The sequence below is a fragment of the Hyperoodon ampullatus genome, assembly GCF_949752795.1.
Source record: "Hyperoodon ampullatus genome assembly, chromosome: 2".
In the NCBI taxonomy this organism is placed as follows: domain Eukaryota; kingdom Metazoa; phylum Chordata; class Mammalia; order Artiodactyla; family Ziphiidae; genus Hyperoodon; species Hyperoodon ampullatus.
Window position 1 is genome coordinate 2206434 of NC_136915.1, and position 69252 is coordinate 2275685.

Sequence of the window (69252 nt, forward strand, 5' to 3'; positions counted from 1 at the left end):
TGTGTGTGTGTGTGTGTGTGTGTGTGTGTGTGTGTGTGTGTGTGTTGGTAGGAGAAAAGGAGCTGAATATCAGCAATTTCATGGTTGGACCTGATATCGACATAGATGGATCCTTGTCTGTTTGAAGCATCTACTGACGTACCACAGGTGAAATGATGTAATTTGTAGAATTGGCTGTGGCTGGAGGACAGACTGATGTTGGGGCCAGAGGACAGGTCAGTGGATTCACTGCACCAGCCTCTCTACCGAGTGTGTTTCTGAATTGCGACAAAGAGGAGGAGAAGAAAAGCACAGACACAAGTGGAGTCAGCGGCTCCCCTCCCGGCTCCCACGCCTCCAGCTCTGCTGCCCGGGGGGCCGGGCGGGGCTGCTTCTGGGTCACTGTGCAGAGGGCGTGGCATCCCTCTGGAGCAGGGGACACAGGCCAGCCGCTGGCCCCAGGGCTCCTGGCCACGCTCCGCCCCGTCTGCCCCGAGGCTCCAGGCCAGCCACGCTGCTTCCAGGGCTCCAAAGTCATCGCCTAGGCGACAGGGACGCTGCCGCCACCGCCTGCCTAGCCAGCCACTGAGCCGAGGGCCTCCCGGCTGTCCCCCTCCTCACAGACCCTCCAGGGCCCAGGCTCCGCCAAGGTAGGCTTGGCTCGGGCTGGCCCTCCTCTTTCAGGCGCCAGTTGGGGCTCCCTGGGGCCACCCAGGGGTGCAGAGGCCCCTCCCTACTGGCTCCCACCCGGCGCTTGGAAACAGGGTGTCCTGGGGGCAGCGGTGGCAGGTGGGCCAGTGCGGGGAGGCCATGCCTGTGGGTCCCCTTCTGGGACTCGGGCAAGCTGGAGAAGTCACTGCTGTGTGGCACTGCCATCTGCCCCCAGGGGGGTGTGGGGCAATTTGCATGGCCCAGGGGTGGGGGTGGGGGGCGGAACAGAAGTCAGTCCGGTGCCGCCGCCCCTTGGACCCACCGGAACTCTCTCCACTTCCTGCCAAAGAGGCCCTGCCCTGGCCGCATGGCCAGGCTTGTCCCGGCTGGAGGCCACCATTCCTCAGCCCAGCGGGGCCAGTCCAGAACGGCTTTCCCCAGCTCGCTCACCCACCGGGGGCCCCGGAGCCCGCCCTGGCCACCCTGGCCCTCACCTGGCTGCCTCCCAGGCATCACCGAGACCTGGGCAACAGGAGACGGCTCCCCGTGCTGCCCACTGGCCACTGCAGTCCCACCTACGCGGCTGGATGCCCGGGGAGCCTCCAGGGCCACATACTTGAGCGGAGGGGCTGGGGTGGGGGATTCACCGTGATGAAGGCAGAGTGTGTGCGTGTGCAGGTGTGTATACATGTGTGTGCCTGCCCATGTGCGTGTGCGTTGATGGTGCTGGCAGGGGGGTGGGCACCAGTGGCTGGCTCAGGAAGCAGCCTCTGGAGCTTGAATGGAAAGGGGGATGAGGGTTTGACTGACAGACAACCGATAGCAGATTTCCAAACGGCCCCAGAGGTCAGACAGGAGCCGCGTTTGCACCCCAAGACACCCCGGGAATCCTGCTAGATGCTTCTGTGTAGGTCAGCCCTGCATGGTGGGTGTGACTTCCCTATTCTACGGATGAGAAGACAGAGGCCTGAACGTGCACACAGCTGGTGGGTGGCTGAAGGCGCCTGAGTCTGCAGCTGGTTGAGGGCTGAGCTCAAAAGTGCATTAACCCGACGTGGATCGGCTTGGAAGGGGGGGTCCTCATCCCTTCCTGCCCCCTCTTGCATCCCTGCGGCCCATGCCCCCCACCGCCTCACCTGGACCCAGCCGAGGCCTGCCTCGCTGACCACCAGCCTCTGGGTTCGTCACGCCCACGATGTGCCCCCCGGGTGACCTTCCTCACCCAAATCCCACCGCATCCCTCTGGGAGCCGGATCCCTCTCTTCGCTCCCCGAGGCCCACAGCGCCCTTCCTGTGGCCAAGGCCTCTGGGCATCCTGTCCCCTCTCCAGCCCACCTGGCTATTCCTGCCTCCCCCTGACCCGAAGGGCCGTCAGGGCCTATCCTTGGCTGAGCTCTGCCGCATTGGTGCCCCTTTTCCGTCAGCTTGTGAAACCGAAAATGACAACTCATGTGGACCTTCATTTACCCTTGGGCTGACCCTGGGCCTGTCCACACCCCTCAGGGTGCGCTTCACACTGTGGGGGGAAAGGCTGGTTCTCTCTTCTGCCTCCCAAGAGCGGCCCCCGGAGGGCGGGGCTGCCTGGTGGGGAGGGGATAAGTGGATCCTAACCAGAGCTGGGCTCAATCCAGCCTTGGCCCTTCTGAGCTGAGTGGCTCTGGGCAAGCGGTCCCCTCTCTCTGTGCTTCTGTAAGAACATCTGGAACGTGGGACGCAGCAGTGCCTTTGTCTCGGGGTTACTTTGAAGACTGAAATCAAGGAATACAGAGGACTCCAGGCTGGGGTTGGCACTGCGTGAGCACACGGTAGATGCTGGGTGTCATTATCGGAAAGAGCCCCAGGCCCAGGGGATGGGATGGGGGCACGTGGGAGATAGGGAGGCAGGGAGGCAGGCGGCACAGAAGTGGCTCTCTGGGACAGATGCTCCTGGAGTGAGTGAGGGATGGATGGACCAATGCCGTGGCAACTTGGATGAAGTCACGTCAGAGGTCAGCTGACTTCAGAATCAGAGAGGAATGGAATTCATGAGTCAGATGGAGCTCTCGAAAAAAAATCGCGGCCCCGATGGCTGGGGTGGGGGCAGGGAGCTGAGTGGGGATGGGTAGAGAGTTCAGGAAATTAGTGCATCCTGGGCCCATAGTGAGGACCCCAGAGTAGGAGGCAAGGAGGCTACACAGGGTGGGGACACAGCTGAGTGGGTTCCTTCAAGGAATGTGGAGGAGTCTGGAGGACGGTGGCCAGGTGGGGCTGATGGTTTGGGAATGACCGTGCAGGGCACGGTTGAAGGAGCACAGATGCTTGTCCGGGGAAGAGAAGGTTCTGGAGGACAGAGCATGGCGCACTGGCGTGTAGAGGTGGGACCCTCAGGAGGGGAGGAAGGGAGACTTGGAGGAGACAGACGGAAACAGCAGGGGTGCCTAGCAGCCGGGTGGGTGAGAGTGTTACCGAAAGTGGGGTCCGGCTGCTCACCGCTCAAAAGCCAAAAAGAGGCCAGGTTGACAGAAAGGAAAGGTTGCTTTATTTCGGAGCAAGGGCTCCATGTCCTCCGAATCCCCCAAGGGCTGACTCCCACCCACCGCCCCCAACTGACAGCCAGGGGGTGAGAGCTTTTGTAGATGGAGGGAGGGGCTCCACGCAGAAACAGCACAGTCAGCTCTGACGGTCACCTTGAAATTGGTCGTGCGGTGGTCTGACCAGCGTCATCCTGATTGTTTTAAGTACAGTTAGTCTTTGGTTCCAGGGTCAGTTCGTTCCCATTTCTATGAGGCCAGTTCTGTTTGTTTGTGTTTTTGTCTTGGCCGCACTGCACGGCATGCGGGATCTTAGCTCCCCCAATAGGGATCGAACCTGTGCCCCCTGTAGTGGAATCGCGGAGTCTTAACAACTGGACCGCCATGGAGTTCCCTGAGGCTGGTTCTCAGAATTATGACACCTTATGTCATAGCTACAGTATGTCATCGTGTAGTTGACTTCTTTCACCTGGTGGGGGGCTACAGGGGTGGGGCGTATGACCTCACCTACATCTGGCCACTGTTGGGCCTTCCGCTGAGGCAGAAGCGGGGAGCCTAGCTGAGAAGCTGCTGCACTTACGGGGGCGAGGGTGGGGGGCTGAGGGGATTTGGGACTAGGGTGGCCTTGTGGGTGGGAGTGCCGGATTCTAGATCCCTGTGGAGGTGGGGTTGGAGGTGGGCAGTGAGACGGAGAAGTCCAGGATGGGCCCAGCCACTCCTCTGTCCAATCCTGGCCACCCTTGGCTCTCACTTGGAACGCGCCATGGCTGAAAGCTCAGACACCTGCTCTACCGTCAAGCGCCTCTTCCTCTGCAGCCTCATGAGGCTCCCAGCCCTGCAGCTGCCCACCTCCTGGGTCCCCTTCCTGCGCCCCACGCTGGTCTGAGCCTCCCTCACCGACACCCTCACTTCTGCTGTCACTCCTCCAGGCAGGCCCCCCCACCACAGGTGGCTGGGTGCTGCCGTGGAAGCCTCCCCACGTTGTGGCACAGGTGGGATCACGGCACCTCTAAGCTCAGGGGCACTGTGCCAGCTACCGGCCCCAGTAGGAATCCATTATTTTGCATCTAGCGGGTGGGTTGTCTCTTACCCCTGGGTTTCTGCTGCCATGGAGTGCTGGGTCCCACTCATTCTTCTGCAGGTGCCTCGGCCTTAGAGAGACCACTGATGGGGAGGTCCCTGCAGCTGAACCAGGGACAGACCTGGCCTCTGCCCTCTGCTGCCCCTGGGACCAGGGCAGGTTTATTCTTCTTCCTCCGCTGCTACCCTGATCCTCAGTAACCACTGGTCAATTGCAACTCGCTCCATATCTCAAGCTCCTAGTCTGTGCCTGTGTCAGCGCCCCGCTGAGTGCTTTGGCTTTTCCACACATCACAGGAAACAGGCTCAGAATGGGCAAGACACCAGTCCAGGGGTCACACAGCTACAGAGCAGAGCGGCAGAGGTGCAGAGCTGGGCTATGTGGATGGAGGGGGAGGGGGGGTTGGCCGGGAGTGTGGCAGGCAGGGTGGAGCTGCAGAGCAGAAACCAAGGGACAGTAACCCTGTGTCCAAGTCTGACCTGCACATGTTGTGGGTGGAGACCGGGATGGGAGGAAAGCCATGGGCAGGTCAGCAGAGGACCGGGGTGGGGGGGGGCAGGCGGTGGTGGCGGGGGGGCCGGATGTGGGTAGGGCCTCAATGTGTGGGTGAAGAAGGAGGGGTGGACCAGGGACTTCCCAGCAGCGTGTGGGTGAGAACGCAGGCTGGAGAGGGGTTGGGCCTCCTTTGCTCACCTCCTAGAGAGACCAGGTAGAGGGCAAGGTCAAGAACAAGGACGTTAGAGCTAGCTGGCGGGTTGGACTCCCTGCTCTGACCAGCTGTGTGCCCTTGGGTGGGTGACCTAACCTCTCTGTGCACGTTTCCACGTCGGTTAGTGAAATGAGCTGCGCGGTGCACTGCCCTGCTGGGACACGGTGAGGCTCAGCCATGCTCCAGCGTTTCTTTGTTTGGTTTGGCCGCATGAGTTCCTCCACCAGGAAGCTGGCCGTGGCAGTGGTGGGGCGTTGGGGGGTGGGGGCATGTGCCACTGGGTCCCCAACCCTTAGCTCGGCCGGGAGCCTCTCCCAGCAAAGGTCTGGGTGATCCTGGAGCCTGGCAGCCCTGGGGGATTTGGTCAGCCATTTCCTTCCAGAAGTACGTGAGGCCCACGTGGTCAGAGGGCCGCCACCCAGCTCCCTGCCTCACGTGGGTGCTAGACCAACCGTCAGATTCAAACAGAAACTGCCGGGCAACCCCACGGTGCTCCAGGCCGGGGCCCAGGTGCCGGAGGGAGGCCGTCCCCGCCCCTGGCCTGGCTGCGGGACCGGGACCGAGGCTGGCGGCCGGGTAAGAGGCAGCGGGGCTGGGGGATTCCCGGGGCCGCTCCCAGGCACTGCGTCCCCCGCCTCCCCACGGGCCCCGGCCCGGGAGGGAGAGAGGGCAGCTTAATCGGGCACCTCCAGCTGTTTCCATAGTTCACGAGCGCACCCTGCCCCAGGGTGGGGAGGCTAAATTTGTCTCTCACCATCAGTGCTGGGCTTCCCCCGAGCGGGCAGCGGGGGAGCAGGGAGCCCCCCCAGGGTGACGTTGGCCTCAGCCATGCCCTCCTCCCAGGCCCCACAGGCCCAGTCTCTCCGCAGGAGGCCCAGGTGCCGCCCTGGCCGAGGGTCCTGTCCTAACCCCACCCCACGCCCTGCAGGGCCAGCGAGGACAGAGGCTGCGCAGGCTTCCGTGGCCACGTGGCTGGACGCGGGCGGGAGGGGCAGGTGAAGATGGCCACTGCCCTTTGCTCCCTGAGGGTGACACGCTCCTGGCCACCATTCCAGGTGGGACTCCTGCCCCGGCCCCACCGGGCGAGGGCTTCCCGTTCCCGGGGTTGGCTGGGGTCACAGAGGCCCCTCGGCTCCAAGGGCCCAGGCGGCTGGGCGTCGGGTGTCCTGCTGGAATTCAGCTGGGCCGCCGCCCGGGGACGGCGCCATGTCACAGCAGGGCGTCCTGCCTCCTGTGACCCTGTGTGATGGCCGCCTGACCCCTCTGCCCAGGTAGGGGGACTTCTGGACGCTGGGACATTCTGCTGTCCCCTCAAGACAAGGCCGCAGGGTATGGGAAGGGGCCCAGGAAGCCCCCTGGGGTCCCTCCTGAGATGGTGTAGGTTTATCTGCCCCTTAGATTTCAATCCGCCTTTGTTTACTGAAATAACCGGGGATGGACCCACCGGAATAGCCAGCATGTGACTGAGGACAATCAAGATGGCTTGTTTTGGGGTGGGTGGCAGGGTGGAGTTCTTTGGGTCTTTCCCCACTAAACTGAATGGGGCCGCACGCCCTCCCCCAAAGCTGGCATCCAGATGGCCGTGGAGGAGGGGCGTGTGCCCCAAGGTGTCCTTCTCTGCACGCAGGCCAAGCGTCCACACTCTGGACCAGGGCTCTTGCAGGTGGGTGGGGGCCCCCCTCTATGGATGGGGTGTCCCTTCTGGGAGGGTCACAAGGACCCCAGTTTACGGGAGCTGGTTTTGGGGCCCTGGGCAGGGGTGGGCCCAGGGGACAGGGAAACCGGAGGCCTCAAAATCCTGCCCAACCAATGAGGCTGCCCGTGGGGGGCCACGTAGCTGAAGGGCTGTCTGTGCTCTTCCACCTGCCAGGTGATGGGGGGGCAGGATAAGGGGCATCCTGGCCTGGAGTCGGGGAGGACAGTGGCTTCCTGGAGGAAGCCTGGCCTGGCAGGACAAGGATGGGGTGGGGAGTGGACGGTGGACCAAGGCTGAGCGTGGAGGCCACCCTGGCTGGGGTGCGTGGGGACAGGGCTGGGGGCAGAAGGGGACCTGTGGGAACGGGGCCAGGAGCCCACGGCAGGCTGTAGCTCTCGCCGGGATTCATGCAGGACGAGGTCAGAGGGTCGAGCAGAGCCAGCCAAGGAACAGCTGCTGCCCCCCGGAGCCTCCAGCTCCCACCAGCCTGGGGCAGAGGGGCTGTGCTCGCTTGTGGGGCAAGGCCTCCAGCTGTCTGGGCTGCGGCTCGAGTCCCAGCCGGGACCCTTGGCAGCTTGGGCCTCTGAGCGCCTGCCCTCGGGTGGCGGTTCCTGCCCGACAGGGCGGTGTGAGGGCCTGGGGCCCTGACAGCAGCTGGCCTGCTTCTCCCCTGCGGCACTGTACCTCTGGGCTGGAACCTTCTCTGCCATGGTGCGTGGCAGGATGTGGGACTGCATCCCCTCCCAGGGGGGCTCTCAGAGACCTCGGGGCATCCCCGAGCCACCCAGAGTCAGCGGGGTGTGGGGCTGTGTCTTCCCTCCAGCTTGAGTTGAGGGCTCTGGGCCACACAGCCTCTGCCCCGCCTCTCCAGGGTCACAAATTTTTGCTGGAAATTCCTTGAGGTGAACTGGTTTTGGTGGCCCCAGCCCACGGCGAGCTGGGACAGGTAGGAGGTGCCTGAGCCCCGGCCTAGCTGCTGTGAGGAGGGGCCACACGTTGCCCTTCTTGGGCTGCCTCTGACTCGGCAGTTCCCTGTGGGCCGGGGCTCAGGGATTCCTTGATTCCAGCTCCCACCTGCACCGTACCCCACCTTCTCACACCCACGTCTCCCTTGGAGACTGGCCCTGACCAGGACTGGACCCCTCTCGGTGCAACAGAATGCATTTTTTTTTTTCCCAGAGCAACTTCATCTTCATGGAAAAGCAAAACTGTCCACGGTGCATGTGCACTTCGTGGCCTCGTTAACGCCACCTGAAGAGGTATCATTGAAATTCAGTCTCTCCCCCCATACACGCGATTTTTTCAATGATTCGCGTCGTTTGCAAAAGCAGTTTCCGTTGTGAGCACATTTCCAAATTTGAAGTGCGTGTCAGGGAAACTGGATTTAATTCGCAGGAAGTGATTTTAGAATTGCTTTCTTTTTCTCACCTCTGCAAACCTTGGCCACCTTGGCCGAAATGCTGCTAGTGAGTAAAGGGAATATACTATCCCTGCCCTAGGGGAGAGAGGGCTGGGCCCATGGAACTCTTGGGGGGGGGGGGTTCCAGTTGGGGGGTTAGGCAGCCTGAGGCCGGACTTCAGCTGTGCCTCTTCCTCACGCCCAGCTCAGGCCCAGGTGGCGGGTGCTCCCTGGCGCCTGCAGGGACCAGGTCTGCGGCTCTGTCACTCGTAGCCCAGTGCAGCCTGCTCTTCAGTTTTCCAGGGAAGCTGGAGGTATGGGCGCTGCTTGGCTTCCTGGGTCAAGTCCCCCGGGTCCTCTGAGTAAGGCAGGGCAGGTTTCTGGACCTGTTTTGCCGATGGAGAACCTGCGTGGAAGTCACCGTCAGAGGCTGGTGCCATCGTCGGGTGGACAGCCAAAGGGGCCCCATCAGTGGGTGGGGTGAACCTGTGTGATGCTCTCCCCGCCCCGCAGTGGGGGTGGGGGAGGGTCTGTCCTAGAGTCACTGTGAGTCCCCGGGGTGTTGGCTAAAAGCAGACACAGAGTCCTCGGTCTGAGGGTGTACTGGGGGCAGAAGCAGCAGGATCTGCTGAAGGCAGTGGAGTTTGGTGACCCTGGACCACCCCTTGCATCAGTAAGGCTGAGCAGCCTCCGTCTTCAGTCCTGGTGGTGAGGGCTGGTGGGGTGGGTGTAGGAACCCCCCCACCACCGCTTCCGCAGAGGGCCAGGCACCTGCAGGTCTGTCCCGGAGCCAGAGCCAGCCTGTGTGGTTGCAGGCGCCTTTGACCCCGGCAGCTTGGGGTGAAGCAGGGGGTGGGGTGAAAATGCTGGGTGTGTCCCCCGGAGTGGGGGCCCTCTGTTCCCCCTCCCGGCTGTTCTGTGGGGAGGGAGGTGTGGGAGCCAGGGAAGGGAGGGGGCCTTGGGGAGATTCCCAGTGCTGACTTGCCTCCCCAGATGTGGGGCAGCAGGGGCTGCTGAGAACTGGGGCTGGGCTTTTGGAGAAACTGTCTTTAACTTCCATGCAGCTTTATTGAGGTGAAATTCACATAACATAAAGCTAACCCCTTTACAGCAAACCCTCCAGGGGCGTTTAGCTCATGCACGGTGTTGTGCAACCATCGCCCCATCTTACTCCAGCAGTCTCCCCCCACGCCCCGCCCCCAGCCCCTGAAACCGCCAGCCTGCCTTCCGCCGCTGTGGACTCACCTGTTGCGGATATCTCATAAACGGACTCGTATAGCACGTGGCCTCTCTCACTCAGCATGATGTTCTGAGGTTCATAGTGACGTAGCCGGGGTGAGTGATCATTCCTTTTCATGACGGAGCAATATTCCAGTGTGTGGACCAACCAGGATTTGTTTATTTGTTCATCCGTTGATGCACCTTTGGGCCGTTTCCACCTTTCCACTGTCGTGAGTGGTGCTGCCGTGACCAGGGACAGGATCTTGCCGTCCACTTGCTGTGTGATGTTAGTCAAGGCGTTGTCTGTCTCTGGGCTTAGATGGTCCATTAGCAAAATGAAGGGGGTGGGACCAAATGGCCTGGGCCAGTTGAGCCTCGTGTTGGTACACCCTGCCCACACCAAGAGGCCACTCTGACTCATCTCTGCTCATCCAAAAGGACCAGCCATGGAGAGCGGGTGAGGGTGGGTTTCCGCCCAGCTTCGGTGCGGTGGCCTCCACGCCTGCTCCGGCCGGCGTGTTCTGCTTCCTACCAAGTCCACCCTGTTCTGTGTTACCACATGGCCAGCTCCACGCCTTACTCAGCTCTGCTGGCTTTTGGATAGCTCAGCCCAGGATGGGAGTGATCTCCCCAGCACAGGAGGCATGCAAGTGAGTGCTGACCAGCCCCTTGTTAAAACCCTGTGGATTGTGTGCTGAGGGTTTGAGGTGAAGGGAGGAGGAGGCATGACTACGTTAATTTCCAATTCTGAGAAAACCACTTGATTGTCCCTGCACTTACAGCTATGCTGTGTGACCTCGGCATGTCACATAACCTCTCTGAGCCCTGGTCTCCTGAGAGTGGGTGGAGTGGTCTCCGAGCCTGCTGGAGAGTTGGTTTGTGGCCAGCACTTTCCAAGCTCCTAGTCCCGGCCATCCTCACTCGGCCCCGCCCAGCCCCTCCCAGCTCGTGCCACTGCTCCAGGGATGGTGGCCTGGCACGTGGCAGCCCCGGGAGCAGGCCACCGACCTCTCTCAGGGCCCACCGCCTGGGGACAGACAGAGTGACAGATTGCAGGCCACGCCCTCCCTCCCCCGACGGCCGTGGGCAGGTCCGGGCCTGCCCGCTTGGGCCCTGCCAGGCGGTGGCCAAGCTGATTCCCGTGGCCCCTTGCCAAGAGCCTGGAGGCTGGCCCAGGGGAGACATCACCTTGGCCTGGGTGGGGGCAGTGGGCAGGGTGGGCTCTGGTTTCCCTGCCCCTCCCCCCTACCGTAGGACAAGGGTTCAAGATGTGCCCGGTGTGGTCACCGCCACCTCCTCCTGGGTGGCTGCTTTGGGTGGGCATGGAGGCCCTCAGGAGGGGTGACAGTGGGGACAAAGGCCAGCAAGCACTGAGTCGGGGCACCCCAAGCCCTGGGCATCTCGTCGAAGGGGGGCCACTCGTGCAGTGACCCCCTCCAGTGACAGAGAAGCTTCTTGGCCTCGGCTGTGGCGGCTGCCTCGTGAGGTTGACACTGCTTTTGTGTCCAGGCCGCACGCAAGGATCCCACATCAGAGATGAAAGGCCGCCCAGCCTGCAGCAATCGGGCACAGCCAGGCTCGTACCAGGGCCTCGGCTCCAGCCTCCGGTGGGCCCTGCACATCCCCTTCCCAGCGGGCACCCAGGATCTAAGCTGTCGCCAGCTGCTGGGGCCTCGGGAGCCCCCAGACCTGGCCTGAGCCACCCCCAGGCCAGACCTAGAGATGCAGGTCATGATAATAATGGCCACGCGTGTTCCAGTGTAATTATGACCCAGGCACAGCAGAGACTTCATTTTTTTGTTTTGTTTTTATTTTTTTAATTTATTTGTTATTGAAGTATAGTTGATCTACAAAGTAGTGTTAATTTCTGCTGTACAGCAAAGTGACTCAGTTATACACATATATGCATTCTTTTTCATATTCTTTTCCATTACAGTTTATCACAGGATATTGAGTATAATTCCCTGTGCTGTACAGTAGGACCTTGTTGTTCACCTGTTCTATATATAATAGTTTGTATCTGCTAACTCTAAACTCCCAGTCCATCCCTCCCCCACCCCCCTCCCCCTTGGCAACCACAAATCTCTTCTCTATGTGAGTTTGTTTCGGTTTCATACATAAGTTCATTTGTGTCATTTTTTTAGAGTCCACATATGAGTGATTTCATATGGTATTTGTCTTTCTCTTTCTGACTTATCTAGTAGAGACTTGAAATTCGTGCTCCCAAGGGGCCCTGCAGCAGCCCCATGAGGGGATGCTGCTGTCACCTCCATTTCACGGGTGGCATCTTTGAGAAGCTCCTGCTGCCCAGGCCCCCAGCCGGGTCTGAAGCCAGGCTGCCCACCCCCAGGCCTCGGTTCCTGCCCCCAGAAAGGGCAGGATGAAGTGAGGGGCTGGGTGAAGGGTGTGCGCCTGGTTAGCACGCCAGGGCGTCCTCGAGTGGTCATCGTCGGCCCCGCCTACCACCTGCGCCCGAGGATGCTGGCTGAGGAGTGCAGAGGATGCCCTCCCAACCCGCACTCTTGTCCTTTCTTCCTGGCAGAGCGAGCTGCCCTCGGCCGGGAGTGGGAAGATGTCGCAGTCCACCCAGTCCACCGCCACCGACGAGGGGGCTACGTTCCAGCACCTCTGGAGCTCTCTGTGAGTACCTCGTCTGAGCCCACTGGACTCGGGGGCTGGGATGGACTCGGGGGCTGGACAGGGAGCTGCCGCCTTGGGCTTTCTCCTGGGGACGCAGGGTCCAATGTCTGGGCTTCTTCCTCTGACCAGCCCTCCAGAGGGCTTGGGGCCAGGGGACAAAGCCTGTGTGTGGCCATGCCAGCCTGGCACTCACACCAGCCCTGGAGAGGCTGGTAGGTAAGGGAGCCGGAGGCCGCACGGGCTGAGGGTCAGGGAAGGAGCGGAGGAGACAAGGGGCTGAAGGAATCCGTGGCGGTGGGAGAGGGAGCTCCCCCAGGAGCTGCGGGCTGGCCTTGAGCTCCAGGCCTGGGCCATCTGGGCTGATGGCTGTGCTCCCTGTTCTGTTTCCCTCCTCTGTCTAGGGAGCCGGACAGCACCTACTTTGACCTTCCCCATTCTGGCCAGGGGAATGATGAGGTGGTGGGTGGTGCGGAGGCCAGCATGGATGTCTTCCACCTGCAGGGCATGACCACTTCTGTCATGGTGAGTGGGCTGCCCTCTGCGGAGGACTCGGGATAGGGGCGGTAAATGTGGACTGTCCTGTCCTGGGAGCCTGCAGAACCAGGAAACAGGCTCTCAGGTGTACGGCTTCCTCTCTGGGGTTGTCAGCACATTTCAGATGGCAAAGTGGAAAATGTATCAGCTCATGTAACTGTCAGTCCAGGTGTAGGAAGGTCTTCAGGCATGGCTGGATCCAGGTGTAGGAAGCCTTTCAGGCATGGCTGGATCTAGGTGTAGGAATGAAGTCCGGAATGGCTGGATCCAGGTGTTCAAACAGCTGCCTCTCTGTCTCTTGCTCTGCTTCCCCTGTGGTGGCTTTGTTTGGAGAACGACCCCTCTTTGCCCAGAGTCCAGCATGCCTATCTCTGAATGCCTATCGCTGAGCCATCCCTGTGCCTCTGATGGCCTGGGTCCCCTGAAACAGGATCAGGATGGAGTGGAGTGGTGTGGGCTCTGCCCACCACAGGCACTGACTTATGGGGAAGAGCGCCCCGAAGGAAGCTGGAGCTGCTGTTTCCAGAGGAGGGAGGCTGGATGGGGGATGCAGGGGCACCTGAGGCCCTGACAGCCGCCAGCCCTGCGGTGTCTCAGGCCTTGCCACGCTGGAGGAGGGTTGTGATAACCGGGTGGTGGCCATACTCCTGTCTCTCTCCCTGGCCACCCACTGCCAGGCGATGGTGGGCCAGGAGGTGGGGGGCAGGAGAGACACAAGAAGGGTGTATAAGGACCCCTGGCCCTGGGGAGGCCCAGCGACGCCTGCCGTCCCCAGCGCCCCCTGTGGTCACCTCCTTGGGACAGCCTCTGCCGGACCCAGGGCTGCTCTGTCCTGCCCACAGGCTTGCTGTGCAGCTCCCTCAGACAGGGACTTGTCGTGGGACCTTGGCTAAGTGCGTAAGGGAAGCACCTGGGTCTGCCGCTTGCAGCTCCCCAGATGGCGGCTCCCTGGATGGCGGCTCCCTGGATGGCCGCTGGCCCCCACAGCCCAGCACAGTGGCCTCGGGGCACCACGCCAGGCCAGGGCCAGTGTGCAGGAGGGAGACGGAGCTGGGAACTCTGGAGGCGGCGGGGGGGCTCAGGGTCCGGCCCCCTCCCCCTAAAGCCCCTTCCAGATCGGAGCCCTCACCCCAGCACACACCCGGCCAAGGCATCTGGTGAACAGTGGGGACCATGGGGGCTCCGGTCGTGGGAAGGAGCCAGGGTCAGGGGGGTGAGGGACGAGGAAGGGTCCCCACGTCCTACGTCAGTGTCCGTTTCGGATGCTGGGCTGGCCCAGGGCCCGCTGGACCACATGGGGCAAGGAGAAGGCACCTGCTCGGGCAGTCGCAACTGGGGCAGGTGGAGGTCTGGGGGGCAGCGAGCTCCCTGTGACGTCTTTGCTTCTGAGGAGCCCCTCAGAGTGGACCTGAGGAATCTGCCTGCCCAGCCCAGGCCTCCTGCCTCTGCTCAGGACACCATTAGAGCAGAAACATCTGTCTATTATAGTCCCATTTTACAGGTGAGGAAACCGAGGCAGACGCTGGGCCTGGGCGGGGCCAGGTAGTGCTGCCCTGTCCCTTGGGACCATTTCCTGTCTGCCAACATCTCCCCAGGAGCCAAGGGTCCTGACCTCTCACGGTCCCGGTTGCCCCTCCTGGACATCAGTGTCCTGGCGCCACTGTCTTGGGTGGGTCTCAGCCTGTCAATAGTGATGCTCTGGGCTAGGATGCCTGGAGTGTTCACCTGAGCCCTACTACCTGCACTGCGGGGTGGGGTGGGGGGGAGAGAAAGAGAGAGAGAGAGAAGACCCAGGGCTCTGCCTTTATTGGGGCTGAGGTTGGGGTGCCTAGGGTTTGGGGGGTTGATTCGTTATTGGTGAATTTAAAACATAACAGTGGAATTAAACTGTGAAAAGGAGAAGTGGGGTCACTCCAGGGTCCATTATCTGGTCAACCAGGGCTTTCTGAAAGGGAGCCTTCAGGGATGAGGCAGCTGGGCTCTTGACCTAGTTGTGTAGCTGTCAAGGTGCATGTCTTTGAAGTGGGTGTCCCACCCATCCAAAGCCTAATGTCAGGTACTTACATTACAATCAAAAAGCAAATTGTCAGGGCTTCCCTGGTGGCGCAGTGGTTGAGAGTCCACCTGCCGATGCAGGGGACACGGGATCGTGCCCCGGTCCGGGAAGATCCCACATGCCGCGGAGCAGCTGGGCCCGTGAGCCATGGCCGCTGAGCCTGCGCGTCCAGAGCCTGTGCTCCGCAACGGGAGAGGCCACAACAGTGAGAGGCCCGCGTACCGCAAAAAAAAAAAAAAGCAAATTGTCAGACACTCACCCTACATCCACTCTGGGGAGGGACAGGAGCTGCCCCCAGGCTCCAGGGAGGGAGGGCCCCTAATGCAGTCTCCTAAGAGGCCTGTCTCTCTAGTTCCAGAAACCCCCACCTCCCCTCCTCCCAGCTGCCCGGCTCACCCCCTGGAGGGCAGTAGGCCCAGGAGACCCCGACAACCCAGTGTCAAGAGCGGACCAGCTCTGGGTTCCTGTGGGGCGGGACGCCCCCCTCCAGGGAGGATACCTGATGCTGAGCAGGTCCGGGCCAGGGAGGGCAGGACACCCCTCTCACCAGCCGTGGGGTAACCAGGATGGAGCCTCTCACCTCTGCCAACAAGAGGGCCAAGTCAATCAGCTAGCGACACGCCTCTTAGTAAAAGTCCTGCAGGTTCGCAGAGGTGGGGATGCCCAGAACCACGCTGGCCCTGGCTGGGGGCAGGGGTAGGTGGGGGGAGCCGGGCCCCCTCCGAATGCCTCATCCTGACCCCTGCCTGACATCGTGAGAGCAGAGACTGGTCTGGGGCCTGGCGTGTAGCCCAGCCCTCACCCTCATGTATCCCAGCGCAGCTCAGAGGGAAAGGTGAGGCTCAGAGACACAGCTGGACAGCTGGGCAGCTGGCTGCAGAGCCCACTGCCTAGCTGCCTTGCAGAAGAGCCTCTGCCTGATGCGTCCAGAGGCCTGGAGCAGGGGCCCACGGAGTCCAGGGTGCAGGCAGGAAGCTCCGCAGAGCTGAACTGGGTGGTGTTGTCTTAAAGTCCAGACTGGCAGCCGAGAAGGCCTGACCTTCTGGCCAGAACACAGCCCCGGCAGACACTGTCCTGCTGAGGACGACCTGGTGATGCTGGGGTGTGGGTGGGGACTCCTGAGTGCCTCACCCCCACCCCCGTGGCTCCATCCCCACCCACCAGCAGGTCCCTCATCAGGGGAAGCCTGGGGCTCAGCGGGGAGGTGGGTAGACCCTCCTCCAGGCTGGTAACAGGTCAACTGCTCCCCAGGCCAGGCTCCAGGTCAAGAAAGCAGCAGCTGCAGAGTCAAAAGTTCTCACTCGCCGCCCATCCTGTAGTCATGATTCAGGCCCTTGTAAAATGCATGCCTGCACTCGTGCACACACACACATACACACATGGGCTCCCATGCCGCTCCCTCTGGCCGCTGTCCTCTGAGGTGATGGGTGCCCATACCCCAGCCCCAGGCTCTGGGGCCACCCCCACTCCGGGTCGTGGGGCTCATCCAGCAAAAGGCTGAGGCCAAGGCAGGCACAGTCCTCGTATCAGGGTCACTGGTCCTTGGGGGTGGCACACACTGTGGTCTGGGGGCCTTGGGTCTCCACCCTGCTCGGTTGCCTCGGTGACCAAGCAGATTACTTCCTGCCTGACCTGCAGGTTCCTGAGCAGCACCCCCGACCCTGTCAGGAAACAGACCACTGGAGACCCCTGGGACGCCCTTAACCGCTGCTTCAGTGGCCGGTAGGAACAGGCAGAGTGGGAGGGGCCTCGCCCGAGGAGCCAGTCTGTCCCGGGTTCGAGTCCCCATGTCTCTGAGCCTCGGTGCCCTCACTTGGGGACCTGGGGTGACAGGCCATATGGGGTCCCAGCAGAGGTTCTGCCAGCCCTGTGGGGCCTCGGACCACCCTCCTCCCAAGCCGGGTAGCTGAGGAAGCCGAGTCGGGCAGTTAAAGGAGAAGGAGAAGGGCCCCTATGGGAGCACTTAGCCCCTCGGCCTTGGAGTCCCAGAGCACAGATTCTTGGGGGGGACACTGAGCTCCCTGAGGTCTCTGCAGCCAGGGTCCACCACACCACAGGGCTGAGACGATGCAAAGGGCGTCGGGGGCTCGGAGGTCAGATCCCACCCCCGCCTCTTCTTTGCTTGGAGAGTTATTTGACCCTCTGGGCCTCAGTTTTCTTGTCTGTAGAATGGGCCAGTGAGGATCTAAGCCAGGATTGCGAGGAAGACTGATGGTGCCTGACCTGTAGGAACGCATGACAAACACTAGACGTGATGCTGAGACCAGGGACAAGGGCTGAGTTTAAGAGAGCTGTTCCCCCTGGAACCCAGAACAGTGGAACCAAGGAGGGCTCCGGGAGCAGCTGCTTCCAGCCCAGAGCCTGCTGTGCCAGGGAAGGACCTGGCGCCCCAGGCCCACCTTGGAGCCCTTCGGTGGAGCTCCTGCCCTGTGTGGTGGCCTCCAGTTCTAGCTGTCCCTGTAGACCCCCGGCGGCTCACCCACAACAAGCACCTATAAAACAGGCCCCCACCTCCTACAAGAGGAGAGCGGGGAACACCCGGCCTCCTGTGGGCTCGAAATGAGGGCTGCCCAGAGGACACGAGGTGGGAGGTGACTCCTAGGCCGCCGGCGGGTGCCGTGACAAGGGGAAGCTTGTAGGGTCTCCCCTGGCCCTGGAGGCCCTCACAGTCTGAGAGGAGCATGGACAGGATGAAGCCCCCATGGTGAACGCTCATGGGGTCCCGAGTAGGCAGCGGCCGTATGCATCCCGTGCTGGGTCTGGGCCTGGGCTTTGGGCCATGCAGGCTTTCTGATTCTCAGTGTCCCTCAGGACAAAACGGGGGCAGGGGGACTTCCTTGCCGGTCCAGTGGTTAGGACTTGGCACTTTCACCGCCGAGGGGCCTGGGTTCAATCCCTGATGGGGGCACTGGGATCCCAAAAGCCTCCAAGAAAACGGAAGGGGGCAGGGCTCTGGCCAGCTGTGACGATGCACGGAGGAAAGGGGAGCTCGGTTGAGGATGCGGCTGGTTGAGGTTGAGGCTGGCGGGCTCTCCTCCCTGCCCATCCCTTCCGGGTCTCCCCCGCCCATCCTCCCGGAGTCTGAGCGCCTCCTGCCACCCTGGCTGCCCATGCCTGCCCCCTCCCTGCATCCCTTCCTGCCTCTCCTGGTGCCTTTCTCCGGTGACAGCTGTTGTGGGCGCCTGGGCCCTAGAGGGGGCTGTGTCTGGGGGCTGATCCACCCTGGAGCCCCGCCGGCCCCTTCCCAGGTGCCCAGTGAGCTATGCAGGGGACAGACACCAGGGTTAGAACCTGCAGCCACTCGGGGCCTTGAGACCCCAGCAGTCACCCAGGACAGGTCTTCCTGGCCTGGGGAGGGGGCGTTTCTCCCCAGGCCTGGGAGCCAGGAGGGCACAGTCCGGTAGTACACTCCCTGGAGCAGGCATTGTCAGGGAACAGAGCCATCCCCCAGAGGGGTCCCGTGGGCCGAGGGAGGGCCTGCCGCCCCGAGGACGTAGGGCCGGAGCTCAGGTTCAGTGAGCCCCACCAGCCACCGGATCACAGAGCCACCTGCCTGTGGGTGTCCGCAGGTGGTGTAAGGAGTTTGACCTGAAGTTGACACATCACTGGTGCCCTTCTGGTGACTCACCCCTTCCTGCGCAGGTGGGCCGTGCAAGAAAATACCCCCCCCTGCCCTGCTGCCGCGAGCCCTGCGGAAGTAGTCAGTGAGGTGGAGTCCCGGTGAGTTAAACTCAGAAGAGCAGGCGCTGCGGGCCCGGCGGGGTGACTTGGGAGGGCAGCGCTGGCAGCTGAGGACTAAGCCAGGAAGAGTTCCTGGGGGCAGGGGCCCCGGCTCCCCCGTCCCTGTCCCCGGATGGCCAGGATTTGGGATAAATGCACAGGAAGTGGGTGATGCTCTGGGACAGATGCCGGAGCTCCGGCACTTTGAGAGCTGGAAACGGGCTCTCGTTCATGCTGGGAATCCCAGTCTGGCCCAGGCTCACGCTGTGCGGACCATGCTGGTTCTCAGGCCTCAGGTGCCCCCGCAGTGTGGGTGGGGCGTGGCACCTGTGCCTTCAGAGCTTCCAACAGGGCTCAAGAGAGGAGGTCTTCCCCACCTGACCCTGCCTCCCTGTGGGCAGCCTCCTGTCTGGGCACATGTGTGGCCAGCCCCTCCTGGGCCCTGCCTTGTGCCCTGCAGGCCTGAGCCCTTCGGCCGTGCCAGCCGTCCAAGGTCCCTCGGAGCCCTGGCCGTCTCCTGCCCAAGGTCTTTTCCTGCCTGCTCACTCCCCTGCTGTATGACTCAGCTGTGCTGCGTGACAGATCACCACCAACAGAGGGGCTTAGAGCAGCACCCGTTTATTATCTCACAGCTTCTGTGGGCCGGGAGTCCTGCATGTCCCCACTGGGCCCCCTGCTCAGGGTCTCACCAGGCTGTACTCAAAGTATCAGTGAGGACTGCCATCTTGTCTGAGGCCTGGGACCTCTTCCAGGCTCTGGTTGTTGGCAGAGTTCAGTTTCAGGTTCTTGCTGGCTGTCGACCCAGGGCCACTGTTCTCAGCTCCTAGAGGCCGCCCGCCACACCCTGCCACGTGGGCCCTCCACAGCCTGGCAGTTCGCTCCTGAGGCCGTCAGGAGGAAGTCACCCTGATTAGGTCAGGCTCACCCAGATAGCGTCCCTTTTGATCAACTCGAATTTTGCCCGATGTTGCACAGGGCTCTGCGCTTGACCCCAGGCCCTCCCCCTCCTCTCCTACCTACCTGTGTGTCCCTCCATCCAGCCACCTGCCAAGCCCCCCGGCCCTCTTGGGAGAAGCCCTGGCAACACCCACAGGAATCTCACTGACCCACAGTCTCCCCACCTCACCCCCACCCCCCACCCCGCCCTGGCCTTCCCGCCTGCGGGCATCCTGGGCAGGAAGGCTCTCGGCCGCTGCCTCTGGCCAGAACTTGCAGCCTGGGCCCTGCTGCAGACCCCCTTCCTGAGCACCGGTCTGCCCCACAAACCTTGATGTCTCATTGTGAGTGAGGGACACCTGTGCATTGGGAGTAACAGCCATGGCCACACGCAGCCACGGGGCTTCAGGCCGCGTGTGCTGAGTTGTGCTTTTGGCTGCAGCTGCCGAGGCACCCAGAGCCTGAGCCGGGGACTCCCGGCCCAGCCCCTTGGGGAAAGCGCCTGGCTGCGCGTCCCCTGCCTGGGATCCCCCTGTCCCTCAGCCAGAGGAGCTGGGGGGCTGGACACGTCACGGGCTCCTCGGGCTGGCCTCCCTCTGCGTAACCCCACTGCTCCCAGCTCCCCGGGATGTGCCGAGAACAGGCCGGGAGAGAGATGGGGTCTACATGCCGCCTTCTCAGCACCTTGCGGGTTTTTAAGCTCTCCTTGGGGAATGGAAGTAGCTGGGCTCTGGGGGCTTGGAAACTTCACATCCACTTTCACGTGATCTGGGCCCATTGATCTTCCAGGGATGATCCCGGCCCCTATGCCAACTTTGTGTCAAAGAAGGTTAAGTTACAGTGGATGGTCCTCCAGAAAGGGAGTGGCGGTGAGCACTGTGAAGCCGCTGGGGAGGCGGGCCCCCATCTCTGAGCCCCTGGCAGTGCTGAGGGCAGTGCCGTCCATGCACTGCGATGGGCGGGGCTCCAGCGGTCCTCCTTCTGGACCCCTCCCTCTCATTCCGGGGGCTTGGCAGCAGTGGGGACACGGCCAGCGGCAGGCCGGGCAGCGTCTGGGGCGCGGGCTCTGGGCTGCGTTGGGCCACATCCAGGTGCTCATTCCGTTACCAGGCTCCCTATGGGGTCCCGCAGGCAGCAAGTCTCCCCGAGTGTGTCTCGTCTCTGCTCAGCCCTTTGGGGCAGCCCCAGAGCACCACCACAGTCCCTAGGCAGGAGTGGGATTCGCTCCACCCTGGGCACAGGGCTGGAGGCACCACCTGTTCCCTGCGGGGTGGCCTGGCTTTGCCTCCCGAGCTCTTGAGGGCCCAGGCTGGCCCCCTGATGCTCTGGGGTGGAGGCCTGTGGCCCCCAGGGCCTCCCGTGGGCAGCATCTCAGAAGAGCCAGGCGCAGCCTCATTGTGGAGGCGGCCCGCGGCCCCGCAGCCGCCCCCTCCCTGCGCAGCCGCCTTGGTGCGGTCCGACCCAGCAGTGGGCAAGCTGAGGCCTGCCCTGGACTTTGATGAATAGTCATGAGGAATAAAGGGGTGGGCCGCCCGTTTTGTTGTTAGATGCAGCTAGTTGACAGCACCAAGGCAGATGGAGAGGGCCAAAGTGCCCACGGCCAGCCCACATGTTCTGGAGCGTCCTGTGCTTCTGCCCGCCTAGCCACGGAGCCTCTCTGCCTGGGTCCACCCTGCCGGGCGGCTGCACCCCTGCCCCCGGCTCCCCGGCCACCCATCCCCATGCCTCGCCCCGCAGCACGCCAGCTCCCCGGCGTGTGCAGACCCCCGTGCGCCCACCATGCTGTACGTCAGTGACCCCGTGCAGCACTTCGCCTCGGTAGGTGCGCTTCGTGCATCCTTCTCAGGGGAATTTGGTGGGGCTTTCGCCGTGGTGGAGGATGCACAGGGCATTCTCTTGTCTGTTGCCCTGCTCGGCACCTGGGGCCGGATGGGATGCCGCCATGCAGGGTGAGCAGAGGCAGGCAGGAGGCGCCGAGGGGCTGGGGCCGGCCCCGGGCGCAGAGGCAGGTGCCTGCCCATCCTGGAGAAGCTCTGGGGACCAGTGCCCACTGGCTGGGCAGGACCAACAGCCAGGGGGAGGAGGGTGGGTGGGAGTCTGGTCAGCTGGTGGCCCTCCCTAGAGACGTGCGAGTTTCCCTCACTCCCTGGCTTTGGGCTGTCTGAGGCTCAGGGTGGGCCGCCCCACCTGTCCGGCCCTGCCCCCGGCTGCAGGAGCTCAGTGTACCCTGGAGGCTCTCTTTGCGCCCTGGGCTCTGGCTGGCTGTTGGGCTGCCACCACCTGCTCCCAGGACAAGAGCATCCTCACCTGGGAAGCTGCGGGGGCAGGAGTGTTTCCTGCCGGCCAAACTGCAGGTCAGGGGCTCACAGAAAGCTGGCTTCGAGGTGTGCTGTTGCCCCTCACGATGGCAGTGGGCTGGGCAGAGGGAAGGAAGGGACCGCAGCTTGTGCCTGGCCCCTGTGGCCTGAGCCCCGGGAACCTGGGCTCATTTCCAGGCGTGCCCAGTCCCGGGGGCCAGCGGGCACCAGGCTGCTGGTTGAGCAGGGGCTCCGCTGCTCTCCACCGGGCCTCTTCCCTGCCTGGGAGGTGGATGGCGTGGGGGCCATGGGTACCACCTGCCCTGCGGGAGACCCAGCAGTGGGCAGAGTGTTGGGATGGACAATTGGACAGAGTCCAGGTGTCCCCAAGCTCTGCGGGCGGAGGACAGGAGCCATGAGCACAGAGCCACAAAGAGCTGCGGTCCCTTGGCCCTGTGCACGCCCAAAGGTGTGTTTGTGTGCGTGTGTCTGAGCGTGTGAGTGACAGTGGGTGTGTGTGCTGTTGTTCGCGTTGTGTGTTGGAACAGGTACGTGTGTTTGTGCCTGCAGGGGGGCGTCCCCAGGCAAGGCCATGGGAAGAGTGATGCCGTGTGTGTGGGACCCAGGAGGGGTGAGGGGTGTACGGCCCGTCTACACGGGCTGACCCAGGCACTGGCTCCGTTCACTCACATCTGGAAGCTCCGTGGCCTCTCCCACCCACGGCATGAGCTTTTTATCTGAAACCCAGCCCTGGAAAAGGCCCTGTGCGGGCCACAGCTAGAGTCCTCATGGCTCCTCATGGCTCCCTTCTTTCACTTATTCCATTACTGATCCATTTACCCACTAGCACCTGTCGCTGGGCTCATACAGTGGCCAGGGGCTCCCCAGGGAGCAGCCTTGTACCCCCAGCCTCTCCATGAAGATGGTGCGTGAGCCGGGAGGGACTGTCTCCCTGCCGCCTGGGGGTCTGTAGCCACACACGGAACCCAAGGCAGAGCTAGAGGCCCGGGGACCTGGAGACCAGTGTCCCTGCCCAGCCAGCTGAGAAGCCCCGCGGACATGGAGGACTCTGGTATAATCTTTTCTCTCAAACGAAATGGGTGTCTCAGTGTAAGTCCACTGAGGCTGCAGCTCATCGCCTTTCAGGGAGGGGGAGGGGTCAGTGATGGGAGGCATGGGCCCCCCCGGCTCTGGGCCTTGGAGCGTCGCCTTCCTGCAGGAGCTGTGGGCAGCAGGGGGCCGCTGGCATCCACCCTGCTGCTGCCGCCGCCCCGTCCTGGGGACCAGCAATGGCCAACCCCACCATCACCCGGCTTCCTGTAGACCCAGGATGACTGTGGCCTGTTCATTGTTTGGTCAACAAGTGCCTAGAGCAGCTCTGATGGTATAGGTAGAGGCTGCCGGAGCCCCTTCCGGGCCAGGTGGGCTGGGCTGGGTCTTACGGATTTGTGAAAGTGTCTCCGTTTCCGTCCCAGAGGGAGAGTATTTGTGATCTTACCACTGCATGCAGAGGGGAAGTGGTGTGAACAAAAAGGGTTGAACTTGAGGTCATGCGGTCGCCTTTGTGGTTGTTGGGAGCCCACTGGGCAGAGAAGGAGGCATGGAGCTGCAGGATGCTGTCGGGGCCCCCGCCTGGGTCGCCTGGGGGACCCATCTCTCATTTTTTTCTTTACCTTTTTTTTTTTTTTGCGATACGCGGGCCTTTCACTGTTGTGGCCTCTCCCATTGCGGAGCACAGGCTCTGGACGCGCAGGCTCAGCGGCCATGGCTCACGGGCCCAGCCGCCTTGCGGCATGTGGGATCCTCCCGGACCGGGGCACGAACCCATGTCCCCTGCATTGGCAGGCGGGCTGTCAACCACTGTGCCACCAGGGAAGCCCTACCTCTTTTTTAAAAAAAATATTTATTTATTTATTTGGCTGCACTGGGACCTTTAGTTGTGGCATGTGGGATCTAGTCACCTGACCAGGGATCGAACCCGGGCCCCCTGCATGGGGAGCACAGAGTCTTAACCGCTGGACCACTAGGGAAGCTCCCAGGGACCCACCATTCTGAGCCCCGGTTCTGACGCTGCTGCCCGTAGCCCGCGCTGTGCCAACGGCCCACAGCTTCCCGGTCAGAGCTGAACAACCCCCTGCCGTGGCCCACTTACTGGGGTCCTTCAGCTGGTGCCGGGGTGGGCTTGCTGCTGGTCCAAGCATCTTCTCCCACCTACACAGACCAGCAGCTCACGGGACAGGAGGGAGCCAAGGGGACGCCCCATGGGCCCCTTCTCAGATGGGATGAGCGCGGAGTGCACTCAGACTCTCCAACTTTCTCCGCCCACTCCTCTTTCGGGTGGGCGTCCAGGGACCCCACCCAGCCGCCTCCCAGGCTCCTGTTTCACTGTGTATCAGTTTAGGCTTGCATGAGATGAGAAGGGCAGTGCTAGACAGCACTGGCTCACCCATGCCTGCCTCTGTTGACGGGCCCAGGTCCGTCTGGGCTGCAGGGTCATCGAAGGCTTAGTCTCGGGTGACTGGGCCGGGCCCCATGCCACCATCCCATGAGCCAGGCCCACAGTGGGTGTCGTAGGTGTGTGCCCTGAGCTGGGGTAGCACGGGAGGGCATAGCGCTTGGATCTCCCGTGCAACCTGGAGCAGGGTCCCACCCGTCGCTACGGACGGGACAGCTCCTATAGGAGGGGCAGCCTCGGACAGGAGGACCCCAGGAGGGAAAAGTCAATCAGTGCTTTAAGAAATATTTGCTGAGTGCCTGCTACTGCATATGAGGGCACACAGGAGGAGGGCGTGATCCCTCGTGAGTTCTAGAAGCTGCCTGGGCTGCAGTGCTGAGAGCAGACCACAGGAGGGCAGGGCAAGGCTGGGAGCCGGCTGGAGGCCCGGGATGGAGAGGGATGTAGGCACCTTGGACTGGGTGCGAGCAGGGGAGGGGCAGAGAGCCCTGGGCTTCCAGACGGACGGGATCTGCTGATGGGCTGGGGGTTTGGACCCAAGTGACTGGGTGAAGGGAGTGATCACTTATTCAGCTGGGAAACTGAAGAAGTGGGATTTGGGGTGAAAAGTAAGCGTTCTGCTTTGTGCTGTGTGTGAGACGCAAGCAGCGGATGGAGGACGGTGGGAGGTGGGACGGAATAAAGCGTGGAGTTCCTGAAGCCACGGGAGGGAGGGAGGGAGGGGATGTCCGGTGCGGCTCGGGGCAAAGCAGGTCGAGCCCAACAAGGGCCGCCCAGCGGACTGGAGGCGTCAGGGGAGGTGGTGGGAAGTGGTCGGGTGAGGAGGCTGTTTGATCTCTGGAATAAGGGCAGGAGAGGACCGAGGAAAATGCCCAGGGTTCTGGAGCCTCGCGGATGGGAGGGCGGCGCGGAGCCCGGGCCGCACTGGCTGGAGCAGCGGCTTGGACACTTCGGGGCAGGGGCCCTGCGTGCTGGAGGGTGTGGGTGGAGGTGACCACGGGGGAGTCTGGCACAGGTATCGGGCTCACAGTCAGGGTGGGTGGGGCCCCACGCAGGGTGAGGAGCACCGGGCTCCCCAGATCGGAGCCGAGCAGAGGGAGAGACGCCACCAAGCAGACGAGAGGGGCGGCCTGGGAAGCGGGGGGAGGGGGGGCACGATGCTGGGGGTGGGAGGCGACCCGGGCAGGAGGCAGTCCCGTTCCGTGGCTGGGAGAGGACAGAGCTGAACTGGGAGCAGGGCGGCCCTGGGCTGGGGACGGAGCAGCAGCCTCTCCCTACTGTGTGCTGAGAGGGTGCCAGGCTCTCGGGGCTGGGGGAGGGACTGACCTTCCCGGAAGGAGATGCCAGAGCCTGATTCAGGGGACGGAGGGGTCACCCCACCAGCCGGGCTCGCTGGCCCGGCCTCCCGACCCTTCGCGAGGTTCTAGGTCTACCCCCGCAGCGCCGGCCCTCTGGCATCCCCACTTCCACGTACACACATCCCCCTCTGCCCCCCATGGGTGACTGTCCCTTCTCAGCGGGCGGAAAATCCACCCTTGCTTCCTTCTTTCACTTGGCCAACACCTGGGAGCTGTTCCCGGGCCCCTCCTGCGGCACCAGCATCCCGCTCGTGAGGAGCCTGTCAGCCTGACCTGGATCATGCTGGCCCCATGCAGCTCCCACTCGACTCCGGAGCTAGAGGGTCCCTCCTGCGTTCAGTCCCCCATGGGCTCCCGGAGGGAGGGTTCTGCTCCTCTGAGCCATGTCCTGCCCTCGGCCCTGCGGCTCTCTGGCCCAAAGACTTCCCCCTCTCAAACATCTGGGTCTAGACCTCCCCAGTACCTGGGCAGCCGGTGGCATCTGCCTCGAGAAGCCCCACTGGCCTGGCCGTCCCCCACTGGGCTGCTTTTGTCTTCTTCCTTTGTCTTCAGCCTGTTCTGAAGCCCTGATTCGCTGGTTCTCTGCTGTCCTCTCCTCATGAGAGTTAAGCTCTGGAGGGTGCAGGGTACGGGCTGCGTCTCTGTGCCCGCCGCTGTCTCCCAGGGCCCGGGGGGTGCCCGGGTGATGTGTGTTGAAGGGCTGAGCTGCACCCCCTGCCGGGAAGCTGGTCCTGGCTTCAGAGCTGGAGGGAGGGGCTGGGGTCGGCCCTCAGGACTCACCGAGTAAGTCCAGGTAGTCCCCAGTTCTGCGGGCTGCGCCTTCCCTGCCCCTTCAATGCACTCGTCACAATTGTCCCCACTGAGGAGGGCCGCCTCCCCATGACGGCCCCCTCGGTGTCCTCAGTGTCTGGTGCAGGCGGGGCGTGCTTAGCATCTGCAGGATGGGCAGACAGACGGACAGAGTGGTGGATGGATTAAAGGATGTCAGGGGACACATGAATCAGGCTCTGGGGGTGCAGGCAGGGGGTGAGAGGGCAGACCGCCCCCCAGTGGTGCCCAGGGAGGAGAGGGGAGCCCGTACCCCTGCCTGCACCCCTCGAGCTGGCCCTGTGACAGATCACCAAGCTCCCCACTTTCCTTCCAGGCTCTCAGCATGCTGGGAGGTGGGGTGTAGGCTGGGCTCGTTTCCTGGTGGTTAAAAAAAATCTCTGCATCCCATGGGTCACCTGCCTGTTCCAAGGCAGCTCCGCAGAGCCTGGCAGGGGCACAGCCTGAGACCCCAGACCCCCTGGGGGGTCCTGTGGAGGCTCTCGGATCCAGGCTGCGCCCTCACTGTCTCAGCAGCGCCGTCTGCAGGCGGAGGCTCCGGCTGCAGGTCCTGCAGACACAGCCTCCCTGGCAGCCCAGCACAAGGTGTGGAAAGTTCCACATGGCCCTGGCTAGGATTGGGCAGGGCCCCGTGAGAGGAGAGAGCGTATGTGCATATTTTCAGGAGGAGAGGGAGCCTTTCCCCCCAAGCACAAGTCGAATCTTGTTGGCATTTCCATCCGTTTAATCACAGACTCCTGGAGATGCTGTGGGAAATACCAGCGGGATGGAGGTCCTGCTCCGAGTGGGACGGGTTATCTCCCAGCCAGAGCCTAGACGGCCTGTCAGTCACTTACCTCTGGGTGAGGTTGCACCCAAGCCCAGACATGCCTGCCAGCGAAGATCACGGAGTTGGAAGTTTCATTCTCTATTTTTTGAAAGTCTGGTTTTGGTATCCTCTGGGGAGCACGGGGACACTGGGGGTCAGAGCAGACAGAGAACGCCAGAGAAGGGGGCACCTGGCTGACCCTCCCCAGGTAGAGCCTCTGAGATCAGACCCCAGGGCCTCAAACCTGGGGTGACAGTGGTGACAAACAGACACATGTCTGCCCCACTCTAACCCTAACCCTAACCTTTCCCCAGCACAGGAACAGGATGAACTGGGTCACGCAGGGTAGAAGCTTGGGTTAGGAGGTACTGTACCTGAAGTGGGAGTGATGGGCTGGGGGCCTCACTGCAGGAGGTGACAGTTGAGCAGGAGGGGAATGGGGAGGGGCCACAGGGCAGAGGGCCCGGCAGAGCGCGGGGGACAGGGGCGCTCCACCTGGTGACCTTTGCACCCAGCCCCCTTCCTATTTGGATCCACACTCTGGTCCCCTGACAAAGACGCAGATAACACTACAGTAAGTCCCCTCACATACGAGCCTTCAATCTGCGAACTTTCAAAGACGTGAACGTGCGTTCTTGTGTCCAATCACGTAAGTTAGTGCGTGTGTCTGGCGTACATTGTCACATGCGTGCATCCTCTACAAGTGGTTGTGCTTTTGTGTACTTTACTGTACAGGGCTGAATAGAGTACAGTAGTACAGTGTCTTTATTTCAAGCCCAGGATGTCCGGAAGCAAGCGTAAGAGCAGCAGTGATGTAGCTGGTACTGTTGAGGAGCGCCAAGAAAGACAAGAGGAAGAAGAAGTCATTGAAGAACCGAAGAGATTCACGATGCAGGAAGTGGCATGGGATTTTCTTTATTTGAGGAGGCGCTGTTAGTTTTTGAGGCATAGGACTGGAATGTAGACTGGTACATGAACGTTGCAGCAGCCGTTCAGAATGCAATCCAGTGCTACCGTGTCATCTATGATGAGAAAAAAAAGCTACTACCCAGGCATCACTGGATCGTTTTTTCAGGAGGGTAGATAGAATTGAATCCAGCAAGGAACCAGAACCTGTGCCATCAACGTCAGGCGTGAGTGAACTTGCAGCTGGCCCTCCGTCTCCTGTTGCTGACAATCCTTCAGCTCTACCATCTCCCACCTCCTCTCCCTCCTCCAGTCAGTAACTCTTCTTGCCTGTTCATTGGACGCCAGCCCCTGGATGCCAGCTGTTGTACTGCACTACTGTACTTTTCAAGGGACTATACTGTAAGATTAAAAATGTTTTCTTTATTTTTTGTGTTTTTTTAAAAACTTTTTATTGGTTTAAATTAATTTATTTATTTTGTTGCACCGGGTCTTAGTTGTGGCAGGCAGGCTCCTTAGTTGTGGCTCACCAGCTCAGCTGTGGCATGTGAACTCGTAGTTGCGGCATGCATGTGGGATCTAGTTCCCTGACCAGGGATCGAGCGTGGAGTTTTATCCACTGCGCCACCAGGGAAGTCCCTTGTGTTTGTTTTTTTATGTATTATTTGTGTGAAAAGTATTATAAACCTATTACAGGACAGTGCTGTATAGCCGATTGCGTTAGTTGGGTACCTAGGCTAACTTTGTTGGACTTAACGAACAAATTGGACTTACGAACGCGCCCTTGGAACGGAACTCGTTCGTTATGTAGGGGACTTACTGTATTTACCAGATTTCCAATTTTTGCAAAGAGGTCCCCTGCTGGACCACACAGCCAGGCCTTGCGGTGGGCCTCGGGCAGCTTGAATACCGGTGCACAGAGGCTGACCTTGGGGGGCAGCCTGGAGCCTGTTCCCTCAGGGCTGTGAGGGCATTCTGCAGGCCCTGGTGCAGCGCTAGATGCATGGTGGGTGCTGCAGGCCGCAGGGGGAGTGGGGTGCAACAGACAGCGCAGGGGTAGGCAGCATGGGCATGTCTGCTGGGACCCAGCAAGCTTTGGAGGGAAGGAGGGAGGGACGGAGCTGGGAGGAACTGCGAAGCCTCAGGCTGGTGGGTCACCACCTTGCTCATCTGGGAAGGTCACGGGTAGACTTTGCTTGGAGTTGCATTTGGGCTTCTTGGGGTTTTTTGGAAGCATCCTCACTCCCCGTTGTCAGGGGTCTCAGGGAAAGCGTGGAGGACACTAATAGGGCCAACTCGGCAGCCGGGCCTCCCCTTCTGGGGTCTCGAGGGTCCCCTGCCTGATCCTTGTGAGCCTGGCTGAGGTCACAGAGTGAGAGGAGCCTTAGTGGGAAGCCCAGGCCAGCTGCCGCCAACTTGCTGGCTCCACACAGAGCAGCCAGGGAGACCTGCTTCAGCTTCTAGAAAGAGCTGAGAGTCAAGGGTGTGAGATACTGCACGCGCTTAGCCAGGGTGGCCGTGGAGCGTTTGCTGTGGCTTCACAAAGGCGTGGACAGTTATTGTGGAGGCTTATGGCCAGAGGAAAAGGGATGCCCCCCTCCACCCAATTAAAAAAGACGAACCTTGATCCTTTAGTTCCTTTCAGTCTGGTGGGACCTTAAATGCTGCTGCTCACAGGACCCTCCTCTGTTCAAAACGCACAGGCTGGGACTTCCCTGGTGGCACAGTGGTTAAGAATCCGCCTGCCAATGCAGGGGACACGGGTTCGAGCCCTGGTCCAGGAAGATCCCACATACCACAGAGCAACTAAGCCCATGTGTCACAACTACTGAGGCCGTGCGCTGCAACTACTGAGCCCACGTGCCACAACTACTGAACCCCGCGCACCTAGAGCCCGTGCTCTGCAACAAGAGAAGCCACCGCAATGAGAAGCCCGCACACCGCAACGAAGAGCAGCCCCCGCTCGCCGCAACTAGAGAAAAGCCCGCGCACGGCAACAAGGACCCAATGCAGCCAAAAAAACCAAAAACCAAAACCAAAAAAATAACTTCTCCAACCCTTTCATAAGAAAGGGATAAAAAGGCCCAACCCTTTATGGAATAAAAAAGGTCCAACTTTCATCTATTAAAAAAAAAAATACACAGAGGCCCCTCCCGGAAGGAGCAGGGACACAGGTGCACTCCCGGAAAGTGCCCCCCAGGGACACTCCTGGCTTCTCTAGAATCCGGCAATTCAGCCCCAACCCAGTCCCACGGGCAAACCAGTGGCAGTATGGGCGCCCTGGGACCGAGGGGGCAAGCGTTCTGCTGCTTGGCCACTGTCTCCAGGTCTCCGGGCCTCCTGTCGAGAACAGAGTAGGCAGTGGCCAAGCCATGCAGCCAGGCCACTTGGAAAAGGCAGGGCTGGAACAGGCCAATGGTGGCTGGGTGCCCTGGGATGGGCGGGGACCCCAGCACTCCCTGGAGGCAGGACCAGAGTGCTGTCCCACAGGGTGGAGCTTCATCCCTGCCTGACGGGGAGGGGAGAGCTCTTTGTCAGACTGTCCCCCTCCAGCCTGCCCTCTGCCAGAAGGGGGGCCATTTTAAAGAGCCAGAGGCAGGTCCTCTACCCTCATCCCCCCACTGCCAGCTAGCTTGGCTCCTGTGGGGACAGGAGTTCCTGGTTAGCGAGCGCTCCGTGCCACTTCTCTCGCCAAGATTCGCCTCACACACTGGCTGTCCTCAAGGCTCTGATAAGGTCTGCAGTCGTGCCGTGGCGCACACTTTGGGCACCATGGACTGGACTGCTGGACAGCTGCCCATGTGAGTTGCAGGTGTCCTGGAAACTCAGCAGGTTCTTAATGCAGAAATAGGAGCTAGAATAGGAGGAAGGTGTCTGGATGGGTTGTACACTCTGGTGGAGAGAAATTAGCTTAGCAGGAGCCTCTCATCTCTGAGGTCGGGGCTTCTGTGCTGAGGAGAAGTTTCTCTCTCCTGGCCCTGCTTCCTGGATGGTGGGGATTCTGTCATTACGTGTCTCATCCTGGGCCCCTGTTCACGCTGGTTGCCCGTCTGCCCTTGCTGCCGGGCAGCCTCCTTTGCGCTTTCGAGTTGTCCTGTCATTTCTGTCCCTTGCTGAGTCCCTCCTGATCCTTTCTGGGCGTGGAGGGAAGGGTGCACTATGACCTACTGGATCATTCTCTGCTGAACTGAAGTAGCACTGGGAGGGGGTTCATGGGCCCAAGCTGCCAGAAAAGGTCAAACCTCTTAGGGGGCCCTCTCCGAGGCGGGCCCTCAGGGCCTTGGGTGGGTGCCCTGAGTGACAGTCTTCTGACCACACCTTGAAAGAACATTAAAAGCGTAAAACCTCCATTGCTGCCAGAAATGCAGAAGAATGCAAGATGAGTGAGTTGGCCTTCCTATGGCTTAGAAAAGAAGGAGCCAGAACCAATGTTTCTGCGATAGCCATCCATGTGGTAGCTCGCAGGACCGTGGCCATCCATGCCCACCTGGGGGCAGGTAGGGGGAGAGGGAGCCGGTAGGAACAAGAGCAGACACGTCTGTGCATTCCGTGTGTTGGGCGCCATCCTCGGCTTCTTAGTGAATTAACTGCTGGGCCCTCACAGAAGCCGTTGGTAAAAGGTGGGCATGGATGCAAACCCACATGGGTGTGCATCATCACGTTACTGAACCCAGAGAAGCAGTGGAGGAAGTCCTCGAACACTAGAACAGGTGGAGAGAGCCTGGGTGGCTTCAGGGAGGAGGTGATCCTTGAGAGGTGGTACAGGTAGGAGAGACAGTGTTGGGGGTGGGGTGACTAGCATGAGCAAAGGCCCTGTGGTATGGACCTGCAGTGTCGAAAGGAGGCTGGAAACTGGGGCTTCCTGGGAGCTGTTATCACTGCCCAAAGGCGAGCGAGTCCTGTCTTTCGAATCTTTGTGTCCTTGCGGCCGGGACAGACAGATGCTTCCTGAGTCAGTGTTTAAGCTCTGCATTCCCCAGCTGCCCCCGCTTGGCCTGGCTTTGAGTCCCCTCTACTGGGTGAGGCAGCCTGAAACCGTGAGCCTTTGGGGACATAACCAGAGTCGTTTTAAATTTTACTGACAAGTTTTTCTGTTACCACGTTCACTAAAAAAAATAAGTTTTACTCCGGAGAGCACTTGTGGTACCTAAATGTAAATCTGTGCTGGGTCCCCTGACTGCGCGTCACAGCCCATCTGTACTGGCCTTGTCTAATCTTGGCATCCTGGAGCCTGGCTGAAGGTGGTCATGGATGCAGGGAGGCTAGAGATTAGGAGGGAATGGGGACACAGACTGTCACAGACAGTTTATTTCCCAGGTACATCTCCCAAAGTCATTTGAGATGGTTTACAAATTCTACATAAATAATCACATAAAATGGGATACTTATAAACCCACAAAATCCAGCTCACAACGAAAGGGTCGACCTGGTGAAGCGGGAAGAGCCCAGGCCCTGGAGAAGGCTGGCTGGGATGGCCGTCTGTGGGAGTCAGAGGAGGGTGCGGGGAGCCGCCTCCCGGCCCTCACGGGGAGCTGGCCAGCCCCTGGGCACTGGCAGGGGTGCTGGTTGGTGCAGTGTGGTCACTGCCACGAGGGTCTCCTGGAAGGGCTGCCATGGGCTGGAGCTGCCTTGGGCCGCAGAGTGCACCCAGCACAGGAGTGGGTACAGTGGGCCTGTGTGATTCGGGGGGTCTACTTGGGAGTTCCAGGGTCTGGTTCATTCAGCCCGGAGTTTCTGAGCGTCCAGTCTGGGGCTAACCTGTGTGCGGGAAGGCCCGCAGCAGATCTGCAGGGACTGGGCAAGAGGCCCCTGAGGCTGGGGGCTGGGGACATGGTGACGGAGCTGTGGGTGGGTGGGAACTGGGCCGGGATCCCGGCCCCAGGGCAGCCCCCGTTGGACATCTCCCCGCAGCTCCTCGGGAAGCCTCCTCCTTTCCCTGGGACTCCGGAGGCTTTGGCAGAGGCCGAGCAGCTTGTCCATTCAGGGGGCGGGAGCCCCTCAGCCCCTCCCCCTTTAGCCTCCTCCCCCTGCAGATGGGTGGCCACAACTTGAGGTCTAAGCCCAGTGCCCCATCTCCGCGTGTGTTCTGGGCCCTGTGTGTGAGCACACGTGTGCACATGGCTCCCCAGGAGGGCCCCAAGGTGCACCCTTGCCCGACACGGAGCAAAAATAGGCCACTCTGGATTTCCGCCTGAGAGACGCTGACCCCAGGAGAAAGCCTGGCTGCCCTGCAGAGGCTGGGACATAAACCCAGGCACACGGTGTGGGTTTGCAGACGGCCCGCAACGGGAGGGCAGTCTGACCCCCCTACCCCGGCCCAGCATCTTGCTCTAAGTTGACAGAGCGTCAGAACACATTTGTGGAGCAAATGGATGGACCGTCTTGGAGGGGCTGGAGAGAGGGGTCCCCAGGGCATCATCCTGCTCCACCCGAGGCACTGCGATCTGAGAGGGAAGTGCTCTCTGCCTCGAGACCCCCTCCCAGAGCTCCAGCCCAGCCTACTGGGCGTAGGGGCCTCTGAGGCTCAGAGGCAGGCCTGGCGCTTCTGGGGATGCTGGGGAGAGGCCACCCGCTGGCTCCCGACTCCCGCTCGCTTGCAGCCCTCCTTGGGTCGGGCCCAGGAGCCCTGCACGCGCATGTAGGCACATGTGGGCCGCCGCGGGCCAGGCGTGCCCCAATCAGCCCACTCTCTTGGGAGTTCTTATTGAAAGCCAAACAAACCAAAAACGTCCTGGTTTTGCCTGAGTTCCTCCCTGTTGCCAAGTGGGTCTCGTCTCATCTTCCAGGGGCCTCTGGTTCTGGAGAACCCCCTACCCCTGCCGGCTTCGGTGCAGCCGCCTTGGGCAAGACACTGGCCTCCACGCTGGCCTCCCCTGGGGTCCAGACTCCCCTGTTTAGCAGCTGGGTCTGGGTGGGGGGTGGCCCCTGGCCGGGAAGGAAATGCAAAGTTCCCTGTGGGTAGGGAAGGCAGGGCCTTTCAAGGTGAGGATGCAACACTTCCTAATCTGCGGGTTCCCAGCTGCGCTCAAGCCTCAGGGAAACCAGGGGGATAAACATCTCTGCTGTCTGTCCATCCCTGCTGGGTGTGGGCAGGGGTGTCCCTGGGGAAGCAGGACGGAGGGAAGGAGCAACGCTGGTGGTCTGCCCCGACAGCATCCGCCCAGCACGAGGCTAGTGTCATCGGGCTCCCGGAGAGAAGGGGGCTTCCCAGGCCCCCAGACCACAGGAGGGCCCTGAGCCTGACACCTTGGAGGGCTGGAGCGAGAGGAGAGGAGATGGGACCCTCGCTGGATGAGGGATGCAGCGGTCCCACATCTCATTAGGACTCCTGGGCCGGGCCGGCCCGCTGGAAGCCTCCAGGCTCCCTCTTGCCTTGTGGCTGCTGGGTGTGGAGATCCTATCAGCCTTGCTCCTCTTGGTTCAGTGACTAATTCCCTGGCACTCGCCTCAGATCTGTAAAGAATGTGGACAAGTTAAAATCTGAACACCGTGTCAGCGTGGGGCTGCCTCCCCCCTCCCCTGAACTGGGAGGCAGGGGCAGCTTGCTCTGCTGGCCTGGGCCGTCCTCCTGTTGGGGATGGAGCCGGGGGGACAGACATGAAACCCCAGGCTGGGCTGTCCTTGCTAGGGGTGCGGAAGTCTCCCTGCAGCCCTTGGTGGAGCAAAAGGGAAGACCCTCCAGAGGGGTCATGCTCAGCACCTAGAAGAGAAAGGAGATCTCTGGGGGTTGGGTTGGCAGGCTGGAACCCCTCCACCCAGGACCCACCAGGTTCTCAGCCTCCAGCAAGTGGGAGAAGCAGGCTCCCATCCTGTCCTCATTCCTGGGCATTTGTATGGTGGGGTGGGGGGCATCCTGCTGCCCCATGCATCTGTCTATCCATCCATGCATCCCCCCCTCCATCCATCCATTCATCCCTCCCCCTCCCTCCCTCCCTCCATCCCCCTCCCTCCAACCGTCCATCCCTCCCCCTCCCTCCCTCCCTCCATCCATTCATCCACCCATCCATCCACCCATCCATCCATCATCGATCCATCCATCCATCCATTCATTCATCCATCCATCCCTCCCTCCCCCTCCCCCATCCATTCCTCCCTCCCTCCCTGCATCCATCCCTCCATCCCCCCTCCATCCCTCCATCCCTCCATCCCCCTTCCATCCCATCATCCCATCATCCCTCCCTCCCTCCATCCATCCATTCATCCACCCATCCATCCATCTATCCATCCATTCATTCATCCATCCATCCCTCCCTCCCCCTCCCCCATCCATTCCTCCCTCCCTCCCTGCATCCATCCCTCCATCCCCCCTCCATCCCTCCATCCCTCCATCCCCCTTCCATCCCATCATCCCATCATCCCTCCCTCCCTCCATCCATCCATTCATCCACCCATCCATCCATCTATCCATCCATTCATTCATCCATCCATCCCTCCCTCCCCCTCCCCCATCCATTCCTCCCTCCCTCCCTGCATCCATCCCTCCATCCCCCCTCCATCCCTCCATCCCTCCATCCCCCTTCCATCCCATCATCCCTCCCTCCCTCCATCCATCCATCCATTCATCCACCCATCCATCCATCTATCCATCCATTCATTCATCCATACATCCCTCCCTCCCCCCTCCCTCCCTCCCTCCCTCCATCCATCCTTCCATCCCTCCCTCCCTCCCTCCCTCCATCCCTCCATCCCTCCATCCCTGTGCCCACTTGCTCTCTCATTCAGCAGCCCTCCTGAGTAACCACTCTGTAATGAGAAACGCACTACAACCCCAAAGGATGTGCTAATAATTAATAATAATAATAGCAATAACAATAATTACAGTTGTGAGTCCCTCACTGGCCACTGATGGAGGACCCTGTCCAGTGCCGGCCGTCCAGTAGAAATGGGATGCAAGCCACACATGTAACGTTGCATTTTCTTGTAGCCACGTTAAAAATGGTGAAAAGAAACAGCGAAAATAATTCAAGAATTTATTTTGCTTTTCCCAAACTATGCTCATTTCAGCAAGTGATCAATAAGAAATTGTGAATGAGATATTTTTTTTTTTTTTTTTTTTTTTTTTGCGGTAGGCGGGCCTCTCACTGTTGTGGCCTCTCTCCCTGCGGAGCACAGGCTCCGGACGCGCAGGCTCAGCGGCCATGGCTCACGGGCCCAGCCGCCCCGCGGCATGTGGGATCCTCCCAGACCGGGGCACGAACCCGTGTCCCCTGCATCGGCAGGCGGACTCTCAACCACTGCGCCACCAGGGAAGCCCAAGAGATATTTTATTCTATTCTTTTCATTGGTACTAAGTCCTTGGAGTCTGTGCCCTTATGTCCGCAGTGCAGCTCAGTTCACACTGGCCACGTTTCCTGTGCTCGTGCGGGGGTACGTTGATGACCCATGGGACAAGGTCTGTCCTTGTCGGGTCTGAAGTCCAGTGGGGAGGCGTAAGCCGGGGGGACGCAGAGCAGTGCCCTCCTGGAGCAAGGGGGTGTGAGAGCACGTGGGGCCCCCACCCGGGCCCTCTGGAGGCGTTGGCTGTCGCTCCCCTAACACCCACAATGGCCCGGGCCAGGAGAGGTGAGGACTGGCCGGTCCCTCAGTTGTTTTTATTGAGTTATAATTGGCATACCACACAATTCACCGACTTAGAGTATACAATTCAGTATTTTTAAAATATATTCACAAAACAGACTCACAGACTTAGAGAACAGACTTAGAGTTGCCAAGTTGGGGAGTGCAGGGTAGGGATGGATTGGGAGTTTGGGGTTAGCAGATGCAAACTATTATTTACAGGATGGACAAAAAACAAAGTCCTACTGTATAGCGCAGGGAACTATATTCAATATCCTGTGATAAACCATAATGGAAAAGAATATGAAAAAGACTATGCATGTATGTGTATAACTGAATCACTTTGCTGTACAGCAGACACTAACACAGCATTGTAAATCAACTATACTCCAGTTAAAAAAATTCACAGGTATATGGACCCATCACCACAGTCCATTTGAGAGCATTTTCATGGCCTCAGAAGGGAACCCTGCACCTTAGCTGTCACCCCGAAGCCCCACCCCAGCCCTGGCCGCCCCCCATCTGTGTCTGTCCCTGTGGGTTTGCCATCCCTGGACTTTCATGTAAACGGGAACCGTATGGCGTGTGAGCTTTCGTGTCGGCGCCTTCGTGTGGCGTGTTTTTTGCATTTCCTCCGGGTTGTAGCATCAGTAGTTTGTTTCTTTCTGATGGTGGAGGAATAACATTCCATCGCACAGACTCGGCAGTTTGTTTATCCATCTGCAAGGCAGTGGGCACTGAGCCCCGTTCGTCTTCCAGGTGAAGGCACAGGAAGTTAGGAAGGCCTTTGCGGGGACCACGGAACAGGAAAGGTGGCCTTAGTGGGGCGGGGAAGTGGAGTCTGCCTGGCAGGGGGCCCCCATCCCACTGGTGTTGGGGCCCCAGGTTTACAGGGTGGGGGGAATGACCCTGGAGGTTCAAATAGAAAAGCCTGAGACCCACCCAAGGGATCTGTCAGATGGCAGTTTCGGCCAGGGCCTTGTGCCAACACCCTGACGGCGTCGCCCAGTCTGGCTGTCCCCAACGGGGAGGGCATGGGGTCGGGCCTGGCGGCTGATCCGCACTGGGTGGCAGCTGGCCGTCAGGGCTGGAGCATCCGAGGAAAGCACCTGCCTGGCCTCTGGGAGGCACGGTGGGCCAGGAGGAACGGGGCTGGGGTGGGGGTGGGGCAGTGGCTTTGGTAAGAATCAGCCGCCTGTCATCCATCCCCCGTCACCTCCCTCCCCCTAGGTCATCACCTGTGCTGAGCTTCCTCCAGGCTGGGCAGACCTCAGGAGAGGGTTTCCCTCCCCAGGTCGGGAGGGGGCCCGGGGGGCTCGGTGATGTGGACACGGGTGTGCCTCCGGGGTGCCGAGCTGCAGGGGGCTCTGGGTTATGGAGCCCGACCCTCCTGATGTGCACGAGGGGGCTGAGCACCGGGGTCGCCCACGGCCGGGGCTCCCCCACCATCCCAGGAGCTCGCTCCTTTGTTTTTCAGGTTGCAGGAGGGGCAGGGGGTGCAGGGCAGAGGGCGCCCTCTCCCGCTGTCCGGTCTGCCTCTCCCCTCCACCCCGCTAGCGGGACTCCAGGCCCTCTGCCCGCCAGATGCAAGTCCCCCCAGTTCACGGACCCCCGGCGTTACCATCCCCACTCCAAGCCTCAGTCTCCTCATCTGCAATTCGGGGGCAGTAGCGCCCTCCCTCTGAGCCTGGCTGGCACAGAGAAGGAGCTGTTTAAACATTTGCGGTTAGAGCCGGTCTGGCCCGTGTCAGCTACTGTGTCACCCTCCTGTTGGCAGCCTCCTGATTGGGAAGGTGGGTCTTCCCTGCCAGCCCTCCGGGGAGACCTGCTCTGCCCTGGATTCAAGACGCTGAGGCGTGGGCCCCGCCCCCTCCCTTCCTCGCTGGGGCCTCCCTTAAGCTCCTGGCAGGGGCTGCTGGTCCGGACCCCACAGAGGGTGACCCAGGGGACACACTCACACCATGAGGTTAAGAGTTCCTGTTCCTTCTGTGTGTGGCCCCGGAGGGGGCTAGGCTGCCAGCGCCCTGGGGTGGGCAGAGGGTGTGGACCAGGCAGACCTGCTAGCAGGGGGAACTGGGGGGGCGTTCAGATGCGGATGGATGAAGGCGGCCTGTCGTCGTGCAGAGGCCCTTCGCAGGTGGCCTCAGCCACCGTCCTTCAGCCCCCAGCGCTGTCCCACCCCCTACAGGGCTGGACCGAGGGGCCACGTCTGGCCTCCCAAAGCCTCTTGGGCAGACAGCCCCTGCACTGGAGCCTGGGCTGTGCCCACCCTGTGCGCTGGGGCCACTCTCTGCCCTGCTTCCGGGGGTGGGGTCTCCCCGGCTTGAGCTGGAACGGTGGGACAGCAGGAGGCGTGGCTCCCTGGGCCCTGTGCTGCCCCTGGGGACTGCAGCCGGGCGCCCAGGGTGTCAGTCGGGGCTGGGAGCCGCCCCCCGCAGGCCGGTCCCCTCCAGGTGTGCTCGGTGGAGCCCCAGGAGCCCAGGCACTGGGAGGCTGATGGAGAGGGGAGGGCGAGGTGAATATGTCAGCTTATCCCAACACAAGTAGTGACCTGTCGGGTGGGCACCCCCCACCCCCCGAGGAAATATTTGGGATGACTGAGCTGCTGGCCCTTTAAGGCTCCTGTAACAGGACACCTCCCGGACGGATGGCTTCCACTCTCCAGCCTGACTGTGTGTCTCCCCCGTCCCTCCTCCCCTTCCTGCCAGTCCCAGTTCCATTTGCTGAGCAGCACCATGGACCAGATGAGCAGCCGCGCGGCCTCGGCCAGCCCCTACGCCCCGGAGCACGCCGCTGGCGCTAGCGTGCCCACCCACTCGCCCTACGCGCAGCCCAGCTCCACCTTCGACACCATGTCGCCCGCGCCTGTCATCCCCTCCAACACCGACTACCCCGGCCCCCACCACTTCGAGGTGACCTTCCAGCAGTCGAGCACAGCCAAGTCGGCCACCTGGACGGTGAGTGGCGCCCCGGCTCCGGCGGTCACCTGTGGGGCGCATGGTGGGGAGGGGCTGCCCGCGACCTGGGCACCCAGGGATGGCCACCGTGCACATCCGCGTCCGCTCTGGGTTTCCACCCGGCCGGGAGGCGGGTCTCGGGGCCGGACAGTCTGGGCGTGCCCACCCCTCGGACAGACACGTGGCCAGAGTGGGCCAGCCTCCCACAGGGCCCCAGAGGAGATGGACATGCCCCTCTCCCCCGCGAAGACAGAGGCAGACCCTTCTCACGAGGACTGTCCGGCCGGCATCCCTGAGCTCAGTGGGGGCTCTGGCTTGAATCCTGTCCTGGGTGGGCAGCAGGCTCACAGCTCTGACACCTGGAGCCATCTGAGGCTGGCGCCGGGGCCCACGGAGGCCACCTCCTCCAGGCAGTGCAGGGCTGGCCAGAAGTGTCTGTTGTAGGCGGGTTTCGGCTTTGCCCACTCCCTCTCTGGGTTGTCAGCTCCAAGCATGGGTGTCAGGGATGGAGCCACAGTGCCGCGGACCCCAGGTCCTGCCACTGTGCCCTTGGGAACAATCTGACCCCCGTCGAGATGGTCGAGGTTTTGCCAAGCTTGATAACATCCCACACACCCGCTCCCCGAGAGCTGTGACTTGCGATTGCCCTAAGCTCTTTGAGGTTGTGTAAACCCTTGAAACTGCCTGCAGCCACGAGGTAGAATCTACTATTGTTCCGTGTTAGAGTCCGGAGAGGGGAAGTAGCCTGCTCGGGGTTATGCAGGTGGTAAGTGGGGGCACTGGCATGGGAACCTGGTGGCTGGCTCCTGCGGCTGCGCCCCCAACCACTGAACTGCACCGTCCATACTGCGGCTGGGAGAGGAAGGTGCTGCTTGATGTCCCCGCTAGGGCAGAGTAAAGGGTTAGGGACACCAAGACCCCCAGATACACTGCCAGCTTGCCTCGGAGCCTAGGGCATCGGGCAGGAAAGGGTGCGCCAAGGACCCTCCAGGTCTGCTGCCCGCCCCCAGGAGGGGAGAGTGAGCCTGGCTCTGGCGGTCCTGGCCATGGGGCCACGTCACCTCCTCTGGGAACAGCGGCTCCGTGCTCACTCCGGGCCCCTGGGAAAGGACCCTGGAGCAAAGGAGTCCATGCAGGGTGGATGCACTCCCTCCTGCCCCCGAGGGAGTTCCCAACTGGTGACACCGAGGTCCTGCCGCTTTGAGAACCGGTTCCCACTCTCCCCACTGCCCTGCTGGCCAGGCTGTGGCTCTCCCACACTCCTGGGGTGGCCAGAGGTGGGGCGGAGTGGCAGGCAGCCTGGACGGCCCCCTGCAGCTAGCTCTGGTTCTTGCTTGAGCCGTGGGCTCCTGCAGCTGCTGACCCATCGCTGAGTCAAGGCTCAGACCGACTCCAGGGCTTCCAGTGGCCAAGAGGGGCAGCTGCTCCCGTCAGTGCCCAGATGTCCTCGTCTGGGAATTTTCACTCCATCGTTCCATTGGTGGAGGTGATAAGGCTTAACCGGGATGGGCTTAGCGCAGTCGGTGCTGGCATCTTCATTATTTCCTTGGATGATGGGGGCGGGGGTGGGCTGCCATAGAGCCTGGTCCTCCTGGACAAGGTTGTTTAGCCAAAGCTGCACCTGCAGGGGCTTCTTTATTGCCTGTGGGGTCCTGCTCCCCACACCCCTGCTTTGAGGTCTGGCCCTCGAGGCATCCCTACATTTGCACATCTCTAGTGACAGGAGGCTCACTACTGCTCCTAGTCCACATTCTGACTCGCTCCCTAAGCCCTTTCCCTCCCTTCTAAGTGGGGGGGGGGTCCCGGTCCCTCCTTCACTGACGTTCTGTCGTCAGGGCCTGAGTTGCTGGTCTCGTAGGAGTCCTGGTAGGCAGCTTGGGTGGGGGGGTCCTGGCTCCCTTCCTCTCCATTGTTTGAGGATGCTGATGGGGTCTGTAGCATCTGGGGGGCTTTGAGCACCTGGGATGGTCTGAGCTGGTCCTCAGGGAGGGACGGGAGCTGCCCCCTCCTGGTTGCCTCCACCACCCCCTGCCAGGTGTGTGGCCTCAGGGCTGGAGGTGCTCATGGCTTGGCCACAGTTGTGCTGGCCCTAAGTGGCCCCGTGGGGTGGTCTGTTGTCCAGGACGGAGGTAGCCCAGTGGCCACACCAGAGGGCAGGGGAAGGCTCATTTGTCCGAGCAGCTGTGTCTCCAAGCCCCAGCCCCGCTTCCCCCACTGCCCGAGCAGTGGACACCTCCCTCCCAGCCTGAGCACCTCCACCTGCACCCCCGCTGAGGGCTCACGGAGCTGAGCTGAGGAGGAGGGTGCTGCTGCTGGTGCCCACAGACGCCCTCCCCAGCCCTTCCCCATGCGGGGGTGGAGGTGGGACAAACATCCATAATGAGATTCGTGGCACCTCGGCTCTGGGAGCAGACCCCACCCCTGCAGGCTCCCTGCCTTGCCCAGGGAGGGGTGGGGGACAGGCGGCCGGCTCATGCTGAGGACGGGGAGCACTGGGCACCCCGCCTGCTTGCAGCTCTGGGGGCCTGGCTGTGCGGGCGCTGCCCAGACTTGCCGCCCGGGCTTGCCCTCCGGGCCTCCGCGCCGTGCCGTGTGCGGCCCCCCTACGCCAGCCGGCTGGTAACTGATAGCTAATTCGTATTTTTCTCAAGTGCAGTTCCAAACTGACTGCTGCCTTCTCTCCTCTTCCTGCTCAGGAAAAACACCCTCACCAGCCCCCAAGCGACCGCAGCTGTTAATGGGGTCTTTGGCTTCTGCTTGGCCAAGGCCTCCTGGGAGTCCCCCCAGCCCCGGGTGCTTCATCTGCCTTGACCTGTGTCCCTTGACTTCAGCTCTCACGCCTGCATTCTTTGGGGGCAGAGGGGCCTGGAGCCCTCAGCTCACAGGAGTGTGTGCACGTATGCGTGCATGCAACACTCGTACATGCGTGCACAAACACGAACACATGTGCAGACATGCACACACAGGCACACATGCAGACACATGTGCAGACATGCCCACATGCAGACACTGTACACATGTACTTGCGCACACAGGCCCGCAGGCCCCTCCTGGTCGCTGCCCAGGGTTCTGACAGCCCCTCCCCTCCCACAGGAGTCAGGAGGAGGAGGGTAGCAGGTAACTGAGCAGCCAGAGGAGGGACCTGTAGCCAGGAGCGGGGGGCAGGTTGAGATGGCACTTTGGCCGGCGGGGTCGCGGTGTCACAGGGGGTTCTGTAACGCCGCGCCAGGGTTCGCTGCTTGTGAGCATCCTGGCTGAGGCTTGTTCCTTTCGGGGCCGTCTGGGCTTTGGAGAGAGACAGATGCCGTGAGAGATCACAGTTGTGAGCAAGGCCCCGGCACCCCTGGGCACTGATGTTCTTTGGGCTGGTGGATGGGTGGAGCCGGGACAGGGATGGCAGTGCCAGGTGCCTGGGTCCCTGTTCCACACCCTCCCTGGGACATGGCGGGGTTGGCCTCTGGCCCCTGATGGCCACTCCCATCCCGGGGGCCCCCGTGGGTTGGCAGTGTGGGGCCTGCTCCCAGCCTGAGCCTCTCCAGGGAAGGGGCTGTCCTTGATGTTCTGGAGGTTTGGGGAGGGGCTCCAAGGTCAGCAGGCAGGCTTGGTGTGGTTGGAGCCCTGGCCCAGCAGGGCATCTGTGGGCGCCTCGGGCAGACTGGGGTGGCACTGCTGACGGCCCTCAGGGCAGGCTGCCATGAGGCGAGATGGCGCGGGTACGCATGGGTGCGAGGGCACACAGCTTGTCCCTGGGGGCCTCCAGCCAGCCCCCCAGCCTGAACACAGCCCCCTGAATGACCTCCAGCTGCCCCCGCATCCGACGGGGTGTGTGTCCATCCGTCTGTCCTGGGGGCGAGCTGGCCCACGTGATGTGAATGCCCTCGCGTACCACCCCTGCCCCAGGAAAAAGTGGGAGGGGGCCTGGGAAACGCAAAGGCTCTACGAGGGCTTCCCGGGTAGAATGTGGCTGAGTCAACGCTAATGGATTCGGGAGAAAACTTTCCAGCCCCTCGGAGGTTTGCAAGTAGGAAAATAATAGTGGAGGTGTCCCAACATGATCGTGGTATCAATTGCGTTATCCTAAAAGTTTATGGAATGCATAAGTGGAATTAATACCTTTTACTGGCACCAGAAGCAATTATACGTATTTGAAGCCGAGGGAAGAGTCCTAACAGTGTTCGTTGTAGAGATGAGCCTCCGAGTCTTCAGGGGAAACTGGGGAGAATCTTCAGCAAACGCTTGCCCTGTGCGGAGCTCCGCGGCGGGGCGCTCCCTGCGGCTGGTCCTGGGGGGTTAGTGCCCCGGTTCGCGGCCCGAGGTGGGGGTCCCCTCAAGCAGCGGGGGAGCCCTGCGCCTGGAGGTCACAGAACTCAGCCTGGGGGGCCCTGAAAGGGGCCCCGAGTCCCTGCCGCCGAGGGGTCCCAGGGCAGCGCCCCCCCTCCCAGCCCTGAGGTTCTTGCAGGGGAGGGGAGCCCCCAGGGACGGGCTCCATCTTCCAGGTGCGGGGCTGTGGGCAGCGCATGATGCAATAGATGTTTTACCAAGAGTCCTCTCTTGTCTGGGGCTTGTTTCCAAATTGGACACAGCTCTGTGGATGCTAGGGTGTCTGGTTGGTGCGCGGACAGGGCCCCTGCGTGGGTAGGTCCCCCCCCGAGCACCCCGGTACATGTTGTAGGCTCTCATGTCCTCCTCAATTTACGGATAAGGAAACCGAGGCTCGGGAGGGCAGGTCGCTGCTCAAGGTCACCCGTCAGCAAAGGGTGGAGTCGGGGTCTGAGCCCCGGCAGCCTGACCCCTGGCTTTCATCACGCAGCTTGTGGGGGGCACAGCCTGTGCCCCTCTGTGGAGCGCGTCAAAGGAGCAGCCTCGTCTCAGCTCCGAGGGGTGGGTCCAGGGACCTCCCCCTGGACCCAGTGGACCAGTGGTGAGGGGGCTGACCCCTCAGAGGCCCAGGGCCTGCCCTGGTGGGGAGCACCTGGGCCCAGCAAGCCTGCGACTACTGTTTGTCTGAGTGAGTGACAGCTGCCACTGGGTGGGGAAAGTCTGCCCAGTTCGCCTTCGCAGCTGGATTTTTATTGACTGATGAAAATTCCTTTATATATATTCCTCTATTATAAAGAACACCTTATAATTACAATGCTCCGGGGCTGACCAGGCTCAGAGGTAAACGCAGCTACAGGCCAGGGGGACCTGGGACCCGGCCCTCCTCCTCTTCTCGCACCTGAACCTGGCCCCCTGTTCCCGCCCCCCGCTCCGGTGCCCTTAGCCCCGTCTCTAGCTGGGAAAATGAGGGCCAAAGGGGAGCTCTCGCCCCAGCTTCTCCTAGAGCCACTGCTGCAGCCAGGGGGTCCTGAGTGCCCTGGATCTTGGCCCTGGGGGAGCGAGTTGGAGCTTGGCTTCCAAGCTGGGTGGGTCCGAGTGGTTGGTTGTCAGGGAAATCTGCTTTGGGCTTTTCTCAGATCCCAACCTTGGAAGCCAAGCTCAAGTTCATGGATCCCAGGCCCTGAAATTCCACCGGCCACGATCGGGGCTGTGAGTGCCGCAGCTCATTCTAGGGCAGGAAGGTCCTCGTGAAAGGTGCACAGGGCTCAGTGAAGTGGACAGTCAGAGGCTGTTGGGGGAAACACGCAGTGGCCTGAAGGCAGGCTTCCCCAGGATCGCAGACCTGCCCAGGGCGAGGCGCCCCCTTCCTCCGTGGGTCCTCGTGTTGTGAGGGGGCAGCCAGTGCCTCCAGGGCCTTGGAGAGGATGAACCAAGGCGGTGCTGATGTGATGGGAGCCGCCATGTGCAGCGGGGTCAGATGTGTAGAAGCCAGCACTCCCTGCCCCAGATGCTTCGCTGGATATTTACAGGTTCCAGGGAAAACTTCGATGGCAGCCAACTGTACTAAAAGCTGAAAAGTGACCACCCCACGTGTCCAGGGCGTGCAGGTCCCCGGGGGCTCCTCTCCTGCTGGCCGGGAGTGGAGTTGATTTAGTGAAGAGATGCACTCACTGCTTCCTGGCTGCAGGGCGTGGCTTTACCTGTGGTCCTGAACTGGGGACTTACCTGCAGCTGCCATGGCAGGAAGGTGAGAGACAGGAGGACCCATCCTCAGGGCTCCCGTCGGGGCTGACACGATGGCCCTCCGGAGAGGCCACCTTGAGTATCTGCTATAGCTGCAGCCACAGCCTGGCCTCCCCTCCCGCCATCCCCCCTGACTCCTGCTGCTGTTCCAGCCCCAGGCCATCTGGAAGCTGCAGGGCGCTCGGGGAAGGAATTGCCCACACAGGACAGTGGTCGTGTCCAGAATGGTGGGCCCACAGGCAGAGGCTCCTGGACTATCCTGTGAGCGGAAGGTGCCCACTGACCCTTGCAGTCACTGTGCTCACAAGGCCAGGCCAGCTCAAAAGGCTGCAAGTGGGATGGGGTGAGCGTAGTGGGGACCTCCTTCCCCTGGCCGTCAAGGGGGCCCTCCCGGGGCTGGGCAGAGCTGGGCTGGTGGGCAGCCTCCCCACGCCGCCCCATGCCGGGCAGTTCTGAGGCCCGGCCCACAGCCCTGCTGGCTGCGTTCTTGCCAGAGTCCTCTCTCCATGAGGCCAGCTGGGGGATGCCCCCTGCAGCAGGGATGCCGGTCTTCAGAGGAGGCCAGGACAGGCAGGCTCTCCAGTGTGGGCAGAGGGACCATGTTTGGACCTGGTGAGGCTGAGCGTGGTGCTTGGGCTATCGATGCTCTTTGTGCCCTGGGAGTGGGAGGGGTGCCCGGTGGTGGGAGTTCTGGGGCTCCCTGCAAGCCTGGCCTGTCCCGAGGGCTCAGAACATGTACTGCTCACACCCTCCTCAGGGTCCGGGGGTGGCCAGATGTTGGGCCTGGGTTACGGAACAAGGACCCGATGGAGGCCCAGGCTCACCTCACCCTGCCCGTGAAGGTGTCACTGAAGCTAAAAGAAGGGCCGGCCTCTGGGCAGCTCCTTCCGCCCTGGGAAGGAGCTTCTGGCTGGGGCCAGAGTGAGGGTGATAACAATGGGACCCCCTGTGTGCAAGACCCCCTCCCCGCACTGTTCATGGGGTGGGGCAGTGGATCGACAAGGCCCTTTGGAGTCGGGACTGAGACTCATCACACAGCATCTTGACAGAAAAGGGGAGGTTGGAGCAGCCTCCTTTATCTGCTGGCCAGGCACCGGCTGTGGCCCCCCCTCAGGAGCCAGGGGGCCCTCGGAGCCTCCAACCACCAGGCCCGCAGCCAAGGTGGGTTGCTGGCCGTGGGTTTCCTTGTGTGTGGACCCTCGCTGCCTTCTGAGCATGGGTGCTCTAAAGCACGCTGGGGTGATGGTCACCCCCCAGGGCGGTCACCTCCCTGACACCTGCCAGAGCCCCCCATGCTCCTGGCCACTTTCCGCTGAGTGAAGACACAAGGGCTTTTCTAGGGTGAGTGAGAGTCTGTGGCCTTGGGGAGGCCCTCAAAGGGTCCATAACCCAAGAGAGGAGAGAAACGTGGGTGTGAGCTCCCGCACACGCACACACACACGCACACACACACGCACGCACACACGCACGCACAGACAGCAGATAAAAGGGGTCCATAAAAAAAATCAGTAAAAAAAATAAAGCCCCCACTGCAGGCCCCGTCTTCCAGAATCTGTTGTAACAGATTCACCCAAGCTGGTTAACGGTATTTGCGGTTTGCAAGATGCTACACGTCCCTGGAAAATGACAGACAAGTTATTATCACCTCTCCACTCTCCTTCTGCCCAGACCTGCCCGTGCTGGGCACCCAGCCGCAGGGGAGCAGGCGCGAGGAAATTAACAGCCGCCACACCGCGCCCACCACCCTCTGCCCACCACCCCCTGCACCAGCCCTGCCAGGCCCGAGGCTCCCAGCCAGGCTGGGCCGGGCCTATCGTGGACTGGGGGGGTGGGGTGGATCGCAGGAGGGGAACCGGGTGGAGGCAGGATGGGCATACACCAGCGTCTGGGCAAACCATTTCCTGCAAACACGAAGGAACTCACGCATCCCCGAACAGGCAAGTCCTGACGGCTCTGTGTCAACCGCCGAAGATAAATAAGATTTTATCAGCTCGGAATCTGTTGAAACACATCCATCTAGCGGTTCTAGGGAAGGAGAGGCAGGAGGGAGGGAGGTCCAGAAGAAGCATCTCCGAGTGACCTTTTTTACAAAACAGATGAGGACCCAGGAGCCCTCCTCCTCCTGGCCCCGTGCCCAGGGAGGCCTGAGGCCCCGGAGCTCTGGGAGGAGGGGAAGGAGCTAGGGGAGGGGGTTGGGGGGCTCCTTCATTCCCTCCAGGTCCCACCCTGCCCCCGACCCCAGGTTTGGCTATCCAGGCCTACCCCCTTCCCCTCCCCCTCCCAGGCTTCTCTCCTGCCCTGCAGCCCAGCGGCCGCAGGTGTCACCACCTGATGCTACCAGGGTGGGGAGACCTCAGGCATCCTTCCCTGACGCTGCCCGACTTGGGCCAGGCTGGGTGTCCGTGGGTCCAACCCCTGCTCGGGGGCTGGGGCCTGACCGGGTGTGTGCCCAAGGGCGGCACGAGCAGCCAGCTGAGGGCAGCACTGGGCTGGGGACACCACTATGGGGAGTGGGCCCACCCAAGGCCGTCGGGGGCCTTGCCAGGGACGCAGAGGGAGGGGCCTCCTCTCTCCACGCTCATCGCCAGCCGGGGTGAGGCACCCCAGGCAACTCTGCACTCCAAGCCGAGAGCTGGCTTTCGGCTTTCGGCTTTCGGAGGGGCGGTCAGGCGGCCGCTGCCCTCGGTACCAGGGACAGCTCCCAGCAGCTCCTCCCAGGGGCGGGGCGTCCACAGCTCCGGAGGAGGTGGCCAGTGGGTCTGGGGCAGGCAGGCCAGAGGGAAGGGCTGCGCTGGTGGGGGCGGGGGCTCTGAAGCCACGTGGCCACGATCAGGGAGCCTGGGGAGGGGGCCGGGGGCTGGGGGCTGCGGCTTTGCACCTCCCAAGGCTGTGCCTGGAGCCTGGCTCCATCCCTGTTGGCTCCATTCCCTCCTTGGGGCTGCCTGAGGTGGTTGGTCGACATCGGAGAGGGGACTGCAGGGCCTGCGTTCAGCTCCATCCCTCCCCAACCACAGCCTTGGACTTGAACCCGATGTCCCTGCTCACACCAGAGGCCAGGAGCCACCTCACCTGGAGATGAGGAAGCCCAGGAATGTGTGTGGGCGCTTCCACAGTGGGCGAGGCTCAGGGGTGTTACATGTAGCAGCACATCACAGGCCAACGCTCAAGATGCGGAGAGGTGTCCAGTGGTTTAAGGCATCCCAGCTGTCAAACCCAGAGCCAAAACTGCAGCACAGTGGCCAGGCCTCCGACGCCTCTCCCCTTGCTGACCACCCCCAGCCCAGGCCAGCTCTCTGTGGGTCCTCTACACGACCCCCCAGCCCTGGTCACCTCATTCGCTGGACCCTCCGCAGGCAGGTGGGACAACTGCAGGGGAAGAAACACCCTTTGGAATCCACCGACGCTGCAGGAGGCCCCGGTGAGGCTGCGTGGCCTTCAGGCATGAGCCTCCTCTTAGTCTAGTTCCTTCTGGGGGCTGAGGGGCTCTGCCCATTTTCCTTAGTGAGCCGAGGGGCTGGCAAACACTAGGCACTCAACAGAGGCCTGCTGAGTGGATGACTGTCAGGACCCCAGCCTCTCCCTCCATGACTGCTTGTGCTCAGGTCCCTGAAGTCCAGCTGAGGCCTGCCATTGCCTGTGGGGCCCTCCGCTTCCAGGAAGTCCCCTAAGTAGGCCCCTGGAGCTCCTCCATGACACCAGGCAGTTTTCTCTGGAAACTAACTGCACACTTGTCTCAGGTCAGGGACGTGTCCCGAAGCCTCACACATGGTGGACAAGAGAGCTGGGCACTAAACTGGCAACTGGTGTTTGCTTTGGGCTGGGCTACTGCTGCCCTGGGCACGGCCCTCAGGACAGGACGCTCAGCTTATCTCCCAAACTGGTGCTCTGGGGAGTGCAGGGGCAGCATCTATACTGGTGGGGACCCAGGAGGTCAGCGGTCCCCTCCCTGGGAAGCAGGACTGCGCCCCCCGTGTGGCCCCAAGCCCACTGAGGGCCCACCTACACCCATGGGGGATGTCCCTTCCTGCCGAAGCGGGGTCGCAGGCACAGGTGGATGGGGCACCCGGGAGGCGACAAGCCCTGTGGGCATCCAATTCCCTTCCACGATAGGGGCCTAAGGGGGCTTGTCCTGAAGTCACCGCTGAGGGAGTTGGACAGGGTCCCAATCCCCCAGACACCACTAGGGAGACCCCAGTCGGGCTTGTCCCCGAGCCCCCTCAGACCCCACCCCAGGTCAGCATTTCCAGCTGGATTTCAGCTCATCAGAGGAAGGACATCTCGCACTGCTCAGGGCCAAGGGCTCCGAGGCTCTGAGGGTCCATTGTGTCCCTTGATGGGCAGAGGGTCAGGGTGTCAGGCCCCAGCTTCCTCAGCAAAGGTGGGACCAGACCTGCTCGTCCTCTGGTCTGCAGCAGCCCTGTCTCCAGCCTCAGTTTCCCTGACGACCATGGTGGGATGTGATGGGGGGCTCTCCAGGACCCTGTGACTGGAGTAACTCTGAGTCCCCAGGGGCTTGTGGGGGGCCCAGGGGTGTGGCATGGGGACAGGAAGCATCCTGGGACTCTGAGACTCTGATGTTCCCCACTGTCCCTGGGGGATGGGGCCATGAGGAGCCCTGATGGATCCCCAGGAGCCAGTCATTGGAGGACAGCCAGCTTGGAAACGAGTGGGCACCCCTGTTTCCAAGGGACCCTTCCATCAAGGGTCACTTTGAACTCATGAGAGCCGGCCTGGGTCCTCGGGTGGGCCACCTGGACCTCTGGGCTCTCGCCCTGGAGGTCCCTTCAGGTGGCCCGGGAGTCCTCTGATCCTCCCTGGGTCAAGGTCTTGGGCTGGGGGTCCTGGGGCTTCAAGGTCAAAGCCCCCCACCTGCAGTGGCCAGAAGTAAGCCAAAGGGCTGGCCCCTCAGAGGATGGTCCAGGGAGTCCCTGTACACATTTCCTCTGTACAGAGGACAGAAAACCTAACTCCAGGCTTTTAAAACCCGAGACATGAGGCTGTACCCTCCCCCCTTCAAACTAATGCAATCTGGGGGCTTAAGGTTCACAGGCTTGATGCACTGGACCTGGCTCCCAGCCCCTGCCCCAGCCTTGCTCTCCAGCAGCTCCTTCTCACCATCCTGGCCTTTACTGTCCTCATCCATAAAATGGACCTAATGGTACCTACTTCTCCAGCCAGTGAGATCCAGGTGGATAAGCGTCTCAGCCTGGCCGCATGGGGCACTCAGAGCAGCTGCTCTCACTGAGCCCACAGCAGCCAGACACTGATGGGTGGGCGCCGGGGAGAGGCTCTTTGAGGGAAGGAAGCCCGGAGGTGTTCAGCCGAGGGTCAGGCATGCGGTGGCCAGGACTCCTGGCGGGGGGCACAGTGGTCGAGGGTGTGGAGTTGGGACGGCCAGCCTCACCTGGGTCCCCACCCCCTGCAGTACTCTCCTCTGCTAAAGAAGCTTTACTGCCAAATCGCCAAGACATGCCCCATCCAGATCAAGGTGTCCACCCCGCCGCCTCCGGGCACTGTCATCCGCGCCATGCCCATCTACAAGAAGGCGGAGCACGTGACCGAGGTCGTGAAGCGCTGCCCCAACCACGAGCTCGGGCGGGATTTCAACGAAGGTGAGTGTCCCTGCCCCACCCACTCCTGTGCCCAGCAGCAGGCGCCCCAGCCGGGAAGGAGAGGGCTGGCCCGGGGCCTCCTTCCTGGAGGCGGCAGGTCCGATGCGAGAGGCTGACAGGTGGGCTCAGCATCCCCCTCCCCAGTTCCGTGTCCTGCCAGCTCTGCCTAGGACCTTGGGTGCCGGTGCCCGCAGGTGAGCGGGGAGCAGGGCTGCTGGGCCAAGTGCCCCGGGTGCCTGAGGGCTGCCGGCGGGTCTGAGTCCCATTGGGAGGCCCGAGTCCACTGCGATGCGCCTGGTACAGGGGCGCAGACCCCGGCTGGCACCTCTCTGAAGTGGCGTCCCCTGTCTCGGCAGGACAGTCCGCCCCCGCCAGCCACCTCATCCGCGTGGAGGGCAACAACCTTTCCCAGTACGTGGACGACCCTGTCACCGGCAGGCAGAGCGTCATGGTGCCCTACGAGCCCCCGCAGGTAGGGGGCAGGGCTTCGGGGCAGAGACCCCTCGGGTCACTTCCCAAGTGTCCCCGAGCTGTGCAGATCCTCCCTCGCCCTCATGTCCATCCCTCCCTTGCCTGTGGGTGGGGCTCTGACCACCTAAACTGCCTAGCTGCCGGGGGCGGGTCCCCTCCAGCCCTCTCTAGGCATCCACATCCCTCGCTTTACAGTGGGGGGTGGGCCTGCTGACCCTTGGGCCTCAGCCCGGCCCTGCGTCCCCTCTTCCTGCCTGTCTGTTTCCCACACCCCAGCCTGGGATCTGGGGGCTGGAGGGGCTGAGGTCAGGAGGAGTTAGCCCGGGGAGAGCTGGGGGGCCGCGGGGAGAGGAGAGACCTGTGGTCAGGGGCACAGCACTGCAGGGCCCAGAGGTTGGGGGGAGGTTGGGGGCCGATTGTTGCAAGAGGTGGGCGGGGGCGGAGAGACCAGGGTCTGACTTTGACCTGAAGGCAGCAGAAGGTTCTGGGGCTGATGTGCGGGCCGGACTGGGGTAAAAAGCTGGGGTGGAGAGAAGTAGGGGTGGCACCAACCAGTGACGGTGGGATGGGGGTGCCAGGATGGCAGGTGGAGACCGAGTCCCAGCAATGCGCCTTGTGGGCCATGCTTCCCAGGGTGGGCGGGTGACGGCGAGCCCTCACCTTTCCTCTATCTGGGTCTGAGACGCACCCCCCCCAAAATAGTACCCAGTCCTCCAGGCACCCCCCTTCCAGGCCCCGTCACTGTACCTGGTCCCTCAGGACCCCCAGGACCCATTGTGGTTCCCTAGGAACAACCCTTACATTGGCAGGGCCCGGGGAGGGCTTACCACTCTGCCTTCCCTCCCCCGAGCCTCACTGGCACCTACAGGACCATGAAAGCAGGTCTCTCCCGCCCCCTGGTGGCTGCCATGTGCCAGCAGTTTTGTGAAAGGCCAGGTTTCCTAAGCCGTCATCCTGACCCAGAGAGACCGTGACAACTGCCCATTTTGTGGTACTGGGATGCCCACAGGTCAAGAGTCCCGGGTTCACATCTCACTATCTCCACAAACTCCCTGGAACAAGTGTGCGTGCTGGGAGCCCACTCGGACGGCTCTGCCAGAGCTGTGCCATGCACCCTACTGCCCAGAAGAGCCCACAGTTTGCAAAACACACACCTGTGCCCACAGAGGCCTGTGCATGTGCCTGCTCACACCCAGCCTCCGGGGCCAACCCCTAGCCCGTGCCAGGGGAGGTGGTTGGAGCAACCAGGCCAAGGCTCTCTTGGTTCCAGAGCCCGCAGAGCACATGGCACTCAGTGTACTGTGTGGCTGGCTGGCTGGATAGGTAGGTGTATGGGTGGGTGGGGGATGGATGGTGGACGGGTGGATAGACGGCAGAGGACCACAGGGCCCAGCACCCCCTTGCCTACCCAGAGAGGCGAGGGACAGGTGCTTGGAAGCCCAGGAGCCCCCAGCCCTGTGGCCTGGGGCCCACGTGCTGACAGCACAGCTTCTCCCTGCCCCTCCTGTGGCAGGTGGGGACAGAGTTCACCACCATCCTGTACAACTTCATGTGCAACAGCAGCTGCGTCGGGGGCATGAACCGGCGGCCCATCCTCGTCATCATCACCCTGGAGACACGGGAGTGAGTCTGCCGGACGCGGGGGTGGGGGAGGGACTGGGGCCTGTGCTGCTGGCGGGCTTGCTGGAGAGACAGGGAGGCCATGAGCAAGGGGAGGTGCAGGCCCTGGAGGCGAGTCTGGGGAGGGGCCCTGCAGGCCACGTGCTGGGAGGGGCTGCTGGAGCAGGAGCTGCCTCGGGAGGGACGCAGGGGACCTCGCGTCCCAGAGCCGCTGGGCACTCAGCCCTGAGCCCTCGGCCCATCAAGGCCGGTCCTGTGGGGTCCGAGGTGGGCGGGGATGGTGGGCCCCAAAGCTCACGGTCCCGGCTGTGCCCCTGGACAGCGGACAGGTGCTGGGCCGCCGGTCCTTCGAGGGCCGCATCTGTGCCTGTCCTGGCCGAGACCGCAAAGCGGATGAAGACCACTTCCGCGAGCAGCAGGCCCTGAACGAGAACGCTGCCAAGTGCGGGGCTGCCAGCAAGCGCGGTGAGCGGGGCCGGGGCGGGAGTGCGGGTGGAGGGCCACCCTGGAACGGCAGAGCCAGGCCACCCTCAGGACGCAGCTGGACCTGTCTCGGGGCTCAGGGGAAGCGCACGAGCCTGTGTCCAGGGGACAGAGCCAGCCCCGCCCGCGTGGCCGCCCCCGGTCCCCTCCGTCCAGTGTGGGTGGCCGCCCGGGTTTGCTCATCCGAGTGGGTGACCGGTCTCTGGGCCTGTCCACAAGGGGCACCTTGGGAAGGTCGGCTCACGTCGGGTGGCGGGGTCGGCTTGGCTAACCTGCGCGTGGCCCCTCCTCCCTGCCTGCTCACGAAGCTGCCCCACCCCGTCCCCTGCCAGCCTTCAAGCAGAGTCCCCCTGCTATCCCTGCCCTGAGCACCAACGTGAAGAAGAAGCGGCACGGGGACGAGGAAACCTACTACATTCACGTGAGTGTGCCGCGTCTGCGGCCCCCAGGCTGGGGCAGCGGGGAGCGGGAGGGGACCTGGGGCCCCCAGGGTGGCAGGTGCAGCCTGGCACATCTGAGAGCTGAGACCCCGAGCTCTGCAGGCTGCAGGGCCCAGAAGGGAGAACCAGCCCTCAGAGAGAGAGAGAGAGAGCTGGCCTGACGCAGCTCCCAGCGCAGGAGTCTTGCTGTAGATACAATGATACAGCGTGTGGGGCAGTGCAGGTCTCCCCACCGCCGGGGAGGGCACGCGCCAGGAATCCCACGCTCCCACAGCCCGGCAGGCCCCAGCCACATCACCAAAGTGAGTTTACAGCCTGTGGCGTGATGCGGCCATTCCAGCTCGGATAAAACCCCACCTGCTCTGTTAGGACTGGTCTCCATGACGTGAGCTTATCATTTTTTGAGTCTTTCAAGAATGAGTTTCAAAAAAAAAAAAAAGGAATGAGTTCCTTGTTCTAAAAGCCCCGTATTTGTCCAGCGCCCCCACATCCCAGCACCCCAAGTGTGCTGAGCTGTGGAAAGGGGAAGGTGTGGCAAAGTCTCAAGGGTAGGAAGGGGTGGGCGTGGTTTGTGCGGACAGGAGACCCACCCACCAGACTCCCCCAGACCTGCTTCCCGGGAGAGGAAAGTAGGGTCGGGGGACTCCCGGCCCGCGGGGGGCTGGGGAGCCCCGAGAAAGGAGAGGCGCTTCACTGCGCGGGGGGCTGGGGCTGGGTGGTGCCCACACGCACCTGGGCAGAGAGTCCACCTCTCTGTGCTCAGGTGCGGGGCCGGGAGAACTTTGAGATCCTGATGAAGGTCAAGGAGAGCCTGGAGTTGATGGAGCTGGTGCCCCAGCAGCTGGTCGAGTCCTACCGGCAGCAGCAGCAGCTCCTGCAGAGGCCGTGAGTGCCGCCCGTCCTGCCCAGCTGCCCGGGGGAGAAGGATGGGGCCCGGCGATCCAGCAGGGACGGTGCCAGCAGCACCAGGCCGCGCTTGGCGTCTCCTTCCCCAGGAGGCCTTCCCTGAACTGAGGCGTCTCAGCCCAAATGTCTCCCGAGTGAAGGCGAGGGGCGGTGGTGGGAGGGACGTCGACCCACCAAGAGCAGGGCCGGTTCCAGGGCCCCGCCCACCCCCACCCATTGCCCGGGTCCTGCCTGCCAGCGGGCCTGTGGCCGAGTGTGGCCACTGTCCGGCAGGGAGGCTGGGCGAGGAGGCGGGCGCTCTGACACCTCAGCACAGGGCGGGGGCTCCAGGCCCCTTGCAGCAGGTGGGCTTTATATGTGGAGGTGCTTCTTACAGACCCCAGCTGTCCCTTCCGAGCAGGAGCCACCTGCAGCCTCCGTCCTACGGGCCCGTCCTCTCGCCCATGAACAAAGCGCACGGGGCTGTCAACAAGCTGCCCTCTGTCAACCAGCTGGTGAGCCAGCCTCCCCTGCACGGCTCGGCGGCCGGGCCCAACCTGGGGCCCATGGGTGAGTGGCACGGGCAGTGTGGCCGGGATGGGTGGGGAGGCCCAGAGGACGGGCCTGGCTCCAGACACTCCAGCTCAGGACCACGCGGGGCTCTCGATGGCTGCTCCCTCCGGCAGCTCCCGCCAGGAACAGGAGGCACGGCCACGGACGGTCTCCTCTGTTCACTCCCGGTCTTGGGGAGGGCCGAGCATTACGAGCCTCCCCCACACAGCCTGGGGCGCCCGGCCCGGCCCCCTCTGACCGTCCCACCTGCCTCCCGCCCAGGCCCCGGGATACTCAACAACCACGGCCATGCCCTGCCGGCCAACGGCGAGATAAACGGCGGCCCCAGCTCCCAGTCCATGGTTTCGGGGTCCCACTGTACCCCGCCACCCCCCTACCACGCCGACCCCAGCCTGGTCAGGTACGTGGGCCGCTGCCGGCCGCTGCCACTAACCCACTAACCTCAGCCCAGGTGGCTCCTGGTCACCTGGCCCCCAGCCCGGGGGCGGCCTTGCCTGCTGCTCCTCGCAGCCTGTGCTAGAACGCTCTGCTGTCTTGAGAACAGACCGGGGCAGAGGGGTGTCGGGAGTGAGCATCCAGCAGGTGCTCGGAGGGAGAGCAAAAAAGCCAGGGGTTCCTGGAGGCTGTGCCCCGGTGAGCGCATCCCCGACACCGCGGCCGCCTGTGGGCAGGGGCGACCTGTGGGGTGGCCAGTGCCCACCCAGACGGGCTGCACAGCCAGGTTCTTAGAAGTTAATGCTGCTTTATTTCCCCAATTCTCTCTGCAGTTTTTTAACAGGCTTGGGGTGTCCAAACTGCATCGAGTATTTCACCTCCCAGGGGTTACAGAACATTTACCACCTGCAGAACCTAACGATAGAGGTAACGGCCCCGGCAGGGCAGGTGCAGGGAGCCCACCCCCAGACCAGTGCAGGGCCCTGTCCGCGGGTCAGGGAGCTTTCTCTCCTTGCCGGGGCAGTCCCTCCATGTCCTGTCCTCCCCGTGTAAGGGAGGGCTGGAGAATTTGGAAAACCTTCCCACCAGCAGCCCGATCTATGTGCTGACATCCGGCTTCATGCGGCTGGACGGGACTCACCCGGGCCCCTCATTTGGACTTGAGTCTTGTCTCCTGTGGCCCGGCTGCCTTTGATTTGGAGGACTGGCTGTCTCCAAGGCACGAAGAAGTGCAGAAGGCGAAGGCCAGAAGGGTCCTGGGGCTGGTCTAGTTCAGTGCCGTTTACACAGGGAGAAGCTGAGGCCCAAACTGCTTGCCGTGCATGCACAGCAACTGAATGTCTGGTCCAGGATGTGTGGGGTACAAGTGCCCCACCCTTGGCATCCTGACCCCTGACCTCACAGCCAGGGCTTGTCTTTAGGTTAAACAAGAGTCCCAGCAATGAGCACTCGTAGCCTGGTGTTGCCTTGAGTGTAATGACTATTAGCCAGAGCCCGGGAGACACAGCTGTCGGCCGGATCCTGGGGGGCTCCAGCTCAGTGGGCTGGAGCCTCCGCAGCCCCTGCTCTGCAGCCGGCTCCGGGTCAGAGGCCCGTCCAGGCTCGTGCCCAGCCAAGGCCACAGGGCAGAGATGCGGGTTTGCTAGAGGGAGCTGGGGCCAGTGGCTCAGAGGGCTGCCTTGTTGTGTGTCCACTAATGCCCTCCCGACCCATCCCTGGTGGCCCCTACTGAGCTAGCTCAGTGCATGTTAACCCTGCCTCACCAGCTGATGCTCGTGCCTGGCCAAGCGGGGTGGGGGAGGGAGCGGGCGACAGGAGCCTGAGGATCTGCTCTGCCCTTGGGAGGGGCCCCGCCTGCCCTCCAGGTCCCGGTGTGCGGGGAGGGGGGAGCTCCATCTGTCACTCTGACTGTGCTCAGGGCCCAGGAGTGGCCTCAGCGCCCCACCCCCGGCCCCACACGTCACTTCTTAGCTCTCCTGCCACCTGTCTGGGGCAGAATTCAGTGCGGCCAGACCACCAGGCACAGGGCGGGCCCAGCATTGCCCCTCCTCGGACCCGCACCGTCCAGTGCCTGGACAGGTGGCCCTTGGGGTGTGGGTTCCTCGCCTCCCTCCTGGTGGCCCCACGATGGCTGTGCAGGGGCGGGCGAAGCCCCTGGAGGGACGGGGAGAGGGCAGAGGCTGCCGCTGAGCCCTCTGACGGGGCGGCCGTGTGCGCTACGCTTGCAGGACCTGGGGGCCCTGAAGATCCCGGACCAGCACCGAATGACCATCTGGAGGGGCCTCCAGGACCTGAAGCAGAGCCACGACTATGGCGCGCAGCAGCTGATCCGCTCCAGCAGCAACGCGGCCAGCATCGCCGTCGGGGGCCCGGGGGAGCTGCAGCGGCAGCGGGTCATGGAGGCCGTGCACTTCCGCGTGCGTCACACCATCACCATCCCCAGCCGTGGGGGCCCGGCTGGGGGCGCGGGGCCCGATGAGTGGGCCGACTTCGGCTTCGACCTCCCGGACTGCAAGTCCCGCAAACAGTCCATCAAAGAGGAGTTCACGGAGAGCGAGGCCAACTGAGGGGGGGCCGGCACGTCCGGGGCCCCCCGACCCGGTGCTACCGACCCAGAGAGCGGAGAGCCCCGGGAGCCGCGCTGGATGTCTGCTTCCTTTTTGTCACCGACTGCCCTGGGAGGCAGGACCTCTGGGCTGTGCCGGGAAGGGGACTTGGGCAGGGGGATGCCCGTGAGGAGGGGCTCCTGGAGCTGCGCTGAGGGTACGCGCCCAGGACCCATCCTCCCGGGGTCCGGGGGGCCTCCCCCTCCCTGCCTTGCCTCCCTGGGGGCTCTGCTGACCGACTGCCACAAAGTATTTTTCTTTTTTTTTTTTTTTTTTTTTTTTTGTGGTACGCGGGCCTCTCACTGTTGTGGCCTCTCCCGTTGCGGAGCACAGGCTCCGGATGCACAGGCTCAGCAGCCATGGCTCACGGGCCCAGCCGCTCCGCGGCATATGGGATCCTCCCAGACCGGGGCACGAACCCGCATCCCCTGCATCGGCAGGCGGACTCTCAACCACTGCGCCACCAGGGAGGCCCCACAAAGTATTTTTCGATGTCTCTGGCTCTGGGTAGCAGCACGGCTCGGTGCTTGTACCTAAACACTCCTGTTTTCGGGTCAAGGCTCCAGACTACATCTCTGCCTGAGGCTGTCCCTCTGCTGGTCTTGAGGGTCGGTCTGCCCTTGCACACCTGACCGCTGGTGCAAAGCCCACTGCAGCCACCTCCCACTTCCTGCCCCAAACAAAGACCAGAGTTTCACTGGAATCGGGGAGGCAAGGAAACTCCGGGTCGGCGGCCTCCAGCCAGCACCCGTGCCAACACTGCTGGCGGCAGCCCCTCTCTCCAGTGGCCCTCTTAGCATAGACACGGACAGCAGGCTCCCCAGACCACTGGAAAGTGTCAATATTTGATAAAATGATGCCCTTTTCTACATGGTGGGTGAGCCTTCTTTTTTTAATTAACTTTTGTTCTTAACATCCACGCCCGGTCAGCCTAGCGGGATGCCCGTCTTCCCAGGCCTGTGTAAACAGGTTGGGCTAAGAAAGTCGAGGGGCACACCAGGCGGGGTCCACACCAGGCAGGGGTAGGTCACTTGCTTCCATGTGCGGGATGGGAGGCAGGCATAGGAGGGCAGAGCCCACCGCCTGCAGCCACGGCCCCACTCTGCTCCCTGGGAGGCCGGCTCTGTGCGGGAGAGGCCCTCCTGTCCCCGTGGGGACAGCACTGAGGCAGGTGGAGGGGGTCCAGGCCTTTATGGGACACCCCAAGGAGTCAGCGGGCTGGGGGGAGACAGTGTCAGCACCCTAGCTAACGGGGCCATTTCCATCTGCAGGAAGCCTTGGGAGCTGCTGTAGCCAGAGAACTTCAGGGCCGGAAACAAGACCACAGAGGGTGGTGGGAGAGGGATGTTGTTCCAGGCAGGTGGGACGAAGGGACGCCTGACCAATGTGTACGCTGAGACGCCGCCTACTACGTTCGTAGCATCTCTCTGTCCCTCACTCTGCCTGGGTCCCTGTGGTTAGTCCTGCGGTCTGGGCCCTCCTGTCCAAGGCCCCCAGGCCAGGGGGCGGTGCAGACGGAGCCCTAGTTGCCCTTTGGGGGTTTTCCTGTTGCTATAACCACCCCCTCAAGACCCTGGCCCGGGGAAGTTAGGAAGCAGCGGACCTCACGCAGGTCCACTCAGAAGCTGAGCTCTCAAGAGTGGGTGTTCAAGTTCCAGTTCCCTTGTTAGGTTCCCAGGCTCTTCAGAGGCAGGCACTGGGCAGAGAGAGGGGTGTCAGCTGTACTAAGTGGCTCAGAGACCAGCCAGCAGGGGACGGAACCCCAGGGCCAGCTCCGCCCCTGACCCGCTGGCAGGAGGCCTCCAGACCAGGGCTTCATCCTGGATGTCGAGTGTAAACACTGCGCAGCAGCTCTACTTATTTAAAAGAGCATTTGTGCGAAGGCAGGTGCCTGCGTCCAGGGTAGCACCCCCCTTCCCCCACCATGCGCTCCCTGGGGACCCCCTTGGGGACGGAAGGGGGTGTCCTCAGCGCCCAGGAGGCCCCGCCTGCAGCCAGGCCTGAGAGCCACGGGGAACAGACCAACCTACCCGGGGTGGGGTGGGGCTCAGCTCCTGGGGGCCTGCAGTCTCCTGGCAACCCGGACACATGCCCTGGCGGCGCCGGACTGGCCGGTGGGCTGTCCCGTTTCCTCTTGACACCCTCACAAGGCCCGGGGTAAGTACACTGTTCCTGAGGTTCCGACAAGGAAAATGAAGAACAGAGGGCTGGGTCTGAGCCCAGCGTCACAGCCGCTGCCGTGGTGTCCGGCTCTCACTCCAGTGGCACACGCTGGGCCCCCAAGTCGTGCCCCGTTGGGAGCTGCAGGCCCTTCCTCCAGCTCCCCTGGGGCCCACGAACCTGACGGAGGAGCAGCTGATTCCCCGGGGCTCCTGGGGCTGTCCCTCAGGCTCATCCTGTCGGCTGGTGGGGAGGCCACGGGGGCCCCAGGGTGCTCCCAAAGTCCGTGGGCTGCGACGTGCAGGCACGGGTCGGGCGTACCCCCAACCCAGAGGGAGGGGAGACGCATCCTCCCAGAGGGCCCAGCCCAGGCTCCCCGCCCCTTCAGCCCGCGTGATGAGCCCCCGCGGCTCCTGGGCCTTTGCTCCCAGAGCCGACAGTGGAGCGGCCGTGAGAACTGAGCCGGTGGGGACTTCCTCGTGGTCTCAGGAACACGCACAGCAACGGGAGCAAAGACGGGCTGCACGAAACTCAAGATCAAGAGAAGATAAACCTGTGAAGAGGCAGGAGGGCAGCGGCCGGGAGAGGGCTGCGCCGGGCCTCATGGACGCCGGCCGGGCTGAGCACAGCTGCCCGCTCCCCACTGGCTCCTCCCGGCTGCTGGGGGCGGTCACCCCGCCCAGGTTTGGGTGGCTTCTTCAGTGGCCCTGGTCCCCAACATGCAGGGACCAAGAACGCGGTGTCGCTGTCCCCTCGGACATGCCAGCCTTGCAGACACAAACATCTGCTTCTGTTTCATCGGTTAAAGCGCTTTAACGCTTTAAGGTTTAAGAAAACACCACCCCTCTCGTTAACGGAAGGCGATGCTTCTTCAAGGCGATGCTTCTCCAAGCGGTATTAATGGATCTATTCCAACCATATTATTACCTTCTCTTGGGAATGTAATCTTGGGAAAATGTGTTATTTTTTTAGCTGTGTTTTGGTGGGAATTTTTGGGTTTGTAACATAATAAAGCACACGTTCTGATGACTGACACTTATGATTGAATCAGATACAAAGACAAGAGCACACGTGACACAAACACACCCCAACACACACACCCAGCGGGCGCCCCATCTGGGTTTGTCCCGTGTTTTCGGTGAGTGTGATGCGCCCCCAGGCACCATCCTCCCCTGCGCCTCAGAGCCGTGTGCCTCGCGGGGACTCGAGTCCAAGGACAACCTGAGGACCGACACCCGGGTCTGTCCGAGCGCTGCCAGCTAAGCTCACGGGACAGGCTGTGGCCCAGCCACCTCAGGCCTCCTAAGAGCAGGGGCCGGGGCCGACTTTAGGAAGTCTTCCGGGCGTCCCTGTAGACAGTCCTCCAGCTGTTTCGAGTTGAAGTTCATGTTCCTCTGCAAGACTCAGGAGCTCAGGCTCCAGGGCACCGGGCCTCGTTCCGTCCCTCCAGGCCTCAGGTTTCTGGATGTCAGACCTGTGAATAAGGGACTGGGGACTTGTTACAGCAAAAGGAGGGCTCTCAAAACCCGTTCAACCGCGAGGTAGGCCAGGGTCTTTCTAGACGTGGGGCTGAAACCTAGCAGGACAAGGTGAGATGGAGCCCCGCCCACCTCCCTGGCCCCAGTTTCCTGGGTGGGGCTCTGGGTGCCCCCTTCTCCCCGCACCTCTCAGCCCTTTCCCCAGAGCCGTCAACCTCATGTGACAGTGAGGTGTCCCCGCCGCACTGCGGTGACAGGAATCTGCATCACTGACGCCAGCACCTCAGGACTGGACGGGAACGAGGACTCGGGAAGGTTAATTAGAAAGAGAGGCTGCCACAGGCATCACAACAGGGCCCTGAAACCAGCCCTTTGAGGGGTGAGCACGGGAGTGCTAGTGTGTTCAGCACAAGGCGATTTTTATATCTTTGTTGAAAAAAAACCTTTTTTTTTTAAGTAGGGTACTTTCTTTTTTTTTTTTTTTTCGGTACGCAGGCCTCTCACTGCTGTGGCCTCTCCCGTTGCGGAGCACAGGCTCCAGATGCGCAGGCTCAGTGGCCGTGGCTCACGGGCCCAGCTGCTCCGCGGCATGTGAGATCTTCCCGGACCGGGGCACGAACCCGTGTCCCCTGCATCGGCAGGTGGACTCTCAACCACTGCGCCACCAGGGAAGCCCCTAAAAGTAGGGTACTTTTAAAATACACACTTATGTTCAAATATATAAAAACATCTCCCATAGGCTGGCATGTAATTTTTGAAAGATAACCTGGGTTCAGAGCAGATCTGGCACTTTGCAAGGCACTGGGCTCTGGGGACAGTCCCCCGAGTAGCCACCAGGGAGCAGAGGCGGCCACGGGCCCCTCGGGAGGAAACAGCATCATCTCCTCTCCCCATGGGCACCCGAAGAGAAAGGCTATATATTCAGGCAAGAATTTTAAAAAATGATTCTTTAATATCACATTTCCTAAGAATAGTGCTGCATTATATATTGTGCACAAACTCACAGATGTTTCAAGAAAGTGGTTTGGTTTTTAAAGACGGCTACAACTGCCCCAAGGGCCCACGGGAGCCTGCAGCCCCGGGTGCACGGCACACGGTCTCAGATGCTGAACCAGCCTCCGCTCTGCTCACCACACAGAAGAGGAGCTGCTCAGGGCGGGAGCTGCAGCTTCCGGCCCGTTTACGAGGTCCAATTCCTGCCCTGCCTTCTTCCCAGGCCCCCCGCGGAGGAGACCCTGCCAGAAGGCGTCCCTCACTCACCAGGCCCAGGCTCCAAACAGAGCAGCCATGCCAACCTCTGCCTCCTGGCACTGACATCATGCCCTAAGCAATCCTGTTACCCCAGTAACGACAAACACTCGGTCTCCAAAGGATAATGTCACCAAAGGTCCCACCTCTCTCAGCATCGGGTACGTGGGGACGGGCTGTCAGATCTCAGGCAGGGTCCTGGGTTCGAGCCGTGCCGTGGTTCATGGTGCTTCCGTCTTGACCACACGGGCCTCAACTGCTTCATGCCGAAGGTCCATGGCTGACCGGCTCCACCAGGAGTGCTGTGAGGCTGCAGCCACCTGAAGTGTCCCGACGAGCTGCTCTCTGGTGACTGCAGGAGCTTCTTTCCTTGCACAGAGTGTGTTTAAACAGAGTTAGGATGAAAACCTAGACCCCAACAAGGGACATGACATTCCTTCTTTGTTTGGGGACATGGGGACATGAAGAGGTCACGGGCCTCCTGGGTTGGTACGCGGGGGAGGCCCACAGACTCTACTTGACACACCCCTCCCCCAGGGTCATCTGATCTCCCTCCCCAGCCACTTTCTTCAAGGACACGTGAAATTCACCCGATCCCAGGAATTTGGAGTAACTATCATGTTACAGGCTTCAGAGCTAAAACATTTTTTATGGCACTTCAGGCAATGGGGTATATTCACATAACCCTACAGGGACACCTACAGGACGGTACCTAAAATACATACAGTGCCAATGATTATTTAAAACAAACAACTTTGGGGACTTCCCTGGTGGTCCAGCAGTAAAGAATCCGCCTTCCAATGCGGGGGATGCGGGTTTGATCGCTGGCAGGGAACTAAGATCTCACATGCCGCAGGGCAACTAGGCGGCATGAGAGTGGAGGGGGGATGAAGGCCGAGAGCACAGACGACTCAGCGGCTTCAGTCCAACAGGACGAGAGACGGGCTATAGCTCAGGGCCAAGCAGAACGGGACTTCTTCTTGAGAACCAGCAATGCGACACACCACGACAAGCCCCCCCATGCCGGAGCCCCAGACGTGCTGTCCCAGGCGGGCTCTGGTCTCCCACACGTGCGGCTCCCTCACACCTGCTCGGCCAGCCGGCTGGGGAGCAGACGTCACCTTCAGTCCTGGCCCAAACACGCACACAGGTGAGCCTCGCGGGTGTCACCTACCACGTACGTTTCCAGTGAGGCCTGGAGAGACCAGGCCCCCCGACCACAGCCATGGGCTGCCCCTCCGGCCCCCCTCCCTGCCCCACCTCCTGCGGTTCAGGGTGACACAGCTGAGCCCGGGCCCCCCAGGGCGCCTCGCTCTCCGCTACCTCAGTCCCTGACCGGGTCTTTCTTCCCGCCCTCCCTCCAACGTCTGAGCAGCTCTTACTGTGCGTGTCCGCTGCATTGGTGGCCCCGATGTCCCCACCTCCCCTCGGGAGTCCCCACCTCCCTCGGGACTGCCCGAGGGTACTCACACCCTCAGGCAGTCCCCAGCCCTGGGACCTGCTGCAACCCACAGAACGCCGCGGAAACGGTGCCGTGCCAGCTCAGGGTCCAAGCCTTGAGAGGCCCGGCTGCTTCCACTCTTGTGCCCTTGGGGGCCCTGAGATGCCGTCAGAAGTGGGGTCACCCTGCCAGGGAGACCCGAGGAGGGGCTGCCCTGAGACCACACAGAAGAGAACCCACGTGGGGCTTCCCTGGTGGCGCAGTGGTTGAGAGTCCGCCTGCCGATGCAGGGGATGCGAGTTCGTGCCCCGGTCCGGGAAGATCCCACATGCCGCGGAGCGGCTGGGCCCGTGAGCCATGGCCGCTGAGCCTGCGCGTCCGGAGCCTGTGCTCCGCAACGGGAGAGGCCACAGCAGTGAAAGGCCCGCGTACCGCAAAAAAAAAAAAAAAAAAAAAAAAGAGAGAACCCACGTGATTGCAAGACCGTTGCCGGCAGGCCGCCAGCCAGCTGACTGCAGTCGCTGGGGAGCCCACCGGGAAGACCAGCAGAAGGGGCCCCACTCAGGGGCGAGCGGTGCGTATCGCTGCTTCAGAGCATCCCAGGCCCCGCCCCCGCCTGCCCCGGATGCCGCCCACAGCGCCTCTGCGCGCCCCGCCGGCTGCCCTTTCCCTGGGACATGGGCCTCTGCCCGCTCAGAGGCTGCACACGGCCTGTCTCATGGCGGGGGCCAGAGGAACGTTTGCTGAAAGAACGAATCTCTCAGTTCACAGTTGTGAACTGCTTCTGGCTCGACACCTCTTAACAGAGCCTCTGGGGAGCGGCTGACGAGTTCAGTGAGGTCACCCGGCTCAACCGCGACCCCTCGAAACCGTTTTGATGCATCATGTCCCGCATCACTGTACTCGCTCCTCAAATTGGGGGCTGGAGGCTGTGGCGTCCTGTGCAGGGTCGCCAGCTGGGGCTACAGCCCAGATGCTGGGGGGAGGACCTTGAGAGGAAAGCCGCACTCTCACCTGGGCAGGGGGTGTTCCCCAGGGCAAACATGGATTCTCCAGGCAATGCGCTGGCAATGTCTACGTCAATGTCCACGTCAATGTCCACATCAATGTCCACGTCAATGTCCACGTCATACACGGCAACACTGTAGAAAATCCTACCTGAACACAAGGGGGAGCCACCCTCGCGTCCAGAGCGTGGCTACGGGCGCTCCCCACCGTGGGTCCCTGACCTGATGTCCTCAGGAAACCCGGAGAGGCTCCTGGGTACAGACTGCGGACGGTGGTGACCTGATGGACCCTCCCCGGGGCATGGCCATCTCGGACCTTCTTGTGCAGGAACTGGAGAGCCGGGTCAGAGGGCCTGGAAGACAAGGATGGACACCAGGCAGCCCCACCCCCGCTGCCCATCTACCGGAGAAGTGCATCTGGCCAGCTGAGCTCTGGGCCACGTCCCTCAAAACCTTCCCAAACACGTACATTCTGATGGGCTACTAACAGCCCTGTCCGTGGGGTGCAGTGAGGCGGCAGGCGGCACGCCAGCCACTGTACTTAAGTCCCAGCCCCATCCTTTTTGCAGCCCGATGTTCCAAACCCTGTGTGGCCTCCGGGATGAGGTACAGGCTGCTGACTTCGGTAGCTGCCCCCATCTCAGATCGTGAGCTCCTGGGGGCAAAGGCCTTTCTGCTTCTCCCCCAGTTACACCAGCACGGCTTCTGGCAATGAGGAAACACGTGCTACACTCTGGTCCAGCAGCAATCAGGTGACCTGAAGTATGTGCATCTTGAGGAAGACAGAATAGGCCCCAGAGGGCAGCCCACAGTCGTAACACAGGGAGCTGGTGAGCCGTGGTTGGACTCCCCCCACCCACCCCCCAGAAGTCTGCTTTTCTCCTGCGTGACACCCTCCTGCTACCGGGTCTGTTTCTTTCTTTCTTTTCTTTCTTTCCTTCCTTCCTTCCTCCCTCCCTCCCCCATCTTTCTTTCTTTCTTTCTTTCTTCCTTCCTTCCTTTCTTTCTTCTCCTTCCTCCTTTTCGACTGTGCCATGCAGCACGCAGGATCTTAGTTCCCCAACCAGGGATTGAACCCGCAGCCCCTGCAGTGGAAGTGTGGAATCTTAACCACTGGACTGCCAGGGAAGTCCCTACCAGGTCTCTTTAGAACAAGTAATAGCCAAACAAAAAAGTCAATAATTATATCTATCCTTCACTCCTGGAAATGAGAATCACGTTTAGAAATTACAGGTTAGTATTTTTAAAAAAGTACTTTGAGTATTTCACATAATTTTATTTTAAACATTTAAAAATCGCTAGGAGGATGCTCTTATTTGTAAAATACACAGACCAGAGGCCTGCTGCACCTGTCGGCCTCACGGAAGCTGGACCCTGCCCTCTGCCCGTCCAAGCAGGACAGGCTCTCACAGGACACGCCCTTCCCTGGAGATCGCAAGCAGGAAAGCAGGGGTCACAGCACGGAGAGTGGAAGGCCACAGACTGACACCCCAACCTGCTTTTCTCTACAGCCACAGACCACCCGGGGCCAGGCAGCTGTCATCCAGAGCCTTATTCCTGGTGACAGAAGTCAGGCACACTGCTTTAACAGGACAGGACAAGGCAGGGAAAAAACTACAGAGAAGAGAGATGAGTTTTTGACGAAAGTACAGAGGCAACTCTGGGGAGAAAGGAATCACTTCCAGAGCATCCCAGCATCCTGTTGCCAGTTTGCCATCAAGGTGACTGTGGTGGCAGAGCCTTCCCAACCAGGTGTCCTGACCCCAGACCACGGGCAGCCTCCTGTTTCTTTGCCGTCCTGGATGCGGTGGAGGTGAATTCTGAGGTCAGTAATCCTTCCAATGATTGCCCTTTATACTAAGTCTCCTGATGCTTAAAATATCTGCTTTCTATACTAACCCCTGAATGACACAAAGACCAAAAATGATTGGGAGTCTGGAAGAGATACTTGCAAACGCATGTTCATGGCAGCATTATTCACAAGAGCCAAGACGTGGAATCAACCCAAGTGCCCATTGATGGATGACCATTTGGATAAACAAAATGTGGTCCATCCATACAATGGAATATTATCCAGCCCTAAAAAGGAACGAATATCTGATCACAACTTGAACATAAGCAGCCCCTCTCTATTTAAAGAGCTTTCTGGAAAGCTGGTGACTCCTTCTGCATGGCTGGGAAATGCCTTAGCTGGGTTAATCCCTGCCAGGCATAAAACCAGGGTTCTGTTTACAGAAAGAAAGTGATATTGGATAAGCAGCTGCCCTTTGGTGATCAGGTCCTATTTCTAGATTTTGAATGCAGGATGCATTCATGGGTCACAGCTGAGTAAAAATAAAGGTGAAGACAAAATATCTCGGGTCAGGGGCTAATCTCCAAGGAGGCAGAGATCTCGTTTTCACCCCACTGTCCCTAGATCCAAAACAAGCCTGGTGTTTTTCTTACTGGCTGACCTTAAGTATTTACTGAATTAAAGTTTGAAGATAAGCTGGAATGTTCTCCGTCTTTAACTGCATTTTTCATCAGAAAATCTTAAAAGCCAGAAATGATATTCATTCATTCGACCAAATACTCCTACATGCCAGGCATGTTTTAAGTGCCCTGAGGCTGGATAATCAGGTCTGGAGAGTATCCTGCACTTAATACTGCTGACAGGGGGTAGTTGTTATGGGTTGAGTCCTTTCTTCTAAAAAATTCACATGTTGGAGTCCTAACCCCCAGGACCTGTGAATGTGATCTCGTTAGGAAATAGGGTCGCTGCCGATGTAAACGGTTGAGCTAAGATGAGGTCACACTGCAGTAGGTGGGTCTCTAGTCCAGCAAGACTGGTGTCCTTAGAAAAGGGGGAAATTTGGACACAGACACGCACACTGGGAAACGCCGTGTGAAGGGGAAGCAGAGATGGGGACGATGCTTCTAAGAAGCCAAGGAGGGCCAAGAATCGCCAACAAACCACCAGAGGCTGGGGGAGAGGCCTGGAAGCGTCTCCTCCACAGCCTCAGAAGGAATCAGCCCTACCGACATCTTGATCGTGGACTTCTGGTCTCCAGAACTGAGAGAGAATAACTCTCTGCTGTGTAAGCCCAGTCTGTGGTGCTGCGATGCAGCAGCCCCAGGAAACCAGTGCAGTAATATCCGCCACCGGGGATTCTGGCTCCATCCTAGAGCTCTGACACCTTCCTGATGGTCCTGTATCATGAGAAGCGCAGGCCTCAGGGATGTGGCCTCTGCTGCTCCTGAATAAGCCAACCTCGCTTTCACCCTCAGCTGATGAATGGCTTGCTCTGCGGGGAACACTCTTCTCCACACTTCTGCTTTCTGCCTCTATGAGTTTGACGACACTAGGGACCTCCTATAAGTGGAATCATGCAGTATTCATCCTTCTGTGACTGACTCACTTCACTCAGCATCATGTCTGCATAGTTCATCTATGTTGGAGCAGGTGTCAGAACTTCCTTCCTTTTTTTTTTTTTTTTTTTTTTTTTTGCGGTATGCGGGCCTCTCACTGTTGTGGCCTCTCCCGTTGCGGAGCACAGGCTCCGGACGCGCAGGCTCAGTGGCCATGGCTCACGGGCCCAGCCGCTCCGCGGCATGTGGGATCCCCCCGGACTGGGGCACGAACCCGTGTCCCCTGCATCAGCAGGCGGACTCTCAACCACTGAGCCACCAGGGAAGCCCCTTCCTTCCTTTTTAAGGCTGAACAATATTCCATTGTATGGATGGACCACATTTTGCTCATTCATTCGCTTGTCAGTGGACTCTTCGGTTGCTTCTCCCTTTTGGCTGTCGTGAGTAAAGCTGCCATGACACGGGCATGCAGATTCTTCTGCACATTTTCGTCCCTCCCAAAGTGATTAGGATTCTACTTGAACTCCACATTATCAAAGACCCAATCCTGTTGTCCATCTTTTCCGATGACCTCTGGGCTGCAGAG

The 69252-nt window shown here is 61.4% G+C and overlaps 1 protein-coding gene across 4 annotated transcripts; it reads left to right on the plus strand.

Annotated features, from left to right (window-relative positions):
* Positions 1–11818: 11818 nt before the first annotated feature.
* TP73 (tumor protein p73) lies at positions 11819–58225 on the plus strand (the record flags this gene model as incomplete). Of its 4 annotated transcripts, none has more annotated exons than XM_079698491.1 (13): positions 11819–11886; positions 12288–12408; positions 39049–39297; positions 50786–50972; positions 51329–51444; positions 52957–53066; positions 53386–53528; positions 53879–53967; positions 54750–54871; positions 55290–55441; positions 55706–55844; positions 56212–56305; positions 57607–58225. In XM_079698491.1, 13 exons carry the CDS (start codon positions 11819–11821, stop codon positions 57943–57945), a joined length of 1929 nt encoding a protein of 642 aa, XP_079554617.1. In that variant the 3' UTR covers positions 57946–58225. The 4 variants fall into 4 exon arrangements, with proteins under 4 accessions (XP_079554617.1, XP_079554618.1, XP_079554619.1 ...); XM_079698492.1 differs by having other exon boundaries at positions 55293–55441; XM_079698493.1 differs by lacking the exons at positions 55290–55441; positions 56212–56305.
* Between the last annotated feature and the right edge of the window lie 11027 nt (positions 58226–69252).